Source organism: Balaenoptera borealis (genome assembly GCF_965194805.1).
Source record: "Balaenoptera borealis genome assembly, chromosome: 11".
NCBI lineage: Eukaryota > Metazoa > Chordata > Mammalia > Artiodactyla > Balaenopteridae > Balaenoptera > Balaenoptera borealis.
The window spans coordinates 53,389,056-53,461,144 of record NC_138868.1 but is presented as its reverse complement, the minus strand read 5'-3'; the positions used below and the strand labels follow the sequence as shown (position 1 = coordinate 53,461,144).

The following is a 72,089-nucleotide window of genomic DNA, read 5'->3' as shown; positions in this document are numbered from 1 at the left end:
ATGTGCGGAGTACCCAGTGAGACCTCTATATTCTGACTAGTTACAACTCAACCATATCTTAGCTCTCTGCATGCAGTGGTAGTTGTTCAGCTCACAGTTCTCCAGTAGTTGTTCCCTGCCTGGACTTATGGCGCGTCTTCCTCTGCATGTGTCAGGGACACCTAGGCATACTTCTGGAGCTCCTTTGCTATGCAGCTCCAGTCTCTCTGAAACACTGCCCTGCAAATTTCAGCTGCCGCAGTAACCCTGAACTTCACTTTCTGTTTCTTCTTCTTAGCAAATGTTCTGTTTAGCAACCCCTTCCCTGCATCAGGGTCTAGAAAATGCCTCCAAATTGGGTGATAATGAGGCACATCATATTTGTTTTCTTTCTATTAGGGATAATATTCCTACTTTGCCTGTTGTCCAATGTCTGAAAACAATTTTTTCATATGTTGTATCCAGTTTTGTAGTTGTTCATGATGGGGCAGCTAATTCAGTACCAGTTACTCTGTGTGACCAGAAGCAGAAATCTGCCATTTTTTAACTGTGTGATCTTGGGCAAGTCAATCTCTCTTAGCCTGATTTTGACATGAGAAAATTGTGGCTTATAATAGCTAAATCAAAATGTTGTTGCATAAACAAATGGGACCTAATGAAACTTAAAAGCTTTTGCACAGCAAAGGAAACCATAAACAAGACCAAAAGACAACCCTCAGAATGGGAGAAAATATTTGCAAGTGAAGCAACTGACAAAGGATTAATCTCCAAAATTTACAAGCAGCTCATTCAGCTCAATAACACAAAAACAAACAACCCAATCCAAAAATGGGCAGAAGACCTAAATAGACATTTCTCCAAAGAAGACATACAGATTGCCAACAAACACATGAAAGAATGCTCAACATCATTAATCATTAGAGAAATGCAAATCAAAACTACAATGAGATATCATCTCACACCGGTCAGAATGGCCACCATCAAAAAATCTAGAAACAATAAATGCTGGAGAGGGTGTGGAGAAAAGGGAACCCTCTTGCACTGTTGGTGGGAATGTAAATTGATACAGCCACTATGGAGAACAGTATGGAGGTTCCTTAAAAAACTAAAAATAGAACTACCATACGACCCAGCAATCCCACTACTGGGCATATACCCTGAGAAAACCATAATTCAAAAAGAGTCATGTACCAAAATGTTCATTGCAGCTCTATTTACAATAGCCAGGACATGGAAGCAACCTAAGTGTCCATCATCGGATGAATGGATAAAGAAGATGTGGCACATATATACGATGGAATATTACTCAGCCATAAAAACAAACGAAATGGAGTTATTTGTAGTGAGGTGGATGGAGTTAGAGTCTGTCATACAGAGTGAAGTAAGTCAGAAAGAGAAAAACAAATACAGTATGCTAACACATATATATGGAATCTAAGGGGAAAAAAAAAAAGGTCATGAAGAACCTAGTGGCAAGATGGGAATAAAGACACAGACCTACTAGAGAATGGACTTGAGGATATGGGGAGGGGGAAGGGTAAGATATGACAAAGTGAGAGACTGGCATGGACATATATACACTACCAAACGTAAAATAGATAGCTAGTGGGAAGCAACCGCATAGCACAGGGAGATCAACTCTGTGCTTTGTGACCACCTAGAGGGGTGGGATAGGGAGGGTGGGAGGGAGGGAGACGCAAGAGGGAAGAGATATGGGAACATATGTATATGTATAACTGATTCACTTTGTTATAAAGCAGAAACTAACACACCATTGTAAAGCAATTATACTCCAATAAAGATGTTAAAAAAAAATGTTGTTGTTAAGATGAAAAGAAGTAATACATATCAATTCCTGATCTTAGTGCGTAGAGCATTTGCAGAAGCGTCACAAATGATTGTTGTTTATCACTGCAGTTATGCTACAGTGTGTTAAAATCTCTGTTGGACAGATGTGATGGAAAAGGCGAACAGATCAACGGACAGGTGAAGAATCATATCTGAAGCCACAAGCTCTCACCATCCCACACAGTAATGGCCCAGCCTGTAGGCTTGGGGTTGTCCTAACCAGCTAGTGACATGCTTGGCTAAAGGATGGTGTTCCTGGCGCCAAGGACCAGGTGAAGGCCACTGTCCATAACAAGAAATGAAAGTGAGAACATCAGACACAACGGAGGCAGTGGGATATATGGGAAGAATACACAGGCTTTGGAGTCAGACAGGCATGGATTTCAATCCCACATGTGTTATTTGACTTTAGGTAAACCACATAATCTCATCTATAAAATAGGGGATAATATATTTTGTAAGGTTGTTCTGAAAATAAGAGATGCTATATGTAAAGTCTCTGATATACAGCTGACGCATAATAACTATCATCTGATTATATCACTTCCTTGCTTAATAACTTTCCTTGATTTCTTATTTCCTTTAAGAAAAAAATCCAAACTCCTTAGTATAAGACCTCCTTTTACCTCTTCAGCCTTGAATCTTGCCACTCTGAGCTTCTTTGACTTTCTTCGGCCACATTGAACTATTTTCTTAATCTATCCAGGCCTTTACACTGCCTTTATCTCTATATGGAACATTATTTCTATCCTTGACTTGGACTTCTATCCTTTCTGTCTTACCAATTTAGATATCGGCATAACTTTATTCACTCATTCTTTTGTTCATTCATTCATCAAACATTTATGGAGGAACCATCATGTAGCAGGTACTGTGATCCAGCAGTGAACAAGGTATACATGGTCCCTGTCCTCATTGGAATTCACCCTGCACCCTTACCATATCCACCAGGTCTGGACTTGGGGCCCCTTCTGATATATTTTTATGATGTCCTGTACTTCTCTCTCATAGCCCTTCTCTTAAATATTATAATTAGTTCTTACCTATAGTTAACCCTCACTAGATTGTAAACTCTGCAGGATCACAAACCATGGTCATCCTAATCTTCACTTTATTTCCACTTCCTAACACATTAAATATTTGTTGAATTAACAGCAAATTACTGAAAAGTCCCCTTGGCCCTGAAACATACCCAGAGCACGGACTCTGTGCAAGGCCCTGTAGGAGATAAAGATACAGGTCTATCACACCAGCCAAGTGAGGGAAATGACCGGCAAGATCTCTGACTCTTGGGGTCACTCTTGTTAGTGACCCCACTCGGTGAACTAACAAGCCCATTATGATACTCTCTCGAGTCTGCTGGCAGTGATAACTCATGCTGCTCTCCCTACCGACTTAGCTTCTGCTGGAGTTGTTTCTTCCTTCTCAGGACTTTTAATGTCCCCAGTCCACAGGGCTCTATCGGCTTCATAGACCCTCTGCTTACGTCTCCAGGAACCACACCAAGTTCTGAGCAGCAGCAGTTGCACAGGAGTGCCCTGCTGTCAGCAAATGACCCGACCCCATGTGAGGTACCTTTCGGCTTCCTCCTAGGCCTTGGGGAGTTTCCTGCCTCCACTGGACACCATCTCTAACGCTTCATCTTCTTTCCTCATTAAAATTGTCAAAGTCTTGTTGTATTTCCTGTCTCTAAGCGAGAAAATTAAGTATGGCTGGCAACTCAGTTTTTTTTTTTTTTTAATTTTTATTGGAGTATGGTTGCTTTACAATGTTGTGTTAGCCTCCACTGCACAACAAAATAGATCAGCCATACACATGGCAACTCAGTTTTATGTTATTTGAAGCAGTGAGAAGGTCATTTTCATGTATTGACAATGAACATCAAATCGGTACAGGCTTTGAGGGGGCAGTCTGCAACGTGTCTTAAAAATGTATATCCTTTGACACAGTAATTCTATTCCTAGGAATCGATCCTAAGGATAACTTAAAATACATCAAAGATTTGGTTGCAGTTACCCCAAATGCAAGCATAATGCTCACAAGAAGTTGGTCTCTATCAGACTTGCTTAAAAGTGGCTTATGAGACATTCAATTTTCAGAAAAGAGTTACTATTACAAGGTATTTACGTCCAAATCCTAGCCATCTGGAGGATTTTAGAGGGAGAAAAAGCTCTCAGCTCTGTAAAGCGATGATAGGGTATTGAGAGGAGTGGACTGAAATGTCTAAGATGAGGCTCTGCCCCTGACCTGCCCAGTGGTCACCTGCCCTCTCTGGACCTGTTTTCTCACCTCTAAAATGGGGTAAAATCTGCCCATTATCTTGGACAGGCGTATAAGGAAGGCATCCAGTTTTCCCCTTTGTCTGTACTAGGGCTCTCTCTGTAATGACACGGATTGTCTTCCACGGCTTCTCTCTGCCTTTAGAATGACACAATCCTTCCCACAGCCTCAAGCTTCCCAACAGTCTGGCTCAGCCTACTTCTCTGGCCTCATCATGGGTACAACCTCCCTGTCAGTCACTGTGCTCCAGCCACATTCCTCCCCCAGGGTCTTCACGTGTGCTCTTCCCTCTGCCTGAAATCCTGTACCCCCTTTGCCTGGCCAACTCCTACTTATCCGTAAAGTCTAAGCTTAAATGTCACTCTTACCAGCTTATCTTCCCAGATGATCCCCAACATGGTTAGGTGCCCCCGTTACATCCTGTCATAGTGCCTGCTACAGATCCTTCGTAAGGCTTATCACAATGGTCCTTCAATACCTGTTTACGCCATAATTTATTTGGTTTCCTCTCCCTTTCAAAACTTCAGGAGGGCGGGTTCCATTTCTGACTTGCTCATGACCGTGTAGTGTCAGGGCTTGGCAGAGTGCCCAGCCCAGAGACACAAGGTGATTTTTTTTTTTTTTTATAAATTTATTTATTTATTTTTGGCTGCATTGGGTCTTCGTCGCTGCACATAGGCTTTTCTCTAGTTGCGGCGAGCGGGGGCTACTCTTGGTTGTGGTGCGCGGGCTTCTCATTGTGGTGGCTTCTCTTGTTGCAGAGCATGGGCTCTAGGTGCGCCGGCTTCAGTAGTTGTGGCTCGCAGGCTCAGTAGTTGTGGCTCGCGGGCTCTAGAGCACAGGCTCAGTAGTTGTGGCACACGGGCTTAGCTGCTCCACGGCATGTGGGATCTTCCCAGACCAGGGCTTGAACCCGTGTCCCCTGCATTGGCAGGCGGATTCTTAACCACTGCGCCACCAGGGAAGTCCCAAGGTAATTTTTTAAATGAATGAATTCTTATCATCTTAGAGCATCAGGGATAGAGATCTAATGGCTTCATTTTACAGCTGACAAAATGAAGCCCCAGAGAAGATAAATGACTTTTCCCAGATCACATGGCCAATGAGTGGAAGAGGCAGTTTTAGAATTCATTCATTCATTCAAAAAATCTTTTCTAAGAGCCTACTATGTTCCAGGCACTGTCCTAGGTGCTGGAGATAGAACGACAGCCAAAGCAGGCCCTGACCTCCTAGGACTTACTACCTGTAGTGGAGGAGATAAGCATATAAACAAATAACACTTATATAACATCTGAGATGGTGATATCTATGAAGAAAGAGATGCTCTAAAGACAAGATCACATAACTGGCGAGGACTCAAACCCATGTTTTCTGCTTCCAAGTGCAGGCTCCTTCCACTACACCACGCTGCCTGCCCTAAGTAAACAAACAAAACCATAATTTATGAGGCTCCTTCAGCTGCCTGTGTGTGTGCTTGGTGGGGTGAAACCCTCATGAAGTCCATGAAAAAGGGCCAACATCATCAGAAGCAGCAGCTGACTGGCTTGCCTGCTAAAGCAGGTGTCCCAGCATTAGCCAGCCTGGCCTCTACTGCCTTGAAACTTCACATCTGGCGCCCGAAGAGAGAGGGAGTGTGTTTAAATAAGACAGCTATTGACCAAGTGGATTGAGGAGGGTTGGAGTTGGCTTGCGTCTGGGAATGATGCAAACCACAAGGGGACAGTACTCAGGAGGCAGACAGAAAAAACAGATGGGCTCAAACTGCAGGCGTGACTTTTGCCTGAGCACCCCACCCCCATCCCTGGGCGAAGCAGAGGGAGGCCTCTTCGCTGCCGAAGATCTGTTTATTTTTTCATTTATAAAGGCGCCCTCTGATGTCTGTACTTGGAGAAATCGAATGTGCACTCAGACCACTGACTTTCCTCAACTGTTTCAAGTAGAAATGTGGTTGAAACAAGAGTTCAGAACATATGCAGAATGACACAGCAGCCCACTGAGAGGGAGGGGTGCTGGTGGATCAAGGGGGCCATGGTTTGGACAGGTGAGCAGATCACAAGGCTGCCCACTGAAACACTCCCTCCTCACTTTGGCAGAGCATCAGTTTTGATAGTCCAAAGTGTTGCTTATAACATAAAGTAGATACTCTAATAAAGATTAGTTGAAAAACAAATAAATGAAGGATGACAACCTATTTTTCTCACGTAGGGAAGATTAAAGCCCAAAGCACTGCTTTGAAAATAATGATGATAGTTATCATTTACTGACCAAGCACTATGAACTGGACATTTCATGATCTCTCATCCTCACACTAATCTTGACATAGATATTATCTTCATCTTAGAGATGAGCGAACGGAGGCTCAGGGAAGTTCAGTGACTTGCAAGAAGTCACCCTGGTGGTGAATGGGCACTGAGCTCCAATCTGTCTCTAAAATCCAAGTACTTCCTACAAAACCAAGAAGTGACAACCACTTGCTGGAGAGCAAAAAGCGACCCTGTCTAGCTGCTCTGCTGCTACTCATGTGTTACTGGTTGGGAAGCCACGTAATTCATGTTGTGAGTTATGTACGATTCTAAGTAAGGGTGGGGGGCTTCATGCAGAGGCTTCAGGATAGCGGGTCCCTTATTTTAGGGGTGAGCTTAGGAGTTTGCAGCAAAAACTCACTGCTAGAGTAGAAGCATATCATTGTACAATCCCAAGTATAATGGCTGTTCAGTGAGTACCTGATGTGAACCCTAGTTACGATAAGCAAGACTGCTTACCGCGCTCCACCCCACTGGAAAAGAACTCATGTCAGGAGTGGATGACAACGGGACACTCAGTCTGCCCCTCAAATCCCCCAGCTCTACCGTATGCTAGCCTGGTGGTAGCCTCTCTTAATTTCCTAACTCACAAAATTGGGCTGATATCTACACTTCACAAAATTGTGAGGAATAAATGATAAAGTATACGGAAACACCTGGCATGGAATAGGTGTACAATAAATATGACTTTAGTCATATTTATTCATTATTCATAGGATGAGTTTGGTTGACCAGTGTGGGACTATGGGTCATTGTGGCCCAAAGAATTCCAGGGAGATGCAGTCAGTTCCAGGTCTAAATCAGAGTGTGTGTTCGTGCGTCAGAGAACGGCCTACATGGATCCTTAGTGGAACCGTGGAACCAATCCCATCTCCATGGTTTAACGAGGACCATGGCTCAGGCAAGAGCCAGAGGATTTCCAAGCATGAGATGAACCAGCAAAAGGCTAATCATTCCACATTTGAAGTCACTCCCAATTCTCTCCTGTCCTGAGTTTCCAAGGGGATCAAAGGAATCATTTGCCTAAAACTGAACTAAATCCAACTTCAAGCTTGTTCATCTTGAGATAGAACAAGCTTTTCCTTGGCTTGTTCTGTCTCAAGATGCAGGTGCAATTTGGCCTTTATGACCTATTTCATACTGGTAATTCACTCTTTAGGCTACAAATGGCGATTTTTCTAATGTACGAATCTGAGATGTTAAACTTCTTCAATGGCTTCCTATTGCCTGTAGAGTGAAGTCCAAACTATTTAGCAAAGAATTCTGTGATCTGGCCCCTACCTACTTATTTGTCTCATAACCCACTATTCCATCTATCAATCACTAAACCACTTATAGCTCCCTAAACACTCTGTGCTTTCTCATGTGTCTATGTCTTTTATGTAGTATGTCCTGTTCCTTTTGCCTGGGGTGCCCTTCACTTTCCCATTTGGCAAACTTCTATTCTCAATTTAAGCACTTCATCCTCTGTGAATCCTTAATCCCTGAGGTAGTCACAGACAACCCTTCCCTGGGCTCACCCTTACGCAGGGAAGGAAGGACATGGTACAGTGGAAAGAATATAGGTTTCAAGTCAGGAAGCCTGGAGTTTAAACTCTGGCCCTCCTCCCAGGCCAGCTGGAACACCAACCAGAGGGAAAGACATAGTCTTCTAGCCTAATGTATAGTCCACTGGTGTGGTTTTCCTTATGTAAAGACAGATGCAGGGGCTTGTAACCAAAAGATTCAGTGACCTGAACCACTGGTGAGATCATCCCTATCTGGGATTGACAATTCTAAAGGTGTAATTCATTTAACTCCTTTTGTTCCAACCTCCATTTTTGCTCACACACCCATATGACGGGAAGTCAGCTTCCTATACAGGTTTGCTAATCACAACCACTTGAGTATTCTAGTTCCTCCAATTTTTTGTTACAAATTTATTATTAAAAATAAATGCCTCTCACCTTTGCCACTTACTGGCCAAATCATTTAAACTCTGAGCCTCTTTTATCTTCATTTGTAGATGAAAAGTGTGGGGATTAGAGAAAATGGATTGAGCACAAATTTTGGCCCATGGTAAGCACTAATATTATTGTATCATTATAGCACATTTAAATTATTTATCTATGTCTCTCCCTCCACTAGATAGTAAATCCCTCAAGGGCAAGAAATTCATCTTTATATCCCCCAGCATCTAGCACAACAGTGCTGGGCACATAGAAACTTTTGGCAAAAGTCTGTGAGATGCATAACACGCACACATTTTGCCTTTCCAATGGCTGTCAGTTCCAGGAAGGCAGAGAACTTGTTGTGTGCTTTTCTTTTATCTTTCACAGCAGCCACCATGGTTGTGGAGCAAATCAGTAAGCAGTCATTCAAGGCAAATTCATGAGTAGACCAACACATTCTTCTTCTTAGCAGTTGCTCTACAGTGGAAAAGTTACATGTTGTGAAGTCTGAAGACCTTGGTTCTAGCCCTGGTCCACTCCCTTAATGTGAGGTGTTAGGCATACTCGTTAAATGACCTACGCTTGTTTTCTGCAAAACAGGGGACAGAAAAACCTTGAGGGTTATCACAAGGATGAAATAAGATGAAGTAAAGCACCATGTAAAGGTGCTTTAAGAGGGACAAAGGAAACACTCCTATCAGGCTTTATGGTTTTCAGGAAAATGGTTCTGCTTCCTGTACATCCCATTCCAGGAGAGAATAAAAAAGCACAATAGGGCTTCCCTGGTGGCGCAGTGGTTGAGAATCTGCCTGCCAATGCAGGGGACACGGGTTCGAGCCCTGGTCTGGGAGGACCCCACATGCCGCGGAGCGACTGGGCCCGTGAGCCACAACTACTGAGCCTGCGCATCTGGAGCCTGTGCTCCACAACAGGAGAGGCCGCGATAGTGAGAGGCCCGTGCACTGCGATGAAGAGTGGCCCCCGCTCGCCACAACTAGAGAAAGCCGTCGCACAGAAACGAAGACCCAACACAGCCAAAAATAAAATAAAATAAATAAATAAAAATTAAAAAAAAAAAAAGGCACAGTACCATGATTATGCTATATTTATGTAATCTTCACATATCTTTTAGGAAAACCTGGTTTTGAGAAGACTCCCTTGGCCTAATTCAGAGCAATCAGTGGCTAACAAGTGTCCTGGGGCCACTTTACTACCTGCATGGCTTAAATAGGGCAAAAAATGCCAAATTTCTTTTTGATTTTCTTACAAAGCTTAAGTCAAAGGCAAGGCCAAGAGTTGGACAATCTTTTCCAAGGAAAAAGTGTTCTTGATTTAAACTAAAAGCAACCAAATGGATTACTTAGGGAACTATGCTCTGTTCAGAAGAGTTTCCTGATGATCTAAAATTAATTATAAAACTTTATTCTAGTCTCTCTTTACCTTCTTCTTAACATTTATTAGTCTACTTATCTAACTTTGTAATTTAGTAAGTATGGTATACTGACCATAATTGAATCTTTGTTTACAGATTCAAGACCACGTGGCAGGGATGCTGTAGAAAGGACTCATGCAGCAGACGGGTGGCTGAGTTAGATAAACATTAAGATCACCTTCAAATCTGACAATCTGGGATCTGAACAACTTAGTTGTACTTTCACTTGTAAAACCGAACATGACTCATCATTGGGCAGTGTGGCAATGTGAACTAATATATAGCCAAGAGCAGTATAGCACAGTGGTTAAGACTGCAGGCACTAAAGCCAAGTTGTCAAGACTGATATCCTGGCTCTGTCACTTGCTAACTCTGTGACCTTGAACAAGTTTCGTTATTTCTCTGCTTCAGTTTCCTCATGTATAAAATGGAAATAAAAGTACCTGTCTCTTAGAGTTGCTGTAAGGATTAAGAGTTAATATATCTGGGGGGAGAGGCAAAATAGGGATAGGGGATTAAGAGGTACAGACTACTAATATAAAACAAATAAGCTACAAGGATATATTGTACAACACAGGGAATATAACCAATATTTTATAACTATAAGTGGAATATAACCTTTAAAAATTGTGAATTAGTATGTTGTACACCTAATATTGTACATCAACTATACCTCAATTAAAAAAAGAAGCTAGGGGCTTCCCTGGTGGCACAGTGGTTAAGCACCCGCCTGCCAATGCAGGGGACACGGGTTCCAGCCCTGGTCCGGGAATATCCCACATGCCGTGGAGCAACTAAGCCCGTGCGCCACAACTACTGAGCTCATGTGCCACAACTACTGAACCCTGTGCTCCACAACAAGAGAAGCCACCGCAATGGGAAGCCCTCGGCAACTAGAGAAAGCCCGTGCACAGCCACGGAAGACGCAACACAGCCAATAAATAAATAAATAAAATAAATCTATTAAAAAAAAAATGAAGCTAATACCTTTAACATTCTTGGAACAGTGCCTGGTACATAGTAGGTGTGCAAAAAAATATGAGTTATCCTGCTTTGTGTTAGCTTAATATACGTCAGAATACTAGGGACTGACTGCCTATGCAACATTTCATTAAAGCCTGAAAACAACACTTTAAGGTAGATGGTGTAGCTCATTCTAAAGATGAGGAAACAAGTTCTCGGAGGATGAGTGTCTAACCTGAGGTCAGTGCCTTAAACAGGGTTTGAATCCAGAGCCCTCTGCCTCCCAACTTGTGTTATTTCCATCACAGCACCCTGCTTCCCCAGTATGTCAAAATTGTTGAGTGTGTGCAAAACTGAGTTGAATTCATGCCGATCCAATATACGTAGATCCTGTAAACTGCCTTTTGGAATAATGCCGGGTACCTGCTTGCTATCTTGTCAATACTCTCATTTTTAAGGTAGGGCAGAAATAACCCCATTAAGGATTCACTTTATCATGGTTTACTTATACCATGATTGTATAAATGGTGATGTTCAAACAGCTAGATAAAAATCCACTAAAGGGGGGCTTCCCTGGTGGCGCAGTGGTTGAGAGTCTGCCTGCCGATGCAGGGGACACGGGTTCGAGCCCTGGTCTGGGAGGACCCCACATGCTGCGGAGCAACCGGGCCTGTGAGCCACAACTACTGAGCCTGCGTATCTGGAGCCGTGCTCCGCAACGAGAGGCCACGACAGTGAGAGGCCCGCGCACCGCGATGAAGAGTGGCCCCCGCTCGCCGCAACTGGAGAAAGCCCTCGCACAGAAATGAAGACCCAACACAGCCAAAAGTAAATAAATTAATTAATTTAAAAAAAAATCCACTAAAGGGACTTCCCTGGTGGTCCAGTGGTTAAAACTCTGCACTCCCAATGCAGGGGGCCTGGGTTTGATCCCTGGTCGGGTAACTAGATCCCACGTGCCGCAACTAAAGGAGCCCACATTCCACAACTAAAGATCCCACATGCCACAACTAAAAGAGCCCGCATGCCGCAACTAAAGATCCCACGTGCTGCAACTAAGACTCAGTGCAGCCAAATAAACATTTTTTTTTAAATCCACTAAAATGGTGAACCTTCCTTAGCCTGTTTCTCGTCTTAAATCCTTTGTTATTCTTTACACAGGACTATAAATTTTCACCCATTATGATTATCCAGGTTCTCTTCTGAATTAAGTCCCTCTTACCACTCATCTAAGCATCATCTCAGTTGCTATCTAATGCTATTTAGTGTGCCTGTCCTCCACTCCAAAATGATAATAGCCTCTGAGCTCTTGCAATCCCTCAAGTATCTTATCCAGGACTAAACATAACTAGTATTCAACAACTGTTTGACCCTTTGGATTTGAATGACCCAAAGTAGATGCTAAATAATGTGGTTTTTCCATTCTTCAAGAGCAGTTCAATAAAAGACATAACCTTGAGAAAGAAAGCCTTAAAAGACTGAAAAAAAAAGAAGTTAAAGAAGGACTAGCTGTGAAGAACTTTGAATATTAAAAAAAAAAGAGGGGGAGAAGCCAAAGTGAAGCCTCAAGAAACAAGGAGTCTGGCAAAAGCAAATGAGAAAAAAGAAGGGGAGAGGTGGCAGAGGAGCCACATATTAGGGTTTGAAATGAAGGGGAATTCTAGAGTTAAGGTGGGTTTGGATCAGAAGCCTTCCCAAGTTTCTCAGGCTAAAGAGCCTGGGTGGCAATCTGTGGGTGGCCCACACTTAAGAACACAAAAAAAACTGGACATAGATACAAGTGGTGAGAAGTGTCATGCAGCAGGGAGTGGCAAGAGTCCATCCTAAATGCAGTCATTTGGGTACAACGTGCCCTTCAGAGAGGGCATAGTGACAGCATGGGCTAATTTACAGAGCCGCCAGGGTAATAACTCAAAAAGCAATACTGCCTTCTCACAACAAAACGAGGCAGCCCCAGAATGTTTTGTGGTGGTAAAAAGCTGCATTACAGCATACTGAGATCCCGGAACCAATGAAAGGAGACAAGTTTACCAAAACGAGTCTTGACACAGAGTACGTTTCTGGCAAATACATTATTATGCACTCACTCTACTCAGGTCCTGGAGCAACTATTTCGTTTCCTTATATGGCCCTTCTCTTCAGCTCTCTCCTGTATAATAACTAATGTCTTCTTAGAGAAACAAAGAAAAGGAATAGAACTGTTCCACTCGTCCTCCTCCGTTTTTTTCAGGGAAATGAGTAGAGGCTCATATCATTGAGAGTGTCAGAGAAGAAGTACCAGTATTTGAAATCACTTTTTAAAAACTGAAATCATTTCTGCTAGAGAAAGCTGCTTTGATGGGGGGAGGCAAGGGAAAATACTGCAACTGCCTACCCTGACTGCCAGAATTAAGCAGTCTTACTTTAACCAGAACATTTTTCTTTAATTCCATTAGAACTTTAATTTGAATACTACTAGAACTAAGATACGATGGGCAAGCATGGGTAGAAACACTCCCCATATGGCACACAAAATCAAAGAAAATGCCAGCTGTCACGCTTAAATAAAAATCAACTTCTAATGTTACTCCTCTTCTTAAAATTCTTTGATTGGCCCTCATAGCCTTCAAATAAAATCCAAACTCCTTAGCAGGACCCCAACTTCACTTCCCATTATATTTCCCTCCCTATTCCCAAATTCTAATAGTCCATTTCTCCCCAAAAGTCATGTTCCTCTACCTGGAAAATCCTTTCCATTCCTCTTAGCTTGGTAAAATCCTACTCATCCTTCAAAAACACTGCTTGGCTTTCTCTCCTTCAGGAAGACGTCCTCAACACCCCCCCTCCTATGAGCTCTCTGAGGACCCTGCGCTTATTTATCATTGCGCTCACCATGTGATGCTATGATTTCACTTTACTTTCTTGTCCCTTCCACTAGTTCCTGACGACAAGTGCCAAATTCTAGGATTCTACCTTCTAGTGCTCAGATAGAAGCATGACATACAGGAGATACGCAATAAATGTTTTAATGAATAGTAAATATAGCCATCTACGAATCTCACTTTCTCTAAATAAGAAAATATACTCTCTAAAACCTTTCATAAAATAGGGTAACTATCTTCCCTCTTTGACCACACTGACAGCCAGAATGATGATTTTGAAAGAGTGTAACATCTGGGTCATATCCTTGATAACATTTCAGGAAGTTGGTGGCTGACTGCATCATTTATGACATCAAGAAGGAAGCCATCATTTGCAGAGCACCTATGTGTGCCGAATTTATTCTGTATACACATTACTTCACTCTTGGTGGCCCATGGTAACTTGTTTGAGCTCTATTTTGATAAAGAATCTGAGGCTTAGAAATCTGCCCAAGGTCACAGAGCCAGCAAGTGGTGAAGCCAGACTAACACAATGTGCAAGATCAGGACTAGATTTTCTTCTAAAGAAACTAAAAAATGAGGTTGGCTGAATCTAAGATTTCCCACAGGACTGAAAAAATGATGAAGACAGCAAATAACTTGTCCATCTCAGACTATGGGTATGCAGTTTGAACAATATAAACTGAAAACCAGCCTTGTTCCTGTTCAGAGTTTAAATAATTGCATACACTGTTGCCATCCTGTCAAATAACAGATTCATCAGACAATCAGTTTGAAGCACTGTTTTAAAACAACTTCTCAAATTTATTTAACTCATGTGGATAACATGGTAGAGTTTTTTTTTTTTACAAAAAGAAGGAAACAGCCAGCACTTACTACTCACTAAGCCTTGCCGACGGCTCAGAGTGTAGGCAGCATACCGGGCACAGTGACCACAGGATTTGCATTATGCTTGCAAAGACAGAACTCCACTAGCACCAGAGTTTTCCAATTCAAAATGTGATTTAATTAGAGATCCCAGCATGATAATTTTTTTAAAAAAAGGCTGGATTGTTGCTTTTTTTTCTTTAATTTTCCATTTCTATTTAGAAAAATGACTAGAGGCAATGGCGAAAATAACCATTTAAAAGGGATTCCTCTCCAGAAGTTTTTTGTAAAGTTAAATCCAGCCTTTCCACCCTTCTCTCCATCCTTTTACATTTTAAAAAGAAAGGAGTTTGGAATGTGTCAACCTTTACTCAGCTTGCTGCACAAAGCCTCTGCCTTCTCAAGTTGTAGACGTAATGCTGGGACTAATCTCCCAAACCTCTGGTTTTAATCAAGTCCATGGGGTGCCTGGCTGGAGGGCCGTGGGTGACAGTTGCTAAAGAAGCTCCTATTAATCTAAGGTCAGTCACAACACAATCCTAACCTTAAACAGTAGACGGCTGACTGCATCACTTACGACATACACCAGGCGAAGGCAGAAGGAGCAAGAGGCAAGTCAGACGTCCCTCGTCTGTTAGTCATGAGTCACGCCAGCAGCTGAGCCTGTGTTCCTTTCCCCAGAGCTCACTGTGCAAGGTCACTGCCACACCACCTCCATCCCCTGAGCTCACTCTCCAGCCATAAAGGAAGGTGCTTCCAAGTTATCACTGGAATAAATGATTTTCCATAAGTAACAAAAGAAAATGTTTAGATCTACCAATGACTCAGGCTCTCCATCTCTTCTTGGGGAGCCTGTACTTCTAAGCATGTGAGGAAGTTAAAAATACAGAGGTGCAGCATCAGTAGACAATGTGCTTTACCTCTTCCTCATTACCTTCCTGGAAAACTGTTGTTTCTAACATTCAGTTTCCTTGAAAAGGAGAAATTTTACTTAACTGTTGTACATTGCATGTAAGAAGGAACTTCTCTTTTTAGCCTTCATTTCACTGTATGGGTTTCCCTCTCTAGGTACTGAGAGTGGGAAAGGGAGAGAGAGGAGGAGACAAAAATCACAAAGTGTCGTATAAAGCACACCCTGTGTCAGCAACATGACAAGTCCTCTAATGGCATCAATGTTGACTCTAAGTAATTTCTGGCGGGGTTGAATACATCATTACATTTCTATTTGTGCTCTGCCTAAGGCTTTTCCCTAACCACTAATTGCAAATAAAGGGCTCAAGAGTAAGAGCTTTTGTGAAAGGGCTAGAACACAAGTAATGTGCTGGTCTGTGGCCAGGTGTCAGTGTACTTTATAATGGAGGAAAAGAGGATTACCGGGAGATTTTTGTTTCAGCCTTTAGTCCAACCAAGATTTAAAAGACTTACAGAAAATGCTTCACACAGAAGTGTGGTAGTGGGGAAGGGAGGATGGGGCAGTGGTAAACACATCCAGTAAAATTCAGGCATAAAAGAATACCCACACAAGTCCACAAAATACAAAAGAACAAGGAGGATCACTTCCTGAGCCATAAATGGATGGATAAGGGCACAGGGTGGGTAGGGCACAGTGGATTAGCCACTAACGGCTTCAGTGATAATTCTGAAACCTGTTCCAATTTATTTTTGGAGTGAATTCTTCTCCTGGACAGGTCAAAATTGTACTTAAAAAATGTCATTAGAAGATAACAGCTTTTGAAATATTCTTTTGCCTCTTGCTTCCAGGTGATTTCCTTTTTGTTGAAAACCAGAAGCCGTATAAACCTTACAGGATGGAAGAACAGTCTTTTGATAAAGATGAGGTGAGGCACTGGATGAACTTACACAGTAAGTGAGAGTCTGTATGTCTTGGTCTTGTCCCTTGACCACTCCACATCTCTGACCTAACAGAGATGGCAGTTCACTTCCTCTGGAAGAAGCCAGTAATGGACACTTGTCTATTGGCTTTGCCCAGAGCAGCAGTTCCTTTCTTTGGGCCCTTTCGTTCCTCTTTGGGTTCCTTTTTCAGAGTCATGGCGGGAGGCCTATGTACAGAGGAAGTCTTCATCTTAAGCTCTTCTTCACTATCTGTGCAGGATTCACTCTCGTAGACCTTTTCAGTTACTGGAAGAACACAGAAAAAAATGGGATATGAGTGGGTTGAGTCATTTAGAACACTGCTCTCCCGAGAGGATGAGATGTCTGGTTCACTCCAGTCCCCTCAGACCCACTGACCAAGGGAGGTGTGCTCACTGACCACCGCAGCTTAATCCCGCTGGGAGATCAGATCCCTCCTCAGGGAGGAAGCAGTATTTTGAGCTCACACAGGCCTCTAGCTGGGGCTCAAAATCAACATTTACCCTTACTCTGTCACTGCTATGCCCCATGCCTTTAAGTGGGCGCTTATCATGCGGTTGCCCAAATCCTGCATTTGGGCCTTGGTCTATGCTTAGCTAACTTGCTGAGCTCTACATCAGAACTGTCTGCATCTCAAACACCTACTTCTACCTCCATGCTTTGACTGACTTCTTCAGTCTCACCTCCCTGACCCCCAGTGCCTGCCATTTCCATCACTGGTTTTCCTGGTCTTAAGCTCTGCTCTACCAGCCAGTCCCCATCCTGCCTAGCCAGACGCATTGCCATGGACCCTCCTGGCTAGTCCTATCCTGATGTCACCCACTGTGAACTGGAGATTAGCTACTCAACTATTCAGTTCTTGGTTCTCAGTGACCCAGGATTTAGTAATGGTCTACATCATGAAGATGACTATCTCAAGTAAACTTGGTCAGATGACAAACTTGATAGTTTTAATTTTTTTTATTTTTTTTTAATTAATTAATTAATTTATTTATTTTTATGGCTCTGTTGGGTCTTCGTTTCTGTGCGAGGGCTTTCTCTAGTTGTGGCAAGCAGGGGGCACTCTTCATCGCGGTGCACGGGCCTCTCACTATCGCGGCCTCTCTTGTTGCGGAGCACAGGCTCCAGACGCGCAGGCTCAGTAATTGTGGCTCACGGGCCTAGTTGCTCCGCGGCACGTGGGATCTTCCGAGACCAGGGCTCAAACCCGTGTCCCCTGCATTGGCAGGCAGATTCTCAACCACTGCGCCACCAGGGAAGCCCAAACTTGATAGTTTTAAAGAAGGACAAAGATAAAATGAGAAAAAGTTCCCAGTGTTTTTACTCCCTGTCAGCCAAGGGTGTCTTTTGCCTTTTCTCCTACCAATAAAATTCACTGATCCCTCCCCATTGGAAACTTTAAAAAAAATTATACCAGTGAGGAGTCACTATAAGGAAGCCCCAAAGGACACAGGCACAGACAATCGCTTCCAACAATGATGTCCCACAACTGATGAGGGTCTCTTCAATACTACTGCAGTGCACACACCAACCGCAAGAAGCAGTACAATGCCACCCTCCTGTGACTTTAGAGAGATGCAGCAGCTGTACAGTCAACGTCATCTAAATCCTTTCTCAGCAAATGATGGAAAAAGGAAAACACCTTTTCTTAGCTGAATAGAGTAACCTAATATGCATAATACTCAAATGAGTAAAGTGAAAGGTATTTTTTCCCATTAACAAACAATGATAGTTTTAAGCTCTCAATTATTGATCATTTCTTTCTAATAAAATATATACGCCGAACTGTTCTAGAGGCATAGGCTTTGGAATCAAATACACCTGTGTTCTAATACCTAGTCTGTCACTTACACAATCTCAAATTTTAATGTGTATCAGAATTACTTGAAGGCTCATTTAAACACGTATGGCTGGGCTTTATTTCCAGAGTTTTAGATTCAATAGGTCTGGGGTGGACCAAAGAATTTGCTTTTCTAACATGTTCCCAGGTGATGCTGATACGCTGCTGGTCTGGGGACCACACCTTGAGAACCACCATTCTTTGCTCCCCTGTAAAAGGTGATATGCTGCCCTACGAAATGTACAAATACACCCAGTAATCTTTGGCAAGCACTCTTCAGTGCTATATTTTCCCCTTGCAATGGGCCACGCTGGAGGTCAACTGGCTATAACCAGTGGAGTATTCCTTCACCTTATTCATCTATTCTTATTAAGGTTGCATAATCAACAGTCCCCTCCCTAAGAGTTCCTAGGATTTGTCATTACTTTCAACAGCCTAGAATTCACTTTGGCTGACCCCTGTCAACTAAGAGGCTAAAAAAACACTAGTAAGCTTTAAATATATACTAAGCATTCTTGAAGGTCTTAAGGCTCCACAGACCAGAGGCATTAGAATCTCCCATGAGCTTATTAGAAACAAAGAATCTCAAGTCCTAACCTAGGCCTACTGAATCAGAATTTGAATTTTGTCAAGATCTTCAAGTAATGTATCTACTCAGCAAAGTTTAAGAAATGTTGCTCTAAGATACTTGAGGAATTTCCATGCTGTACCTGTTAGTTCAACAATTATGATCCCAGAACATCAGCCCCATCCTGATGCAACTTCAAAAGCATTACATAACTGGATTTTAGAACAAAATTATGAGCTGTTATTTACTCAATATCTCAAATTAGGGAATTCTAAAGAGCCACCTACAGATACAGAAAAGACAAGACTTGCTCCTCCATAAGCTATATTATGTATTCAAATGGCGGCATGTCTGTAATATTAAACTTCAGCATCAATTAGCTCATTATTTCATGACTAACCACTGGTTGTTTCATTGCCAATTCTGTGCAATGCACTGCTTGAGGGAGTTAAAAACCAGTCAGGGCAGCACCAACAGAATTTCTTAAGCAGAACACTTTGTATATACCTTAAGAGCTAAAAGGAGCATTTCTATATTCAAAGCTGTGGCTACTTCAAACTACAGAACAAAGGAGATTTCAACTTAAAAATACAGGACCTTTATTTTAGCTGAACAACACGCCACTTTTCTGGGCTGCCATAAAAACAGGCCCAGTTTGCATGGGTAAAAGAATTCTTTTCCACTCAACTGTTTTGCTCTTAGAAATCTACCCTGTCCAGAAGTCCACCCCAAATTTATCTCAGGGGCCCATCTCCCCAGTCCCTGTAGTAAACTCACAGAAAGGGAAAGATCAGCTTTTTAAACCCACAGACCAACTCCCACCCAGCACAGGACAGGAGAAGCCCCCTGTGCTGGTACGTTTGGAACAGTCTGAGCAAAGAGAGGAAAGCAGAACTCCTTTGTTGGTTACAGGAGCCAAGATTCATTAGGTTGAGCTTGGACTAAAAACCTTAAAAAAAAATGTGCTATGTGAGCACAGTTTTCATTGTTGCATCCAAGGCTCTTAATAGTCCTGTCTGGAGACAGGAGTACAAAAAAGTTCACATCCCATACCTGGCCAAAACTTGAGTACTATGTTTTGAACAAAGCAATAGGTAATTAGCCACAAATTCCCAATGAACGCTCATAAAGATATTTTTGACACTTTTCTTTTGGGGTAGCAGGAGGGAAAAACTGGCACTGATGCTTTTGTCCTCTTAAGTTTAAAAGAAAAAAGACTGCGCACTGCGATGAAGAGTGGCCCCCACTTGCCGCAACTAGAGAAAGCCCTCGCACAGAAACGAAGACCCAACACAGCCATAAATAAATAATAGTAAAAAAAAAAAAAAAGAATAAAAAATTCAACAGTAAATACGTAAATTACCATTAACAGTCAAACCAAGAGGCTTGAAATTCATTACTAGAAGACTAAAAGCAAAAAACAAACAAATAAAACAAAAAAAGACCAAAATCTAGAATTCATAGGCACAAGAAAGTTAGCACTGAAAAGACAGAAATTTCCTGTGTAAGGAATTTTATTCCCAATCACCTGCTACAATTAAAATGGCAGAGGCCTTTTCAGATGAGTGGGAGGTGGGGAAGGGAAGAGGGCTCAAGACTGATGAAAGGTCTTCACTAGTTTTAACAACCACATTGCCTAGGGAAAGTTGATTCTTCAGAGTCTATCAATCGTTTTAAGACAAAAATTTGAACCAGAAAAGGAAAATCAAGAAAGGGAAAAACTACTTCTCTAGGAGAGTCAGCGTGTGGCAGGTGCCACAGGAAAGGAGAAATGACAATTCTGGGCTATCTCACTAACAAGAGGTTGAAGAGCCTAAACCCACAACTTTTTACAAACACAAAAGACAGTACCAGGATCTGAACATCTCATCGGGCTTCAAGTGCTAAATCCTAAAAGCCCCACAGAAGTCGGTCAATCGTGGTAGAACAAGCTAAAACATGGCTGAAGAATCAAGCAATGACTCAAGGCCTGAATTCTAATTTCCCTCTAGGCCTCCATAAAAAGCACATGCTTTTACCTAACATGGCTTACAAGCAGGAAACATAAAGGAAGTGATTTGGAAGAGTCAGACCCCTCTACAGAACAAATGGGACAAAACACAAAGAAGACTCTTGACACTCTCTTCAGAGTCTAGTCATCTATAGGAGCTTCTTTTCCACTGTTCAAATGTATAAAACAAACATTCAAAAAAACCCCAAATGTTTCTCAATGTCTATGATTTAAAATTGGTATTGTGGTTTCCATCTTGAAAGTGTTTTTTAAATATATTACTTCACATGAATCTTCACAACAATCCCACATGTAGGCAAAATGGTATTTTCCCTCCACTCCACAGATGAAGAAACTCCCCACCGAGATGATGTGACTTTTATGCAAGATCTCAAGCATATGACCCAAACAGGAACCCAGGTATTCTGACTTTAGTTGTAGTGTTCCCTATATTCCACTACTAAAAGTGTGGGCCACAGGAAAGCAGCCCAGCACCACCTGGGGATGAATCATGTGCATATTAAAGTCTGAGGCACCCTGCTCTGTAAGGGATTAAGGTGCTCTTCACGGTAATAACTCTATCTCTGGATTTGGAGTCAAAAAATGTTCTTACCTATGCAGCCCTCCTCGTCCACAAAGGCTTTAGATTTTAGCACACGTTTTCGTTTTCTTTTGTTTTCTCCACTTGAGCCCTAAAAGATCATAGGAAGATCAGAGGATACAACATTAAATTGACCTATCAAGCTATAGAGAAAAATAACAAAAGCTTTTTACTCTATAACAATCACCCTCCAATATTCTATGATGATAAAAAGTTAAACAAGTTATCTACAAATTTCCCCTTAGGGGACCAGCCCAACCACAGACAAGTTACGCTCATTGATACTTCATTGTGAGAAGAAAAGTAGCATGTTGAGCAAAGAACTGTGTTCATTCAGTCAACAAACTTTTGTTGGGTAGTGCAGGCGTCAAGGTTAAAAAGACCAATAGGACAAGGGCCTTAGTGGAGGAGAGAGACAAAGAAAACAGACCATTGCAATCCACTGTGGTAAGGGCTTTAATGGAAGGCCACAGCAGGTACTATGGAAGCGCTCAGGGAAGGCCTCTAAACCAAACCAGAGGTCTCCACGGCATCCACCCTTGCTGTGGATACCTGCTAGTTCAATCTCGACACTGCAACGTTACAACTGTCTAATTTAGTATCAAAAGGTATTACTTATACCAACTTCCTTTTCTCTCCACTGGTCTTCCACCCCATTTTCTCTTCAGCTAATGAGGAAATTAATGCAAAATTTAAATGACAGTCTTAACACAAAGAATTAAGGAAAACTAATAGTCATAAAGGAAAAAAAACGCCCATCTTCTCAGTCCTTCATTATCTACACTAACAGATGCAGACAAGAGCCAGATGAAGATCATTGAAAACTGTATGTCCCCGTTTGCAGCCCTTTTCTGGAAGAGCAACAAACCTGCATAAGTTGTTTGTTCTACCCTGTCTTTCACATACTCTGCTGCAAGACTTCACTTTGCACAATGCCAACAGGAGTTGGGTGGCACAGCTGCCCTAAAGCTGGAGGGAATGAAAAACAAAAGAGCTCCCAGGATTGACTTCGGCCACATTCCTGAGATGACACCTAATGGCTGAACTCCCTCTTCAGGTGAGAAGAGAGGGAATGCCCATTCTGCACTACCTATAGGAGAGCAGGACGAGACAGGAGCCGGTTACTGACATCTGTGAAGTGTATAGCAGTGAACTAACGTAGCAGAGTAGTTTTATCCTTGGGTGATAAAGGACACATCCCAGTAAAGTTGTACCTTGACAGAAGGAGGCTCTGGCTCAGTCTTCAGCACTGGTTCAGGAGATGGAGAAGCAGGAGGAGGTGGGGATGGTGACTCAGCTTCATAAGCCCCAGGAGAGTCTGGTATGACTGAAATAAGGAAACAAGCTTAGATAAGAGAACTACAGCAGTGTCTGGTACAATGCCTTCTCCACTGGCTCTCTAAAATTCCATGTCCAACAAAGGGTATTTTGCAAGCAGTAATTCATGACAACCAAGGACTCTGCAATTATATAACTATAAATACCTTTAAAATACATATTTTATTAATTTTCATACAAAGAGAATCAAAGAATCAAGAATTATTAGAGCTGGAATATACCTTAGAGATCATCTTAGCTAAGCTCCTAATTTTATAGATAAGTCAAAGTATGATGTTGTTTTATAAATATCCACTGATCATCTACCATGTGTCATGTATTTCACTTACATTATTTTACTTTATCCTCACAACAAACCTAAGAGACAAATACTATTATTCATACATTAGAGTTGAGAAAACAGAGGTTCAGAGAGGTTAGTTAACTTGCCAGGGGCACAGAGCTTGCAACCGAGGCAGGAAGTTTTAGACCCCTGTCAGTCTGATTCCATAGCCTTACTATTCCAACTATCCCATGCCACCTTACCACTCAGGGCCAGACATTTTCTCTTAAGATCAAGTAAGTGGAGATAATCCTCAGATTATACCAAATGTGAGTACCTTTCATCTGAAGAGCTACAAATCCGTTAACAAATATATTTAAAATACACCGACGCATCCACATTCCTTATGCTTATGTCACTAAAAATATATTGAGGGAGGATGCTTGACTAAGGCAGACAGATATGGATTCTAGCATATGAATGTGGGCAAGTTGTAAAAAAATCTCTTTGAACTTCAGTTGTATAAAACAGAAATAATAGTAACAGTGATTTTGTGACTGTGATCTGAGGATTACTTGCCATCACTTGAGATGTATGTTAGACTGAAATTTTCCAGCTGATATTAAGAGCATAAACTGTGGGGTGGGGGAATCATCTTTGACACGATGATCACAATTACAGCTCTAACAGCTAGTACTTGCCTGTTAATATGTGTTTGGGAACTACGTCTCACTTGCCTCACTGATGAGGCTTATTTTGCTACACTGAGATTATCAGGAAAGAATATTTTAAGGAGAGAAATATTGCTATGGAAGTGGTACCACCTGAAAAGAGAGTACCACCAGAGGGATCCCATCATTTCTGAATAGTTCCAGAAATAGTATAAGGCCCATAAGAGAGGAAGTGAAAATCCTCAGCTGACCTATTGCTTAATTACCACAAAGAAATTGCTGGTCAAGGGACTGGGTAAGCTGCTTAGCCTCACCTGCTCCCTGAATCTCCTGGCTGTATTCAAATTCTTAGCACAAGTCTTGGATCTGAAATTCTCCCAACCGATTAGGTCAGTGCTAAAAATTATGACAGTGGAGGGTTCAAGGCCAAATGACCTGAAGAGGTGAAGCAGAACAACAGCCAGAAAGAAACAATAAATTATACACTTCAAGTATGAAATGGGCCCCAAAACTTTATAAGCTCTAGGAAATAAAAACATAAAAGGAAAGTGGTCCAGCTATCAACCAGCTCTGGGAGGCTAGAACATGATGGGAGCTCAAGGAAGCAAAAGTCCAGTCAAACCACAGAACCAAGCACCCGTTTTTCTGAAGGTATAGCTATTAAGAAAGCTGTGTCACAATGTATTACAGTGGTAGGAGTGAAGTTTATGTGGTGAGGATGCCAAAAAAAAAAGGAATTTTGAGTACTCTCAGTAATAAGTTTAAGAGTTCTTACTCTATTTCCAGTTCTGTAACGACTTAACGAAGGAGAACACAATCCCAGTGGCGCCCTCTAAGATCCCTCTCACTGCACTGCATGGACTGTTTATCTACACTCCCCCTTCAGACTCTAAGCTCCACACAGGCAGAGGCACCACGATTTCCCTAGAATTGAATATACAGTAACAATTTCTTTTAAATAAAGGAAAAGAATCATTTTCTGAACTAAATCTCGGATGATGGGCTTCTAGGTCAAGGAAGATTCAGCATATACCTCCTTCTCCCTTCCACACACCCCCAAAGAGAAACATTATAAACGATACTAAAGGAAAGAAATGTTGTAACCCTCTCATAATAGGGAAGAGAAGAACACCAGAGGAGCCAAGGGCTCCTAATGAATAAGAAATTTCAACAAATCCCTGGAAGATGGAAGGCAGATGGGAAAAAGTTGACAAGGGAAGCATCAGTCAATTAGGTGAGTCTGATAGGAGAGGTTACTATACATTATAAAACTTGTATTTTATCTGATTTTTGAAATTGTGTACATGTATTACTTTGCTTAAAAATTTTTTTTTAAACAAAATATTTTAAGAAAGGAAGGACAGGGAAAACAACTAGAATTTTCTGGGCTTTACAAACATTAATCATTCATTTTCATAATAACCCTACAAAATCACTATTACTATTTCTGTTTTATATTGATACAACTGAGGTTCAAAGAGATTTTTTTAAAACTTGCCCACATTCATATGCTAGAATCCATGTCTGTCTGCCTTAGTCTTTATTACCAAGCCAAGCATTCTCCCTCAATATATTTTTAGTGACATAAGCATAAGGAATGATGGCTGCATTGGTGTATTTTAAATATATTTGTAACGGATTTGCAGCTCTTCAGATGAAAGGTTCTCAAGTAGTGAAACATCACTCACCCCAGGAAAGCAACCTTTGTTGGGGCAGAATAAGAGCTGTGGTAAAACTAATTGCAGGGATCCAGTAATGCAACCACTGTTTATCAGAGTTTTCTGGAAGAGATGGGTAACTAGAATTCCTGAAAATCATTCATAGCTTCCTAGGAAATTTTTTTAACTACTTATCTTAACCTTTAAAAAAGGGGTTGTGGGTCATTTGCTTAACATTCTCTATAAGCAATTTGCAAGGACTGAAAATGGTAGCAAGGACTGAAACATACCATTTAAAACTACTTTTTCCTAGCAATATAGATATTATTCTTAATGTTATTTCTCTCTGGGTCTGGCCTTTTCTTGCTTTACAAAGAGAGTATGTAAAATAGAACTGCTAAAGGTGCTTATGACTCTGCCAGGGAGAAAGAGAAAGGAACAGTCCCTTGGGTAGACAGTTAAGGATATGAAGTTGACGGGAATTTTCTGAGAGAAGGTACTTTCAAGTGTGTTTATTACCATTAAACGCTTACTGAATTTCAATAGGAAAAGTGGGGTGAATAATGAGAAAACTGACTATATGTTAAGCTCTGTCCCGGCACTTTTGACGCAGCATCTTATTTAATGTTCATAAAAGGCCGGCACAGTTTGTGATAACATCCCTATATTAGAGATGAGAAAACAGGAATTGATTAAGTTATCTGCCTTAAGTCACATGGTCAGTGGTAAAGGTTACGATTTAAACCCAGGTCTGTCTAACTGCAAAGTCTCTGCCATTTCCTCCACTCCTGCTGCTCATGTACTAACTTCTAGCTGAAGACAGCATATTGAACTAATAGTGTAACAGAAATAAAACAATAATAGGTTAGAGACTGTATGAAGGTTTAAAATGAAATCCCACTGGCTTTGAGACAAAGAAGAAATTTAGGAATAAAATGGCAAAGGTTTATAAATTTAGTCAGATGCCAAAAATTACCTTTGCCAGAAAAAAAAATCTGAGAGCCTCTGCTTTATATCATCTGCTATTATACGTTGTCCACCTCTTTCACATTTCTTCTCCCTTCCAAACTAAATAACCCCACTCATATTTCTAATCACTTAAGGGTATTATTTTTGTGAGCTAAGGATCAGAACTACAGAGAATATTTCAGAAGTATGTAAAGAGTGTTCAATCAACCACAGTAATTCCTTGACTTAGAGCTGACTCCTTCACTAATACTAGAGTATCTAGTTTACTTTTTTAATGTACATTAGGATGATGGCTTCAAAGACTTTTCTAGAATCTTCCTCAAGTTCTTTTCCTGGTTGGAATTTAGGGAAAACTGTTCCAATTAGCACACATTCCTAAGTTACTTGCTAAGTTATTTTCCTGTGTGTCTGCATAGATTTGCCTCTATTTCCTCAACTCTTAACCAGTCAGAATGTTCCTTGATGGTTGTTTCATCACACACTTGGGAATCTTCCTTTCTGTAGTCTTGGTTAAAGCATTTTGATAAATGACATGGAATTAAGTATACAGCAACTGCCCCACTGGGATGCTCACAATACCCTATCCCTATCCATTCCACAGTCAATGGAAACCCTAAATCCATGGAAGAGTCAAAGATGTACCTCTGCCATAGACATATTCAACTTTCTTGTACAATTTCTTAGATATATTCATTTCCTTTGCATTACTGTCACCTGTATATGTAATTTGTTTTTTCACTCAGTTGAGCTAATATCCCCCCACTTTTGGGGAGCCTCTGTTACCATTTTCAGTGCTTCTTACAATAGTTTCTGGTAAGAGTAGAGTCTAACAAGTTTAGCTTTGTCCTTCAACAGCATAGCAGGTTCCTTTTTTTGCATTCATTTTTCTTTAATCTCTTTTTAGTGTCAGTTTGTTTGCTTTTGTCTACCTTTATATGATGCTGAATCCCTTTGGACGAGAGTTCCCCTGGCCATTACCTAAAATGTTTATACTCATTAGGCCATGAATTCATGGAGGATCAATCACAGCAGCTCAAGCTTTTCACCACTGGTTCTCAAACCAGGCTTTTCAGGATCGAAGTCGTCTGGCATATCAGTCCAACCCAGGTATCGTTCTCTTTGGTCTCCTCCTTTTTCTGTACACTTTCATTTACACATTTTGGGAAGGATACTTGATACTGGCTCTTAGAATAATTGATATTCTTTTAAAAGGCACATTAACTTTTCAGGCGAGACTCTTGCCCTTATTCTGTTTGCTTATTGTACAACAGTGTCTACAACTTAAAACTGGAAGGGTTCACAGTGTCATTCCCTCTCAACAATGACCATACAGATTCTTCATCTTAGCATGGTTTTACTTACATGGTACAAAACACCACCAATACCCCTGATGCCTACAATATCACCCATTTTATAAGATTCACATGAAGGTACCCAAAGGAAGAGCTCCATTTTATTTTTTAAAAAAGAAAATGTGGGCTTCCCTGGTGGCGCAGTGGTTGAGAATCCGCCTGCCAATGCAGGGGACACGGGTTCGAGCCCTGGTCTGGGAAGATCCCACATGCCGCGGAGCAACTGGGCCCGTGAGCCACAACTACTGAGCCTGTGCGTCTGGAGCCTGTGCTCCGCAATGAGAGAGGCCGCGACAGTGAGAGGCCCGCGCACTGCGATGAAGAGTGGCCCCCACTCGCCACAACTAGAGAAAACCCTCGCACAGAAACGAAGACCCAACACAGCCAAAAATAAATAAATAAATTTATAAAAAAAAAAAAAAAAAAAAAAAAAAAAAAAAAAAAAAAAAAAAAAAAAAGAAAATGTCTTTGATAATAAATGTAATAATCCTTATTCTCTTTCCCTTTGTATTTGCTACTTTGACAAATTACCGTAAGATTATGGTTCTTGTCAAAAGGTTAAAGTAGGTTTTAAACAGAAATAGGTACACTGTATCTCTCAGTGCTTGGATTACTATTGTCACTGTGACCCATAATAAGTAACTTTTTAGCTCCTTGAGCCTAAAATCATCATAATAAGAACTGACCCTTCTGTGGACGGAATGTTTGTGTTCCCTCAAAATTTATATTTTGAAGCCCTAATCCCCAATATGATAGAAGTAGGAGGCGGACCTTTGGGAGATAATTAAGTCTCGAGGATAGGGCCCTCATGAATGAGATTAGAGACACAAGAAAGATGATTTCTCTCTTTATCATGGAGGATACAGCAAGAAGGTGTCCGTCTACAAATGAGGAAGAGAGCTCTCACCAGGAACTGAATCAGAAGGCACCTTGATTTTGGACTTCTCAGCCTTCAGAACTGAGAGGAGTAAATTCCTGTTGTTTAAGCCTCTCAGTCTAAGGTATTTTTGTTATAGCAGCCCAAATTGACTGAGACAATCCCACTAGCCAAAAATTAAAATTAAAATTTAAAAAATTAGCAATGCCCACCTTCATCTTCACTGCTATCAGACTCAGGAAGTTTGATTCTTCTCCTCTTTTTCTTCATGTTTTCAGTTTCTTTTGTCTCATCATCAGATAACTCCACTTGCTTCCTCCTGTTGCCATTCGGGAATAATTTAAGCATGTTACACAAAATAAAAATGTAAGTATTCATGTGCTACTATCAGCCTTGCTTCATAACTCATGATCTTAATTCCAGAGGGTAGAAAGTAAGAGTCGTAAGAGACCCATAAGGATACTCTGCTAACTGACCACAGCTAGGTCACTTCATGGGGTAACCAGAATAAAAACTTTCTCTAGCTCTCTAAAGACCACTGTAAGCTACTTACCAGGTTATTGAAAAATTTTCCAAATTCCTTCTTACTTCCCCTACTGGCCCTTCAATCATTCAACAAGCATTAAATAAGCAGCTACTACCTACATAAAGGCTTTTTGCTAAACACTCAGATGCAAAGATCGAGAAAATACCGTTGTTCTCAAGAAGCTCTGGCAGGAAAAACGGGTATAAATACCACTAACTATAAAATACAATGTGATAAATTTTACTGGACAAATAACCTAGATCCATCTTGACATTATTTAGCTCCTCTGTCTGGATACTCCACCACACTATTCATTCAATCAACAATAATTTATCAAGGGCCTAGTGTGTGTTATAGACACAAATAAGTACAAGACATAGTTTTTACCTTTAATCTTATTTCTTATGTAACTAAATATCAACTTATTTTTCTACCTTAAGCTAGGAAAATAACAAATTAAACCCAAAATAAGTAGAAGGAAATAATAAAGAGCAGAAATCAATGAAATAGAAAATTTTAAAAGGTAAAAGTTATTTTTCAAGAAAAGATTAATAAAATTAGTAAGACTTTTACAAGACTGATAAAGAGAAAAGTATACACTACCAATGTTAGGAATGAATGAAGAAATCTATAGTGATACCTACAGATTCCATAGATACTCAAAGAATAAGGCTATATATATTATAAACAATTTTATGCCAATAAACTCAACAACTCAGATGAAATAAATTCCTTTAAAAACACATTCAAAATTGACCCCAAAAGAATAAGAATATTTGAATAGCTCTATTTAAAGAAATCAAATTCATAATAAAAATTTTCCCCCAAAGAAAACTCCAAGCCTGGATCCACTGGTGAATTTTATCAAACTTTTAAGAAAGAAACAATATATACCTTACACAAACTCTTTGGGAAAACAGAGGAGGAGGAAACTCCTCTCAACTGGTTGTATGACATGAGCATAACTTTGATACTGAAATCTGACAAAGACATTACCAGCAAAGAAAATAACTGATTATAGCCCCCATAAATATAGATGCAAAGAATTCTTAACATAACATTAACAAATCGAATCTAGCAATATATAAAAAGGATAATACATCATGACCAAGTGGGGTTTATCTCAAGAATGCAAGGCTGGTTTAACATTTGAAAACCAGTCAGTGTAATTCACCACATTAACAGAAACACCATACGATCACCTCAATAAATGTGGAAAAAGTATCTGTCAAAATTCAACACCCATTCATAAAACATTTCTGCAAACTAGGAATAGAAAAGACTTCCTGAATCTGGTAAAGGGCATCTACTAAAAACATACAGTTAATGTCCTACTTGGTGGTGAAATCCTGAATGCATTCCTGGCAATAACCATCAACAGCGAGTGTCGTACCCATGGTTAGAAACATTTTAATCCATCCCAATCATATGTTCCTAGGAGGTGAGGCCCACTGGACAGAGAGCTCTGACCCTCTGAAACATCAGCATTTTGTTGATGTTCTCTAATAGCGTAGCCCCAACCTTGCCACAAAAGTCAAGTATGTCTGAGCCTATCAGTGCTGACAGTGTCCTTTAGAATTTCTTTCAACAGACTAGCTCCTACCAACTATGAGGTAGTGTCTCAAATTCCTGGATTCATTTTTAACAGCTTGTGTGCTTTTTATTTTCTTTTCTAATTACATTTTACCACTTGAAAAATAAACTCATTGATATAAAAAGAAAACAAAGAACTTTTTCTCTTAAATTTCACTGGAAACAGTAACCCCTCATTTGGCAATCTGAGGTGAAAAACAGACACAGAGACATACAATCAGGCACACTTATGCCATGTCCACAAATATAAAATGAAGTAAAGGAGAAGACAATCAATTTAAATCAATGGGGCCCAAAAAACTGGCTTTGGGCTCTAAATCATCTGAACTGGCTGATTCAAGTTCTGCTTCACTAGACAAGCTATGGAGCTTCTCTCTTCATTTTGGTTATACAGCTGTGTCCCTAAGGCTATCCCTAGTAGGATTTAGTGCTCAACTGAAAACTGCCTGCTTGTCAATAAGCCCAAAAAGACCTGCTCACCCCCAGCAGAGACACTCTTCCCCCACAAATAACAAAATTTTCCTACCTTTTTTTTTCCTTCTGCTGCATCTTAACAGGCTCTGCTTTTTTGCTAGATTTCTTCAGGCCCACAGGGGCTGCCAGCTTTGGTTCAGTGACAGACAGTGGAGGTTGCTCCACTTTTTTTTCTTCTTTCACTGCTTGTTCTGAATCCAAATTTTTAATTTTATCTGTAAATAAAGTATAGCAGATGACATATAACCCCATCGTGCAATATTAATCTATCATTCCTTTGACAGTTTACTAAGTGCCAGGTAATATATTAGGAACAGGGGCTAAAGGGATAAAAAACAGTCCCTGTCCTAACAGAGCTCATGGTCTAGTCAGAGAACATTTCTCCTTTCCAACTACCACTCTAGCTATAACTGTTTTCATTTCTGCCTCCTGCTAATCCCTCATTATATCAAAGCCCCCAAGCCAAATGATAGTAAACGTAGCACTTAGAAAAAAAATGCATACAACTTTATGAAGTACCAACATTCTCATTTGTTAGATGAGGAAATTAAGAGTCAGAGGGATTAAAAGATGTTTCCCAAGAGTATGCAGCTTATGAATTCTGAAAACAGAAAAGCATCTCCTTTGTATACGCAAAAAAATATGAAACACCCTTTTAAGCAAAGAATGATAACAGATGATGACTTTTTAATTATCACCAATGCTGTAATTTTTTGGAATATATAAAGCATTAAGGTTTTTGTTACTGAAACAGAATTCATATCATAAAATTTACCCTTTTCAAGTGTACAATTCAGTGGTTTTTAATTGCAACACCACCATCCAATTTTAGAACATTTCATCACCCCTAAAAGAAACCCTATACCCATTAGCCATCACTCTCCAACCCATCCCTTAACAACCACTAATATACTTTCTGTCTCTATAGGTTTGCCTATTCTGAACATTTTGTGTAAATGGAATCATATAACATGTGGCCTTCTGTGTTTGGCTTCATTTATTTTGCATAACATGTCAAGGTTCATCCATGTTGTAGCATGTATCAGTATTTCATTCCTTTTCATGGCTGAAAAATATTCCATCATATGGATATATCACATATCATTTAACCATTCATCACATGATGGACCTTTTTGGTTATTATGAATAATGCTGCTATGAACATTTGTACAAGTTTTTGTGTGGACACACAGTTTTAATTCACTTGAGTAGATACCTAGTAGTGGAAGTGCTGGGTAACTATGTTTAATTTTTTGAAGCACTGCCACACTGTTTTCAAAGTGAGCACATCATTTTACATTCCCTACAGCAATGTATGAGGGTTCAATTTCTCCACATTCTTGCTAACACTTGTTATTGTCTGGCATCAAGTTTTAAATGGTTCAAATACCAACAATCAACTCTTTTCATCCAGCTCTCAAGCTTCATTTTCATTGCATTGATCTTGTCATGTGTCAAATACAATAAAAACATTCATAATTTTACTCTAAACATTAAGCCTTGAAAAAATCATCTGTTAAATAAATCAGCTTTGTAAGCCATTCTTTTAATTAAGTGAATATTTCATTCCTTTATTTTATCCAGGTTTCCCCCCTCCCTCTATTACATTCTATCATAATATCCTGTTACTCTCTGCCTAGCTATTACAATCATTAAGTATTTTATTTTTTCTGTATTTATTTGTCTTTCTATTCCAGTAGAATATAAGGGACATGAGGACATTTTCTGCATTGCATCACTAGTGCATAATAGTTCCAAGCATTTAGTAGGTGCTCAATAAATATTTGCTAAATAAACACATGAATAAATAAATGTATACTTCTGTTTGACTTTTACAATTTGCAGTCATGTTTTATGTATTTTAGAAATAACAGTAATTTTAAAATTCACTGGCTTTTAAGGTTACAAACATATTAAAAACAACAACAACAAATAAACATGTGGGCCTCATCAAAGTTGCCAAGAAACCACACAATCTGATTGGGTATAGTGGACTAGCACCAGCCGTGCAGGCCAGTGACATTAGCATGACATATTTTCACAGAAGTAGGGAGCCCTCCTTATGCACTGTGCCTGCAGTAATACAATCATGCCTCCCAATAACCTGACAGTAGCAAACTTTCAATATTTTTTCAGAACATAAAAATGTTCTCTGATAGCTTTTATGGCAAATAAAAATACTATTACCCCAATCTGTCCCCTGACTACCATTTTGACCATCACAGAAAAGCAGATTTCTGACTAATTTTGCTTGCATAGGCATGTAACAAGTGCTATGCTCCAAGAAGTGTGCCATAATTATCCTGCAACTCCTGCATTCTTCCTGGTATTCTGGCCACATACCCTCAGGGGATGTGTACTTGATATGAGAAGTACAAAAATATGTGGTTATTGGTTCTTTCTATATGAAAGAATTCTCATCTAAATATATTTTTTTAAATAAAGGAGATTTGCTTTCTCAAAAACTAAATATTTATAAATGGCCATTATAAATAAACTTCCCTTTTATTTTAAACACCCATTTTCAAGAACACTATGAAACAAATATTTAATTCTCTTTTCAAGGCAGGAAGTAAAAACAGAAATAAGTAAACTACCCTCCAGGATATCTCGACTGAACCCAGCTCACCCATAAAATCTACTGTTCCAGTTGGTTATACTGGTTATATTCATCAACATATAGGTCCGTATACTACAAGTTTATGTTAGGATGTGGGAATGCCACATGGTAGTGTGTTAGATGGGTAAAAACTGGACAAGGTGGCTTTCACCTCAGATATAATGTTATTATATTAACATTCATATATTAGTCAAAGGAAGGTAAGAACATGCTTACTCATAGCAGCTTTTCCAAAAAAATTGCTTATCGCATTCGCTTTCCCTGGTGCCTTGTTGCCTACCGAAGATGCCTAAAAGCATAGAAAAAGAAAACACACATGATTTTTTTTCTAGTGTTTAGGCTGTTCTTCAAGTAGCAGTCAAAAAATCTCTTCAATAGCAGAGCACACTCTCATGATCATACAGTCTCTATATTATCATGCCAAAACGTGTAGGCACTAGATATAAGAACAAATCCAGACCAGATAGTATTTGGTGTTAATTGCCATAGCTTAGTTTCCCCTGGTTTTTATAAAATTATTATCCATGAATATGTCTAAACTTTTTTAGAGTATATTTAAAAACTACTTAGTTTGACAGAATTAAGACACATCAGAGGCAACATGGTACAAAATGGGGAAAAACCTCCAAAACATTACATTTGTAATCATCCTAAGTGGAACTGAATGCTGGTTCCACCACGTAATAGCAATATGACATCCAAATTACTTAACAAGATGATAATATCTCCCTCACAGAAGTGATAAGAGGATTTAAACAAAGACCAAACTATTGGCACTCAGTAGGAGCCCTATAATTGTCAGTGCTTTCCCTCTCCCTCTCCTCTCCTTTCCCAAAGTGGAAGCTTTAAAATGACAATAATGGTAATAATAATAATGGCAATAATTATGCTTTTCTAGATTATTTTTAATAGTATCTTATGAGACTTTTCTTAAGTCAATGCACTTTAGTTCAGATGACTGAACAATAAAAAACTAAGGAAAGGGATGAAAGAAAAAAATAAGAAAAATTCATTAAATAGAATGAGAATGTTAAATACACTGGCAAAGCCCAAAATATAGATGTTCCCAAATAACATACTGCTAATATACAATTCCTTGCATTATTTCAACTGGGTCTCACAATAATCCTGTGATGTGTACAGGGCAGGCATTACATTTTACAGGAGCATCTGAGTTTTGGTGAGAAGCATTAACGAAAGAAAAAGGACTACTTCAGGTGAGAATATCAAGAATTAAAGGATTAAAAAAAAAAGAATTAAAGGGTTTACACTAAAGCAGAAAAAACAGAATTAAATATCAGACCTTAAATAATTAAACTACTACCACTGGAATTGTTAAATGCTTTTCTAGTTACCCATTCTGAGCTGTAAAAGCATATTTTTAAAGAAGACTTACATTCGTTACTTCTTTAGCCTCTGCTCTGGTTTCCTTACTGGCATCTTGGGTTTTAGAAGCAGCTTTAGAAGCAAACATGCCCATGATTCCTTTGGGCTGCTGGGAACTCTGTTTGGGGATAGGTGGGCCATGACCATTGGTGGTCAACTCATTACTGGCTTGTGTCTCAGGTGATACCGGAAGATCTGACTGCTCAAACTTTTCAGAAGATGAGGATTCAGCAGGAGCTCTAGGGACGGCAGCTGCACACTGGATGGCACTAAACCTGAGGACAGAAATGTTACATTAAATTAATTGATGTCAACATCAAACCTTATTTTTAAACTCTTGCTTCTTCCCCACAATACTTTCTAACCCTAATACTATAAAATTAGAAAATTTTAGAACTAGAATGGATTTTAGAAATTAGTTTGTGCAACAAGTACTGGAGAGGAGTGAGTGAAGTCCTAGATTATACATCTCGTTAGTAATAAAACTAAGATTGGAAGGTGTCTTCTACTAAGCCATATGGGTATTCTTGCTTTTTTGAAAAAAGCATCCTAATTCAAAATAGTAAGAATACACCAAACAATAATAAAACATTAGTAATTTCACCATCTTTGGTAAACCAAATGGTTATCTCTTGTTTTTAAAGACCTTCAATGTATAGGGCTAGCAATACCATAAATACTGACAGAATCAAAATTAAGAGCCTTAAATATTAACAAATTTCCTGGCAACTCTCCTGGCCAGAATGGATCATGCTTTAAAACATGGAATAAGCTGGGAACAGAGCCACTGGCTTCTATAACCTGTGGTCCTTTATAGTCACTTGTTTAATAATTTATAATAATCCCAACTAACAGCACCAGACAAGTATGCCCATCGCCAAGTGAAGAAATTTGGAACAATATGCATGACGTATTAAAGGGAACATTCATCTCTTCTTCTCTAATCATTGTAGATGTGCCTGTTTCACAAAGATCCATAATGGAATGTCCTACATTGTGAATGGGTAACTGATCCAGCCTTGTCAAACAGTTGTACTTAAAGCAAAGTTTCCAACGTTTCCTAAGAAAGAAGAACATTCTATTTCCCTCAGTCTTTTGCTTATTGAGGGTAGGTAAGAGCTCCTTGAAGGTAAGTATATTATTCATCTTTTGTATTTCAGGCACCCAGTACAAGACCTGGCACAGAGAAATACAGGTTGAAAGAAAGATTATTTAAGTCACTGAAAGTGAGGCTTCTGGCTTCTCTCCTTTCTTTAGTGTATCATCTCGACTTGGGGTGGGAGAAGATGGAGGTTAAGAAACTATGTGGTGATAGCAATTATCTTACAGATCAACCAGGCACAACTCTGAGATTAACTGGCCTAAGATAAAAAATCCCTGATAATATCACTTAATTTCTGAAGTAACTTTAGGCTGAACAGCCCTGAGCTAGAGTCCACAGTTCCAAAAACCTTCCACTGATTTATTACAGTCCACATAGAAAACCCCATATTAACACAAATATTTTGTGCATCAGAGTTAAGAACAGACGGAAATCATTTCCTTTCACTCACCACTCTTCCTCTCTGGCCCTGCAGTGCCTCCATGTACAAGGAAAGAGAGCAATGTTTTATTTCATTGTCAACATCTAAAGTTGGCCCCGAGACAACTCTTTCTCCATTCGGTCTACATTCCACACCTTAGGGTCAGAACCAGGAATTGGCAATGAGGAAGAGACCAGGTTAGGCTGGGAACATGTCCGAAGAGAGAAGAATCTGCTCAATCTAAAATTTCAACTTTCTTCCTGTCACAACACTTCTTAAAACACATGAAACAATGTGTCAGGTCTCAGTTGGCCCATGATTCTCAGGACCAAATACAAACTTCTTTACTGGAGATAAATTCCTCACATTTCTACTGAGGATACTTTAAGTATTTAAAGTTTCATTAAAGTGCTTCCTACTATCACATTTCTACTTGCCATGTTTATTTTAGCGGTCCCTATGCAAATTTCATTTTGGACTTTTGAGTCACTTTTATTCTTGTTTGCTTACTAACTAGATATAACAGAATTGATTTTTAGAGTTTGACAAACCACAACTAGATTTTAATACAGATTATTTTTGAAATCTAATAATACAACTTACAAAAACATATCTGGGTATTAATGTTTTCTTATAATCCTTCCCTAAAAGACACCAGACATAAATTACTCTTTAGCTGTATATTCATTATTTATCTAATAAATATTTGTATGCCTATTATACTCAAGGTTTTGAGCTGAAGAAAAAAAAAGAACCAATGTCTACCATTAATTCACTCAACAATTATTTACTGAATGCTTACCATTTGCCAGGCACCATTTTGGGTATACACTGGTTAACAAAATAGACATGATCCCTATGCTCATGGAACTTACAGAAATTATTTTTGGCAATCCTATATCTATTTCTCCTCAAGGACCCAACTTTATCAGTTATCCCATCCCCCCCCAGTATCTTCAACCATTTCTTCTTTTTATAGCTCTTTCCTAATAATACAAGTTCAAGGCATTCTCAACTTTAAAAATGTATATATCCTCCCTGAGCCTCAATTCCTCTGTAGCAGGTTACCTCTCTTTTTCCTCCATCTTACTGTCAAATTTCCTGGAAAGTTGTCCCTATCTGCTGTCTCACTTCCTTATATCCCTATCTACCCAGCTGACCAGAAACTGGTTGCTCCACTGAAACTGCTCTTACCAAGGCCATCACTTTTCAGTTCCTGTTTTACTCAGCTTCTCAGAAAGGTTTGATATTGTCAACCAGTCCCTCCTTCTTGAAACTCTCTTCTTAGTTTTTAGAACTCCAGACACTCTCATGATTTTCCTCTTACCTCTGGCTGCTCCCTCTTAGGTCCCTCTTTTCTGCCCACCCCTTAAAAAACAGCTGTCACTTAAATAGTGCTTACTGTGTGCCAAGCATTGCTCTAAGTGCTTTACATATATTAATTCACTTAATCCTCTACAACCCTGAGGCTGATACTAATTTTATTAGTTACATTTCACTGATGAGGAAACTCAAGCAGAGAGGTTAAATAATTTGCCCAAGGGGTTACACAGCTAGTAATTGTGGCTGGAGTTTAATAACTTTCTGCCCTTCAGTCTATGCATTCTCTCTGCATGACTGTATCTACTGCTGTAGCCCAATTAATTATCTATTTTCTCTGATTCCAAAATCTCTATCTTTACCCTCAGATTTCTCTCCTTAGCTCTAGACTCCCCTATCTATTGCAAAGGACACCTCCACTTGGACTCCCGACAGGGTACTAAAACGCAACATGTCCAAAGCCAATTCATCATTTTTCCCTTCTCCCAAAGCCTGCTCCTCCTCATATATTCCTCTTCTTAGTGATGGTACCATTATCCATCCAGCAATTCAAGCCAGAAGCATGGCCATCATCCTTAACACCATGAACCCCACCCCCATCCCCACCATACACACTCTCCTGGTCCCTAACCACTACCACACCATCCAGGTTTTGATGGTATGACTCTTTAACCTCTGTACCTCTCCATTTCCAACACCACTACTATACTTCAAATAACTGTCATCTCCACCCTGAATCACTGCAACATTTATCCTTCCTGATGGCCTTGCCTTCAGATTACTCCCTTCAGATCCATTTTCACCATCACAGTCAGAGTGATATTTTTATGATGCAATTCTGATCATTTCAATCATCTGCTGCAAAATCTTCAGTGGCTCCCCTGTGCCCTTGGAATAAAGCCTAAACTCCTTATCCTAGTAGTCAAGCATACAGTCTGACTCCTTGTATCATTATTTCCAGCCTCTCACTCTAATTTACAACCATAGAAAACTACTGTGGTTCTGCACAAGCACCACGTGTTCTCTCAGCCTTGTCCTTACTCTCCCACTTCCCTCTGACTGGCTGCTTCTACTAGGCCTTCAGGCCTCAACTTCAATGCCGTACCCTTCAAGAAGCCATCTCTGTCTTGCCTCCTCACTACACCCCAACCAAAAAGGGGGTGATGAGTGTCCCCCAACATCCTCCCACACTCTTATTCATATTGTAGCACTGTCACACTATACTGTAATTGCCTCCCATAGGATCATCAGTTCCATAAGCAGGTACTGGGCCTTATTCACTCTATAGTATGTGGCATGTCACACGTACTCATCAAGTCTTTGTTGAATTAATTCAAATTATCCTGCTTAGTACCTATCAAAGTAGTAGGTGTTCACTATATGTCTGAGGATCTGGCCTGAACCATCCATACAACCTCACAAAGTAGGCATTTGACCAAAGCTCAAAAGAGTTTAAGTAACTTGTCCAAAGCTACTGGGCCATGAGCAACAAAGCCAAAAATCAAGCCCATGGTAATCAATTTCCAAAACCCATGTGCAATATAGTCCACCTCCTCCCTGTGCTGTGAAAGATACAAAAGATGAACAAGATCTGATCCTGGCTGTGGAAGATCAACTGATTTTGGATGGAAGGTAGAGGAATATTAAATTAGGAATAGTTTTTTGAAGGATAACATTTGAACTGGTTCTTGACAGATGGGTAGGATTTAGACAAGCAGAGACTGGGGTAAAGGAGTAATGAGGGGGCCCAACAAACAACATTTCTGGTAGTAATGACAGGATAAATACATGAGAAATAGATTTATGGGGAGTCTACTGAGGTTTTCAGTATGGGTTGTGGCTGCTATTTTTCACCTTATGATGTACTAATAAAACCAGGCATGTGTCTTACTGCAAGATAAATGGGGTTTTACTAGACTTGGCGTTCACTCTTAAGACGCAGCCACTGTGTAAACATCTTACAAAATCAATTTGTAAAGAAGCCCACAAGAAACATTAAGGAGCTCACTTGCTGCAGTTCTGCAAGTTGCTTTTAAGGATGTCATAGTCGGTATTGAACAGAGGCCCACTGTCCTTTAGCATGGCTTTCTGGATGCTGTACACATGTACACTGGCAGTCACAGCTAGCTTGGACTTCACTGCTACAAGTCAACAGGAAAAGCAGTCTGTTAATACACAAACTTCATAACATGTGGGGAGTTTAACAAGAAACCCTTCTGCATTAAAACCATTTGTAATCTGTGGTGGTCCAAAAAGCTCTAAAAGGCCAAACAGTCTTATATACAGTATAATATCAACTCTTCTGTCTGTGACAAGGACATTAAGAAAGGTAGGTGGTGGTGAGTCAGTTCTAAATACAGTACTGTGAAGGTATCACTCATCCAGTGGACACTCAGTAAATATTAATGAATAACTGATGATACTATGATGTGGTTTTTTTTTCCCCCTCAGTCAGGGAAGAATCTTATACTCTAGCATATAAACATAGCAACTGAAGAATAAGTAATTTCTGAGAAGTCTCGCTTATATAATTCAATTTTAGTTTACAAAAAGAAACTCTATATAACAAAAATACTACTAACCAGATAAGTCTGCAAAGGAAATACACAAAAGAACATCACAAGAACAAATTTTAGGTTCCATGAAGGAAGGAACCATGCCTAACTTGTTCCAAGTCTCTAGTGCCTAGCACAGAGCTTGACACAGAGTAGATACTCACTATGTATCTACTGAATGAATAAATCTACCACTGTGGGAATTCAGAAAGAAAATACTGGACATTTCCACCATCTTGAATACCTCAAAGTTAATTTATAAGAAAACAACTCCACTGGTAGGCATCTTAATATACAAAGTACAACAGTGCAGGTTTTGTCTTGAGACATAATCCAAGATCGTGTGGCTGACTGTTACAAAATTCCTTTGAATTGGGTATTAAAAAATAGAACAGTAGCATTAATAGTCTTGAAATGGGTAGACAAATTTAATTTAGAAGTTATACTAAGTTTTTCTGACTTCAGAAAAGCATTCTTTAATTTTCTTCCTAAAAAAACTGTTATGGAATACAACACAATAGAGACCACTGTCTTCTGGCAGCTGATGAGGTGTTCCATATGGTATTCATAATAGTTTTATACGTCTGTCACGGTTTTGAACCCCGTGATAAAAGCGCTTTATAAATGTCAGCAGCCATTGGCCTTAAAAATGGGAAATTAGTGTAGTATCATCTTTCAACATGTTTCAGAAATTACTAATAAAAAGAATACATGGCTCTCCAGTAAAACAGCTAAATATATATGAGATGTTAATGACACTGATGCCATAAGAGGAAAAAACTTGCTAAATCGCTAAAATACTTACCTTCCAATTTATCTTCTCTCACTACTGCAACCTTGTGGCACTGTAACAAAATAACACTTCATTGGTATTTAAAATAGTACAACTTGCAATTTTAACGTTTCCTTGCCAAAAATTCATTTGCACTTGGATGTGAAATTAGCAACATTAGGTACCCCTGAAAATGTATGTTACAGTTTAATAAAGTCAGCCTCATTTTTAACTTGCTTACTTTGAAACTTCTCAATCAGGTTAAGGAAAGTGAGAGAGTGTAGATATCAGTACCAAAAAAAACCCCCAAAACTCAAAAAAACACAGCAGCTCAAAATAGTGTGAGGAAAAGAGGACTTTTTACTAAGTAATGTAATGAGAATTACTGTATAATCATATGGAACCAGATAAAAATTGGATCTCTCACACCATACAAAAAAAATAAATTCTAAATGGATCAGAGATCTAAATGTAAAGAAACATATATATATATATATATATATATATATATATATAAAATATGCACAGAAAGAAAATATGGGTGAATTCTTCTATAAACTAATATAACCTGAGAATGAGGAAAAGTTTCTTGACTATAATTCAAAATCCAGAAGTAACTGAAATAATCCATAAAAACTAAAAATCATTTTTGGATGATAAAAAAAAAAACTTTAAGCAATGTAAAAAGACAAATGATAAAGTGGGAAAAATATCTGCAACTTACATCACAAAGGGTTAATATATAGCTCCTAAAATAGAGAAAACAAAGACTAACTATCCTTTTGAAAATCGGCAAGAGGTATGAAGAAACAGTTCACAGAAGAGAAATGCAGAGGACCCTGAAACAGGACCACATGTGCTGTGTAGAAACAGATGCTCTCCTACATTGCTGGTAGGAATGAAAAATGGAGAGGTATTTGGCAATACCCAACAAAGTTTATATATATCCTACTTCTAGGGACGTAACCCTAAAACACACTGGCAAAAATATACAAAACACATATACACTGAGCTATTCACTGCAGCACTATATGTAATAGCCAAAGATGGTAAATAACTCAAATAACTATCAATAAGGGACTGCTGAATAAACTAAGGTATATCTATCAATGTAGGATCATGTGGCTGTAATAAGGAACGAGAAACATTTCCATAACTGCAACAGAGTGATGCTCGGGATAACTTAGAGACCTTAAACTGTTTTCAGTCATCATATGGTTAGTAAAATTGTTGGTTTTGCTTTTCTAAATCACATATATTTGGCTAAAGCAAATAAATATTTATTTTAATGTTAGGAACAACCAAAATTCACAACATAAGAAAAAAGAACAATATAAAATCAAGTAAGTTTTTAAAAAATATAATTGTAAATTTGAACTGGGAATTTAGCGTGTCTTCATAATGCATTTTCTCTTAAAAAAAGCATTCTTAAAAATGTCATGTTCTGCAAAATTGTACAATAAAAATTACAGAGCTTATGAGAAAAAGAGCGTTAGGAACTAATCACTCAAACCTATGTAATAGGAGCCCTAAAAACAATAATTGGTACCCTCAGGAGAAAATATCGCAGCCCAGACAGTTCAGTGTGACTAAATGCTGCCTTAGGGGATATAAGAAATGCATAAAAACAACGCAGTGGAAATGCCAGTGCTAAAACAACGTAGACCAGAGTAGAGCTCTGGTTCAGGGGGATCCTATTAAGGGGGACACAGGAGTTGAGTTCAGAATCCATAAACCCAGAGCCTGGCTGGGGGCAATCCCCTTGAGCTTTTTATCAGTTAAAGAAAAAGGGAAAACATAGCTAGTTGATGAGAGGAAGTTCTTCTTTATAGAAACATTCCAGCCAATAAATCCAGAAGGAATGACAGAATTAGAACATCACTATTTTGTAACTCCTAGTGAATTAATGATCTAGGCAATGATAAAAATCAATCTCAGCTAAAATCATTAGATGAAAAGCTAATGGGGGACCTAATAAAGAATGGATCAAGCTAATAACCTCTAATATCACAAAAAGAATCAACCAAACATTTCCTTGAAATTTTCAATAATTCTCTGGAAGACTCTCCAGGATGAGATTAGAAGGAGGCTTTTACTTTCTATGTATTATCAAGCATTTTTTACAATAATGATCATTAGAAAAACAGAAATTATTCGTATGTTTAAAAACCCATACAAAGCCTATGTATCTTTTTTTCTTTCTAGAAACACTTAAAACTTAAAAAAGAAATGAGAAAGAATAAGAACAAAACCTGACATTATGCTTAATAATCTGCCTTTTCTTAGCTTGGCTCTCTTAAAAGAAAAAAGCATGGATAAGCATCCACACTTGGTCAGTAATTAATTCTACAGGGTTCCACAGGGCTCTAAAATTCTCACAACCACTTCAACCACAGGAACCCTACTCTTAATATATTTTATATTTTAGGATTCCAAGATTTCATTTGATAAAGCGTTCTGCTGCTTTAAAAAAAGGTGGGCAGGGCTTCCCTGGTGGTGCAGTGGTTGAGAATCTGCCTGTCAATGCAGGGTACACGGGTTCGGTCCCTGGTCTGGGACGATCCCACATGCCACGGAGTAACTGGGCCCGTGAGCCATAGCTACTGAGCCTGCGCGTCTGGAGCCTGTGCTCCGCAACAAGAGAGGCCGCGATAGTGAGAGGCCTGCACACCGTGATGAAGAGTGGCCCCCGCTCGCCGCAACTAGAGAAAGCCCTCGCATAGAAACGAAGACCCAACACAGCCAAAAATAAATAAATAAAATAAAAATTAAAAAAAAAAAAATCCAAATTGCCCAATAGCTGCTAATCCACAAGAACAATTCCCCTTCTTCAGAGAACCATCTTTGACCAACCAGCCGTGAAGCTAGCTGGACTTCTGCGTACTCCCTCCTGCTAAGGCCCCATAAAATAGTCCACCGTCCTTCTCCAAGTTAGAGAGTCTGACACCTGGCATTCTAAGTGAAGGCTTATGTTAAAGGCGTTCTTGCTCATTTAAAAAAAAAAAAAAAAAAAAAAGGTGGGCAAAAAAAAAAAGGTGGGCAGAATTTAAATGCCCTCTTAAACTTAGAAACAGAAGGCTTTATACAAGCAAACCACAGCACAGAAGTTTTTAATTGATCATGGGTTACACATCATTTTGAAAAATGGTCTCAAAAAAATGCAATGAGGAACACAATTTGAATGTACTTTCAAGGGTTCACCCAAGAATCCCTTGAATCCTAAAGACCATCCAAGAATCTGAAATTAAGAACCTCTGTCATATGGGTTAGAATAAAAATCTACCACTTTTATCTTAAAACATAAATTCTTAACCTTGGACCCTTGTTCAAAAGATCTGTGAACACTGAAAATTTCATGAATATGTCAACATATGCATTTTTCTTTCAGATTCTCAAGGAATCAGTGACCAAAAAAAGAATAGAAACCACTGCTTTAAAGGTACACAGTGAGTCCCAGGTAAAGAATTGACTATGACTAAATGGAAGGCTTTGACTAAACTCAAGAAAGAGACAGAAGGGAGCTGATTAACCCTGGAAACAAAAGAAGGCATTCAGATGCAGACTTTGGCAGAATCCATTCAAGGGCCATACAGGGAGAGGATTCTGGTCAGGTTTATTTCTGAGAGCAAATGAATCAGGTCTGCTTAATCTGGTTTCAGATATATAATGACATCTGATTCCATCTACACTTGCAAATATCTTAATTAACATCTGGCTTGCCAAACAGCTTACCAACAAGAACAGAATATGCTAGTCAGGGAATATAAGGATCTGATACCCCTAGCAGTTTTGTTTCTCCTTGTAAATTACTAAATCGCCATTCCAGTTTTGAATCTCACATGCTTGGGACTCTATTGATACAAGACAAATACAGTCAGTATTTTGATAAATCTGGCTTCTGAATTTATGAATCTTAGGGAAAGTCAAAAGGGAAGAGGAAAACAGGTATCAGTGGATCTCTGAGAAGGAGTCTTGATCCTTGGGCTAAATTCTCTAGGGCTGGTGGTATGGGAGCAAAAGAACCTTCAGGTAAGAAGTTTGGGAAGTAAGAACAGAGGAGGTGTGCCTCAGTTTGGGGAGGAAGCAAAAGAGGAGGAATTATCAAAGTTCCAAAGATCAGTCTGGTACGGGAGAAGGAATGGAGTTATCTTAGCAGAGCTTCTGGGACAAAAGCTCAGATTAAAATCAAGTTCACTTAAAAAAAAAAAAATTGTACTTGCTGACACCTGAGTTTGTGGCTTGACATTTGAACGGGCTGAAAATTAACCACCATTGCCCCCAATATACCTTCAAAAGGAAGAAAGAGGAATAAGAGAAGCAGTTCCGAATGTCTTGTTGCCTAGGAAAATTGCACAATAATGAGTCTCTGTATCACAGCCGAGATATTACCCAAACTTCTCAAGAGTTTTAGGTTTAGTCTAAAAATCCAAAATAATCACCATCTTCAAGTAGCTTTTTAAAATTTCCATAATACTGAATCTTGTTGTTTTTGCCCTGTGTTGCGTTATATAACACTATTCATAGCTCAAACACATTTAAACTCATAATAAGATTCTGAGAACTTACGGAATGTCCATTCTGAATGAGACTGCCAGACACTAAATAAGTGACATGCAGTTGGGCTCCTGAATTTTCCTTTCGCTTCCTTTCAACATAATCATACAGCATCCTGTTACAAACAAAAGGCACAAGTAAGTCATTAGTAAAAGTTTACCTCATCAACTCTTAATCCATGACTTAAAAGTTAGATATATTAAATCTGACAGTCCATCAAATATTCTACAGAATATTTTGGCTCTGTCCATGGACAGAGAGTTAAAAAAGATGAATGGAACATAGGGGTTGGGGTCAACTTGTATTGAGCTGGCACAGTGACCAAGCAACTGAAATAAAAGAAATCTAATAATTGGTCAAGTGGGACTGAGCCTGCACTAAAAGAGGCAAAGACATATAATGGACAGAATAATCAATCAAGGATAAGTTTAGTCAGTCACTATCTAGCCATTTGATCCTGGATAAATTAATTAGTTTTTCTAGGCCTCTTTCTATCCTGAGGTATAATTTGGGAGGGCTGTACAAGATTGGCAATTCTCTGTTAATCTGGGATTCCTGTGGCCATCCATAACCCTCCATCCCGGACTTCCATGGCGGTCCAGGGGTTAAGACTTCGCGCTTCCAATGCAGGGGGTGCAGGTTTGATCCCTGGTCGGGGAACTAAGATCCCACATGCCCCGCGGCACAGCCAAAAAGAAAAGAAAAAAGAAAGAAAGAAAAAAAGAACATAAGCCTCCATCCCTCAAAACTGTAAGCAAAATGTAGGTGTTTTTTTGCAGGGAAAGAGGGGAGAGGGTAGAGATGGTTCAAGGTTTTCAACAGATTTGCAAAAGGCTTACTCCAGAACATTAAGAACCACTATGTAGATGACCGTAAGTGCACAGCTCTGAAGTTCCAATTTTATGATCATTCAGAATCAATGCTGTTTCAACACTGCAAATGTAACAGCTTACTCACACTGTCCAGTATTCATTAACCCGAGACTGCCAAACACTCAATAATGTTGCTTTTATAACATTCCCTAAATTCATTTTTATCCTTATGATCCACTTAGTATCAGAAGCTGATTCCCCCCAATAACTTACAGCTTAACAAAAACATCAACCAGGAGACATCACTTGTGTCGTTTATTTCAAGAAACATTTACCGAGCCTCTATGACATGTCATACTTCTGGCAAGAATAAGGGAAACTCAACCTAGACTGTTGACTACTCTCTTAGCTTCCTTGATCCAATGCCTCACTGAGTCTCCTGCCACCTCTCTAACTGCCTCTGATCCATTTCCTGCACAGACCTGACTACCGACTCCTTTTCTGTACTGCTGGGGTTGTCTTCAGCTATCTTTTCTCTATATATATTAGAGTGACCAATGATCCGGGTTTGCCTGGATCGGAGGGGTTTCCTGACATGGACTTTTAGTTCTAAAACCAACAGTCCAGGGCACACCAGGATGACTGGTCACCTTACTAAATCTTCTCCTTGATCCATTTCATTCATCCCCATGGCTTCATTCATTCCCAACAACATCATCTGCTCAAACCACCCAAGCCAGAAATCTGGGAGTTGTTATCCCTCACTTTTCCCAGTCTGGTGAGTTGCCAAATCTTGTCAGTTTTCCATCCCAAGTAATTCTTGACTCCATCCCCTCCAAATCTCTTGGCTGGACTATTTCAATTCCAAGTGTCAATGCCTTCCTCACACCACCTTCCCTTTCATTATCCACAAGGCTGCCAAGGTGAAGTTTTAAAAATGCAAATCAAGTCATTCGGTCAACAAAACCTTAATGAGTGGCTACTTCATGCTCTATGCCTTGGGGATAGAGCAGAGAACAAAGCAATCAAAGTTTCTACACATTCAGAGTTTGCACTGCAGAAAAGAGAGATACAATAAACAAACAAGTAAATATATGTCAGATGGTAGTAAATCTATGGGGGGAAAAAAGATTAGGAGAATAGAGAGTGCCTGAGAAGTTTTGCTATTTTATATAAGATGATTAGGGAAGGACTCCTTCCCTGCAGGAAATTACAGAGCCACCAATGTGAATATCTCAGGGAAGAATGTTCCAGGCAGAAAGTACAGCAAATCCAAAGGTTCTGAGGCAAGAATGTAAGCAAGGTGCAAGGAACGGAAAAGAGGTGAGTGTGCTGAATAAGGAAGAAGGGAAGAAGAGAGCCAAGCACCAGACATGCAGGGCTTTGTGGCTCTATGTAGGAAGGAAGTCCTCAGAAGGTTTAGAACAGAAACAACATGATCTCACCTTTTAGGAGGATTCCTGACTGCTGTGTGGAGAATATATTGTTAAGGGGCAAGGAAGGAAGCAGGGAGACCACTTACAAGGCTACTGCAATCATCTAGGCTAGAGATGATGGTGGCTCAGACTATAGTGGTAGCAATGGAGCCAGTAATCAGTGGATGAATTCTGGGGACACCTTAAAGGGAGAAACAACAGGATTTGCTGATGGACTGACTGTGGGGTATGAGAGAAAAAGAAATCAAGGATGACTGGATTAAGCAACTCAAAGAACAAAGTTGTCATTCACTGAGATGGAGAAAAGCAGGAGAAGGAGGCGATGTGGGAAAAATTAGGAGTTAAGTTTTGGGGCATGTTAAATCTGAGATGCCTATTAGTCATTAAGTGCTGTTAAAAAGTAGCTGAATGGGGCTTCCCTGGTGGCGCAGTGGTTGAGAATCTGCCTGCCAATGCAGGGGACACGGGTTCGAGCCCTGGTCTGGGAAGATTCCCACATGCTGCGGAGCAACTAAGCCCGTGTGCCACAACTACTGAGCCTGCGCATCTGGAGCCTGTGCTCCGCAACAAGAAAAAGGCCGCGATAGTGAGAGGCCCGCGCACCGCGATGAAGAGTGGCCCCCACTTGCCGCAACTAGAGAAAGCCCTCGCACAGAAACGAAGACCCAACACAGCAAAAATTAAAAAAAAAAAAAAGTAGCTGAATATTCTTAGCTGAAGTATTATTCCTTGTTCAAAAGTTTTCAGTAGCACCCCATCCCCTAAGGAGCAACTCCACAGGTCTATCAGTGACATGTAAGACCTTTTTGGTTCTGGCCCCTGTATCTCTCACCATTCTCCCACACTCACACAATTTTCAGCCTATGAAACATTCTGCAGTTCCCCTGGCTCTTCTGTATGCCCCTCCTTCTGCCTAGAATGCTCTTCCCAGACCTCATCCACCTGATTCCTCATCAAGATAGCAGCTCCGTTATCACCTCCTATGTGAAGCCTTCCCTAACACCACTAGGCCAGCAGGGCAGCCTTGCCGTCGAAGTTCTAACAGGACCTATCCCATATCTGTTATTATAGTTACCACACCGTATTCCAATTACTTAGTTTATGTATCTGACATCCCCACTAGACTATACACATCTTGAGGAAAAAAATCAACATTTTTGTTGATTCCTCTATCTTGTTCTCTTTAGTGTGTCCTTCCATGCAGCAATTATGTTAGGAAAGATGAGGAACACAGAGTCATGAACGTTTTGGTTTATTTATGCTAGTTAGGACCATGCTAGCGGAAAAATGGTAGGAAGGGACCATGCCCAAGATGCTTTGAGCTTGCTGGCGAAACACGCTGTCTTTTATCAGCAATTCAGTCTTGCTTGTATCATCAGTCATTGTCCTCTGTGCACTTATCTCCCCAAATCAGGCCCATTTCTCTTTTATATTAACAAGATGGTCAAAACGGCACAAACTCTTAAAAAAATTTCTGCATACCTTTTGAATCTCTAAGACATGTTCATCTAATTTGATTATGCCAAACACCTTACCAACAAAACACGCAAAGTGTTCTTAAATATGAGTAACAATGCATATGACTTCTTACAAGATGCACTTCCTACACACGATTAACTATACCTTCGCATCTTCTCATCCCTCCTGATCAGTTCCACCCATAATTTTCCCATAGGATGAACACAGTGTATACCTATATTGTCTTCCCTAATCTAATTCCTTCACAGCATTTTTAAAACCTGAAATTATCTTGTTTAAGTCAATGATGGGAAGGGCCTTGTCTGTCAAGTTTGCTGTTTTATGACAGAGCCTAAAATAATGCTAAAAACTGAAAAAATATTTCTCTGTTGCATCCAAGCAAACAGTAACAACCATGCCCAGTCACTGCCCTCAGTGCCAACAGTGAAACTTTAAATGCTCTCACTATAGTTAAAAGAAAAAAGGGTGACAGGACACTCTAAGTCTCAGTTTTCTCATCTGTTAAAAAAGGTTGATAGGGACTTCCCTGGTGGCGCAGTGGTTAAGAATCCGCCTGCCAATGCAGGGGACACGGGTTCAAGCCCCGGTCCGGGAAGATCCCACATGCCATAGAGCAACTAAGCTCGTGCGCCACAACTGCTGAAGCCTGCATGCCTAGAGCCCATGCTCAGCAACAAGAGAAGCCACCACAATGAGAAGCCCGCGCACCGCAATGAAGAGCAGCCCCCGCTCGCAGCAGCTAGAGAAAGCGCACGTGCAGCAATGAAGACCCAATGCAGCCAAAAATAAATAAATAAAATAAATTTAAAAATAGAAAATAATTTATTGCTAAAAAATGCTAACTATCATCTGCCTTCAGCAAGTCATAATCTTTTTGTTGGTGGAGGGTTTGAAACATGATGAGAATTACCAAAATGTGACACAGAGACAACAAATAAGCAAATGCTATTGAAAAACTGGCACCCACAGACTTTGTCAACACAGGGTTGCCACAAACCTTCAATTTGTAAAAACAAAAACAAAAACAAACAAACAAAAAACGCAGTATCTGCGAAGTGCAGTAAAGTGAAGCACAACAAAATGAGGTAAGCCTATACACATTTTAGGGCTTCACTTATAAATAAGCTTGAACCAACACAGTGTATTCTTATTGTGAGGACTGAAGCATTTTTAGTATAACAAGCACAAGATACGTAGAAATGTTAAAGTGATAATTATTGATTTAAGAGCTAAAACTACAGAACTCTCAGAAGAAAACACAGAAGTACATCTTCATGATTTACTTGGGTTAGGCAAAGCCTTCTTAGATACTATATAAAAAGCACAGGCAACAAAAGAAAAAAAAAACGGACTCCATCATCAATAATAAGAACTCTTGGGCTTCCCTGGTGGTGCAGTGGTTGAGAGTCCGCCTGCCAATGCAGGGGACACGGGTTCGGGCCCTGTTCTGGGAGGATCCCACATGCCGCGGAGCGACTGAGCCCGTGAGCCACAACTGCTGAGCCTGCGCGTCTGGAGCCTGTGCTCCGCAACAAGAGAGGCCATGACAGTGAGAGGCCTGCGCACCGCAATGAAGAGTGGCCCCCACTTGCCGCAACTGGAGAGAGCCCTCGCACAGAAACGAAGACCCAACACAGCCAAAACTAAATAAATAAATAAATAAATTTTAAAAAGAAAAAAAAAATAATAATAATAAGAACTCTTGCGCTGCAAAGGGCACCATCAAGAAAGAAATCATTATCTGATCAGGGACTTGTCTCTAGAATATATAAAGAACTCTTACAACTCAATAATAAAAAGACAAACACAATGGAAAAAATGGGCAAAGGATCTGAATAGGTATTTCTCCAAAGAAGATACACAAATGACTAATAAGCACATGAAAAGATGATCAATGTCATTAGCCATTACAAAAATGCAAATCAAAACCATGATGATACTGCTTCACACCCACCAGGATGGCTAAAATTAAAAAAGACAGATAACAGAAAGAGTTGACAAGAATGCTGAGAAATCAGAACCCTCACACCTTGGTGGTGGGATTGTAAAATAGTGTAGCCACTTTGAAAAACAGTTCCTCAGCTCCTCAAAATGTTACATATGACCCAGAAATTCCAATCTTAGGTGTATACTCAGAGAACTGAAAACACATGTCCACACAAAAACTTGTACACAAATGTTCATAGTAGCATTATTCATAACACGCCAAATGTGGAAACAACCTAAATGTCCATCAACTGATGAATGGATAAACGAAATGTTATATATCCATATGTTACAGGTTGAATGGTGTCCCCCCCAAAAAAGATAAGTTGAAGTCCTAACCACCAGTACCTCAGAGTATGACCTTATTTGGAAATAGGGTCTTTGCAGATGTAATAAGTTAACATGAAGTCATACTGGAGTAGGGTGGGCTCCTCATCTACTATGACTGGTATCCTTGTTTTGTTTTTTTTTAACGGTATCAACTGCTTTTTATTGAGCACATATTAAGTACTTTCCATAAAATTCAATCTGCACCCTAACCTTAGAAGCTACATGTTTTTATTTTTTATTTTTTTAATAAATTTATTTATTTATTTTTGGCTGTGTTGGGTCTTCGTTTCTGTGCGAGGGATTTCTCTAGCTGCAGCGAGCGGGGGCCACTCTTCATCGCGGTGCGCAGGCCTCCCACTATCGCGGCCTCTCTTGTTGCGGAGCACAGGCTCCAGACGCGCAGGCTCAGCAGTTGTGGCTCACGGGCCCAGTTGCTCCACGGCATGTGGGATCTTCCCAGACCAGGGCTGGAACCTGTGTCCCCCGCACCGGCAGGCAGATTCTCAACCACTGCGCCACCAGGGAAGCCCTACATGTTTTTATTATTCCCATTTTTCAAACAGAGACAGAAGCTCAGAACCTAAGAGTGGTGACTCAAGTGGGTAACTCAGCTAAATGAGTGGATTCTGATTCTGGATGCATGGCTTCCAAAGCCAGTGTTTGTAATCCTAAGGCTCCTGTGCCTCAAACTCTGCTCTGCTGGCATTGGCTGGAGGGAGCCAGGATGAGCCCTCTAAGGGTTAGGCCTTCCAAACAGGAGCCACCAAGCCTGGTGTCTCATCTGTCTCTCAGTTTAGCCTGACTGGTATCCTTATAAGATGGCTATGTGAAGATACAGACACACAAGGAGAATGCCATGTGCTATGAAGGCAGATACTGGGGTTATGCAGCTACAAGCCAAAGAATGCCAAACATTGCTAGCAAACCACCAGAAGCTAGGAAGAATCAAAGAAGAATTTTTCTCTACAGGTTTCAGAAGGAGCATGGCCCTGCCAATATCTTAATTTTGGACTTCTAGCCTCCAGAACTGAGACAATAAATTTCTGTTGTTTTAAGCCACCCAGTTTGTAGTATTCTGTTATGGCAGCCCTAGAGAACTAATATACTATATAATGGAATATTATTCAACCATAAAAAGAAATGAAGTACTGATACATGCTACAACATGGACAAACCTTGAAAATATTATGCTAAGTGGAGGAAACCAGACACACAAGATTACTTATTATTAATAAGTAATCTTAAGTATTAATAATTACTTATGATTCCATTTATATGAAATGTCCAGGATAGGCAAATCTATAGATGGAGAGTGTATTAGTGGTTGCCTAGTGCTTGGGGGGTGAGGGGAGCAGAATGATGAGGGACTACTAACGGATATAGGGTTTCTTTTGGGGGGTGATTAAAATGTTCCGAAATTAATTATAGTGCTAACTGCACAACTCTGTAAATATATTAAAAATCATTGAATTGTACATTTTAAACGGGTGAATTGTATGGTATATGAAATATATCTAAATAAAGCTGTTTTTAAAAAAAATAATTACGAAAGAAAGTAACAGGGTGCATGACAGAGAGAGAGGAGTAGGGACACCGGAAATAGAGCATTAGGGAAGAGTTGCTATATGAAGTAATGTGTGAAATTTGAGCTGAAACCTTAACAATGAGGACAGCTGTGAGAAGAGCATTCCAGGCAGAGGAAATGGGACAAATTTCCTTGAGTGAGAATGGGCTTGGCACATCTGAGGAACAGAAAGGCAAATATGGCTAGAGTATAAGTGACGTAGAGAGTGGTATGGGATGAAACTGGTAGACAGGCAGGGGCTAGACAGCGTATTAATTCCATAAAAATTATAGGAAATAATTCCATAAAAATTATAGCTACAGTAAAATTGCCGGCAACTTTATTTCATCTCCAGTCCTCAATATGCACCTTTAATCTCAATAGGCTTACATAGTAACAGTTAACTCATTTCATATTTAAACATCTATAACCATAACAAATAATTACTCTTATGGGTGTCTAATCCCAAAGTTACCTAAACCTGTTAGGTTTGGGCCAGGACTGGTCTCAGCAATGGCAATCTCAAATAGTCAAAATCAGTCTGAACCCATCCCTGGGCCAAGAGTTTCAGGTCTTGAAGGCATAAACATCACAGTCAAAATTAAACTCCTGGATCTGCCAAACAGTAACCCAAATCAAGCCAAATCAACCCATTCTAGAGATCAGGAATTTTTTTTTAAGACTCACAGAATGTTCCTATGACTCAAGGAATAGGGAAAAACCAAACCACCTTTAGGAATAAAGCAAACAAAATGAGTATTTAACTCAATATATGTTAACAGGCTCTCAGCCTGTTCACCAATTCCTACCCATTGGACATAGACAACACCTGCACATTTTCAGGTGAAGAAATTCCGAAGTTAATTCAAAAGCCTGCCCCTTCCATTTTGGCCCCAGGTCGGACTACAAGTTTCAGCAAGGAAAGGTGATAGGGCAAAATTCAAGAAGGGCAATGCTCTGTCATCCTGAACATTCCCTTTTTAGTTTCACTTAAATAGTTCTACCCTGTCTTATACTGTTACACAGCTGTGTCAAACACCTGTTGACCTCATTATGGAAGTTATTTCAGTAACACCCAGAGATGGGCCTAAGGAGCACATGTGAAAATGTAATGAAGATGTTTAAGATAACAGACATATAAATCTGAGATGTAAACAGAATTGGCTAGCCCATTTAATAAATTAGAAATAACAAAGTGATGTTAACCAGAGGGCAAGGCTACAAATAAATTCAGTAAACATATCACCACACATTTGTATACAAGTCCACTTATCTCCTAAATAATAGACAAAAGCATTAAAGGTAGTAAAAAAAGGTATTCTTTCCCATTCCCCCTCAGGGTGGGTGAGGTGTGGGTTCTAACCTAGAGACTATCTGTAAAGCTAACAGAGCAAAAGAAAACAAACAAACAAAACCAAAAATTCCAATCAGATTAAAATTAGTAATAAATTGTACTTACTGTTTGGCCTGATTAACATGAACTCCTAGTGTATAGCTCAGCCATTTGTATGTCACCTGCAAGAAGAAGGAGTTTTATTTTAATGTTTTATTAGATGACTCCAGAGTGCAGGTCAGTCCCAAGGGCTCCTAAAGATTCTTACTCCTAGATGATTAAGCCTTATAAATTACATTAGATGCCACCCCAGTTTTGCCAAGAACCATACACCTAGGCAGGTAGGACTCAGATATTTATCTTACAAATACTAAGAAGTCTGTATCACAGATTAATGCAAGAATCTAAAAAGAAAGGCTGAATATACATAGAAAAAAAAATCTCATTTTTCTCACACTCCTTGTTTTACTAAGGCCCTTTTTTTCACATTCTGTCCTTTTTTGGGGCCACCACCAAAAACTATCCTCAAACTCACCCAGAAGCTAGGTTACTTTGGAGTGTATAACTCAGAAACTTCTGAGGAAAGTTGCAGCCATACAAACATTAAAGGGCACAGGTGGTGCAGGGGTCAGGGAATGAGTGAAGTTGTTGAATACTGTATCAAGAGGTTAGACTGGGAACTACTGGCATCAAGCTTTGATCTTCCTTCCATCCTTCGTTGAACTCTCCTGTCATTTGCCACCTCCTTATAACCTGTCACCCTCCTCTCAAAGTCTTCCAATTCTAAACGCTGAGTTTCCAATAATTAGAAGACTTATATAGGTTAGGCAAAGGCAGTGTGATGTAGAGGAAAGCACTAGCAAAAGAGACAGACCTAGGCTGGAAAACTGATTATCCCTTACTAACCACAAATAAATTATTTGGTCCCTCTGCTTCAACTGCCTTTTCTAGGGATACTTCCACCGACCTCCAGGTGGGTCACTGTAGAGACTAAACGCAATAATGTGTATCCAAAGCTCACAGTAGGCACTCAGTCATCACGATTCGCGAAGCGCTCTCACATCCATCGTCTCACTTGATCTTTACTCCAACCCTGTGAGGCAGGCCAAGCCTGTATCAATACCAAACTTCCAGGAGGAGGAAACCAACTGACGGCCGGAAGGTTACATGTCACTTAACCCGGTCAAAACACAATTTCCTCAACTGAAAACTTGAGACTTCAAACGCCAACCACGTCGTCAGACAAGTGTAGAGACGCCTTAGAAACACTATCAACCAATGTTCCTCCCCGCCCCCCCGCCCCCGACCTCCGGGGCCCCGGGCCTGTGCACAGAACCCAGCACGCCCACCCTAAGGACGCGGATTTGCGCGCGAGCCACAGGTCCTCCCCGGCGAGTTCTCGCTCGCCCTGGGGCACCAGGCGTGGGGACCGTGTCCCCTGGGCCAGTCCCCACGCGGCACACGCAGACGCGTCAAGGCCCCCGCCGCCCTCGCTGGGCCCAGGACCCCAGTCGCACGCCCGCATTCCCCAAATCCTAGCTCCTCACGATCTTGTTCTGGTCCGTGACGAACTCGTCTATATTTTCCAGATAAAACTGGTCCGCCATGGTGCCGCTGCGCCGGACCCGCAGCCTCCGAGCTCCCCTGGCCACCACAACTGCAACTCCCGCCGGCGGGAAACGTCTTTCCTCCCTCGCAGGTCCCGGGTCGTTTCCCACAGCAACGGAGGCGACGCGCTACGGCGGCCGCCCGAGGGTCAAACTAGTCTCGGAGACGGCGCAGGCTGAGCGAAGCGGAGCTAATAGGAGCGGACGGAAGTGAGGTCCTAGCGGCGCAGGCGTGCTCTGGAAGGGCTGAGTGTAGAGCCCTAGTTTCAAATCCCAGCTCTGCCTCTTAGTGAGTGACCCAGGGCAAAATACCTCACCTCTAGGAACCACAGTCTTTCCAACTCTAAATTGATAAAATAATCCTTACCTTTGCATACATTTATTCAACAAATATTTATTAAGTACCCAGTCTATTCCAGGCACTTCTTAGGCACTGGGACATAGCAGTGAACAATAAAGACAGAAATAAACAAGTATTTTAGTAAAGTCCTGCCAGCTGGGATAAAGTACTGCCTGCTATAATCTCTCAGAATTGAGAAATCAGGGAAAGTTTTCCAGAGAGGATGAGAGAGGGGGAGTATTTGCTGGGAAGAGAATAGTTTTCATTATGGTTGGAATGCCGGGAGAAAAGGACAATGAGGAGGGATGAGACCGAAGAAGCCAAATCATGCTATGCCTACAAGGTTGTGTGAAGGGGCACGTGCACTTTATTCTCAAGAAAAGTTTTCGAATTGGGGAATTTCAGCTAAAATTTCTCCTAACATCAGCTAAAAAACCATTCAGCAGAAGCCAGTGTATTTCAGTAGGGCAGCATAGTGGATAATGGAGCAGGCTCTAGAGTTAGACCCTGGATTTGAATCCTGGTTTTGATATTTGTGTGTGAACTTAGGTAAGTTATTTAACCACTGCAAGCCTGTTTCCCCACCTACAAAATGGAAATAGTGGGACTTCCCTGGCAATCCAGCGGTTAAGACTCTGCCTTTCCAGTGCAGGGGGCGCGGGTTTGATCTCTGGTCAGGGAACTAAGATCCTACATGCCTCAAAGCCCGGCCAAAACATTAAAAAAAAAAAAAGATGGAAGTAGCAATAGCACCCATTTCAAATGTTTGTTGCAACATGCATTCATTCAAGACATAGTTAGCAAAAGCCTAGTAAGGGCCAGGCACTGTCCTGGGTACTGGGGCCCTGGGGATACAGCTGTGATCAATAACACACAGAGCCTGTTCACATGTAGCTTACATTTTCTTGGAGATTTTTAAGTGAGGGACGGTAGCAGCTTAAAATAGGATCGTACGTACTGGAAATTGAGAACTGAGTAACTTGGGTTTTCTTTGAGTCAGCAAAAACTGCTAATGAATTAGATGAGTGGAGTATGAGAAAGACAGTAATCAAGGAAAATGCCTAGATTTGGAACCTAAATCTTTAGGTTAATGGTGATGCCTTTGACTACTGAGATATGAAGACTGAGAGAAAGAGCAGATGAGAAAATTTAAGAATTTTATTTGGCCAGAGTTATAAACAGGATAATATACATATACCCCTCATGCCATGCCTGCACACAATGAAATCAACAATTAGTATCTGTACTTGGAATTGGCAAATAATAAAATGACTAAAGTTAGAAAACAACAACAACAAAAAAACAGTTATTACGTTACTATATACCAGGCACACTGTACCAGGCTTTCAGAGTGAGATTTCATTTGATTCTCATAGAATCCCTGCAAATGGATTGTGTTTGTCCATATTTTATAGACTAGATTGCTGAGGCTCAAGAGAGGAGACACGGATTTTCCAGGTCACAGGGTTAAGTGGTAGTACTGGAACTGGAACTCATTTCTAGTCATTGCTCCACAGGATTGGAAAAGAAGTCAAAATTGACCAAAGAAGAGTCTTGATACTACCTCCCTGCCTAAAGGGAGCAGATGATAATACTTATAGACTACCTGGCCCAACATGGTCCTAGGTCTGCCAATATTAAAAGAGTTGCATATCTTTTAGAAGCTAGATTCGTGGTTGTCTTTCGGAAGATAGAAACTGAAAGGGAGTAGGAGGAGGCTTCTGAGAAAAAGGTAATGTTCTGGTTCTGGATCTGTGTGCTAATCCCATGGATATGTCAAGTCTGTGAAAATTTGAACTGTACACTTTTGATATATATGGTTTTCTATATGTATGTTTACATCTATAAAAAGTTTAAATGATTATTCAGGAAATCTTTAACTACTGTGCCAGGTCTTCTCAAATCAGTAAAACAGAAAATAGGTACAGGTAAGGATGGGTATTAGAAAGGATGGGTTCAGTCTTAACCTTGGAAAAAAGAAAAGAGATTCTGGGAAGAAAGGATAAGGGACAAATGGACCCCAGGCAAGACAGTAATGGAATTATCAAGTTAAGATAAATGATCAAAGGCATCTCCAAGACTGGGTTGGAATAATGAGACTAGAAAGGAATGACCACCGGCTATGCCCGGGAGGGGGCAGGTTGGGAGTTGGGCTTGTACATTAAGGGCAGGGAGCTGGAGGGGGAAGGGAAAGCTCTACTGCTTATGTCTGAGGCCTACCCAGCCTTGAACATTCCTACCTCAGGGGAGGGTAGCTGACTGGAAAGCACGTGGGCTTTGGAAATACATTTTTCTTTTAAAAAGCAAGCAAAGCAAACAAACAAAAACCTAGGCTTGAATCCCAGCTTCACCACTTTCTAGCTGCGTGGCCTTGGGCAAATCATTTAACCTCTCTAGTCCTCACTTTCATCATCTTTAAAGAAGGGACAGTGATATGCAGTGATGTTCTGATAAATGATTAAGAACCAATTTACCAAATAAAAAAAGCCCTGATTTGTAGTGGTTGCCAGCTTCTGTGGTGTAAATATTCCCACCATAGCAGATTCCAAACTACAGATAGTGACATCACAGAATGCAGAGTCAGGAAGAGATGCACACTATCACACCATTATTTCCACTGTACAGATACAATAAGCAAATAACCTCAAGAGCATAGATGATAGTAAAATGTAGTAATATAATTGAGAAATAAGATTTGAATATTATCTTTGTTTTTAATATAATTTATTTAATAGTAAGTTATGTAATTTAATTTTTAGTAACAGCTCTGTTTAACAAGTGACTTGCAAACTTTCTGAAACTTTAACGTTCAGCTCTCATAAGCAAGTACATGCCATCTCTAGCACATTACTATAAATATAATTTAACTTGCATGATTGAGGGGATTGAAGGAAACATGTTCTGTGCCTGGCAGATAGCTAAGTGCTCTAAAAATGGTAACTATTATTATATAACTAACACTTGCATACAACTAACTATATGCCAGACTCTGTTCCAAGTGCTTCACAAATAGTAACCCATCTAACCTCCATAAGAGTCCTAGAAAATAAGGTGTATTGTTAGCCCCTTTTTCCAGGTAAGTAAACATTGGCACAGAGAGGTTAAGTAACTCGCCCAAGATCACAGAGTAAGTGGCAAAGCCAGAATTATAACCCAGGCAGTCTGGCTCCAACATCCATGATCTTAAACGTTTGTATTTTGCTGCCTCATTATTAGTTTACAACTGCATATAGGAAAATAATAAGTACTGTGAAAGTCTAATACACTTTATTGCAGAATTTTGGAATCCCTGTGCACATCAGTCAAGTGAGAATTGCTTTCAGTGGAAGCCAAGTAACAAATGATATATGTTGAGTATCTAAAGGATGTGGGAATATAGAGTCCAGGTAAACAGGAGTTAATCTTAGAAGTTTTCAAGGCAATTGTTGCAGGGGGGGAACAAGGTGGAGGGAGGAAAGTTGGTGTGGGGGGGGAATGGATCTTTGATTAGGTTTATGGAGGAAACCACAGCCAGCAAATGCCAGTGTACAAGCCTAGGACTGTGGTCAGGAGATTAGTGTTTTTCTAAATAATGCCTGAAAGCTTAGTTCTAGGGTCAAAAGTAAATCAGAAAAGAAAGGAGCGCTCTGCACTTTCACGCCCATAAATCATAGGTGTGAAACTCCTTCAGCTCATGTGCATCACTGGAATGTTAATAACTATCATTTATTGAGCACCTACCATGTTGTGGGGACCTTGCAGAGAATGACTCATTTAATCCTCAAACAACCCTGTTAAATTCTATTATCCCTTCACCAAAAAAGGACCCAAATTTGAAATCAATTTTATGTTGTTGATAGGAAGAATGAATGGGAAATGATTTCATATAAGTTCCAAGACAAGTTTTGCTTAAACTAATAACTAAGTAGGATTTTAGAACTGGCCTCCTTCTAATATAATAACAACAACTTCACCAGCATCTAATAGGTTCTCAGTGATGTTTATTGACTTAAATTCAATTACACTGAAGGAAGTGAGATTTGAGGGGGAAAAACACTGGATTAAGACACAAGGTGATCTGAGACAGTGTTCACTCTTACTTATCATTCTTGGAGTGTGGAAAGTGTACAGACACCATGCTAGGCCTTTTACTTTAATATTCTCATTTAATCTTCAAAATAATTCTATATACTAAATAAATATTATTACTTACCTACTATTATCCCTGTTTTACAGATGAAGAAACTGGAGCTCAGAGAGGTTAAGTAACTTGCCCCAAACCATCCAGGTAATAAGTGGTGGAGATAGGTTTCCACCCAGGTGTGCCCAGAGCCCATGCTCAAACACTGTGGTTGTCTTTGGAGGAGAGCATTGGACTGATTTTTATTCTTTTCCTTATTTTATTGTTTTCTGTGCATCTTTGAATTTTTATGAGTCATTTTTACAAGTATCATTTTTATTGTTAGAAAAAAATGAACATATTTTCACTTTGAAGAAAAAGTGCATTTAGCAACGTAAAATTAACTCATCTTCCTACTCCAGGCATGGTGTTTTCCCTATTTGAAATGTAAAAGGCGAATCTCCCAAAAGGAAAAGTACCACCATTCCTTCCTTCACCTCAAATGCTGCTTCTTTTAATAAGACAACTCACTCCCTATTCCTTAAGGATGAGGCTTAAGATTAGTTTTAAGAACACGAGCAGTTCTGGGGATGGCAGTGTCAGGTGATACCAGCAGTGGGAGCCATAGCATCAAGGCTCCATGTCTCAAAACAGAACCTAAGGTTGATGTTAGAAATAGAAGACTGACCCTCCTCTTCATCCCACTTTACCCCAGAAATGATTGGCTTCGGAGAGTCTAATGATTCTGACAGAGCGTGGGGTGGGAAATCTGGACAGGGCTCAATATTGGGAGGGAATGAGGAGCCGTCAGCCTGTACGTGGGCAGGATCCCCAGACCGCAAGCAGGGGAAGAGGGCCTGTAAGAGCAGCTCAGGAGCCCCACCAGCTGGCTGGGCTTCAGGGCTGCTATAGGTCTCTGGGGGATAGCATTCCAGTCAGGGTAACGGGTTAGAACAAAGGAGAATAAGATTAAGAATTATGACTCGGAGGCCACATAACTGTCCAAGGGCCACTCCAGAGTCCCAGAGGCCCAGGACTTATTAACACCAAGGTATTTAGCATTAGATCATTCGTACATTCATTCATCAAACGTTACTAAAGGTCTCCTACCTACTAGACCCTGTGTGACCAATGGGAACACAGCATGGTCTTCATCCCTGGGGATTTTAGAGTTGGGGGGAAATAAACAGCAATACAGTGCAAGGGAAGCACAGGGTGCCATGTGAACCCACAGGAGGCAACCAACCCAGCCTGAGGATCAGAAGAAATGTGGTCTTGGGTTTCCAGGATTAGATACCGCGTAATCCCTCCTCTCACTTTAGGCAAAATATAAAAGAAATGAACTCAGGGTGCTGCCATTTTTATAGTTTTTAACAACGCAAAACACACCTGTATTTCCTCTTAAAAAAAAAAAAAAAGAGCTGTTTTATGAGAATACATATACCTTGTGCAGACTGTCCTGTGGAATGTACAGCCACCAAGGCCAGGACACATCAACCTTCCTGACAGCTGGGGAGTCAGGAGCCCAGGGGACGGTGAGATAAGGCTCCAGGTGCTGTTTCAAAACACTTTATCAGTTCTGTAAAAATCAATGTAAAACCCCTCAGTTATCAAAACAAGGTGGATGAGGCAAGAGGACACTCAGACACTGGTTCCCTTGTTTCATACCCACGGCACCGAACCACACCTCCCCCCAGCCCACACTCACACCCCAGCCCGTTCATCCCTCAGCTCAGCCACCGGAGGCTCACGGTGCCATCTTTGTTGCCGCAGACATTCAGAAGAACAGGAGGACCTCACCCCCGCCCCATCTTGCAGTTGCTTTGTACATTGTTTTCCTTTGTCCATTCCCTTGAGGGCTGGAAGGGGGCTGGGGGTGGAGGGGATGCTGAAGGTAAAAGTTAATTGGAAATTGGCTATGAGAAGTTTTGTCTCAAGCATATCATTTCTGAATTATTAAAATTGGGGGCAGGGGGCATTGGCTTTCAGGGCTGAAAAGAAGCATATGATCCTTCTCTTACAGACCATTGCTCTCTGGCTCCCAAACCCTGCTGGGTGGGAATACTTCCTGAGGAAACGCTGTGTGGCTTCAGCTTTAGTTTCCGGTGAAGAAGGGGCAGAGGCCATTCTAGACACAGTCCTGATGGAGTGGGCTGCTCTCTTTGCTCAGTCTGTCTCCTGACATCGCTGCTTCTCTCTCTATGACTATTCTGTTTTCTTCTTTGGCTTAACCACTGTCTCTACTTCCTCAGAATTTCCGTTTAAACACAGCCATAGGTTGCCATGGCTCATCTCTCCCACTGCCTCCAGTTTTTGCCCGTCACTACAGATTTTCTCAACAATTCCCCATTTTGTAATTCCTAAATTGTTGAACCTGATATGCTCAGCTTATCTCAGGCTTTTGTTTCTTTTAAATCTCAGATTAGCAATATCTTTCTCAGGATACTGAGCAGCCAGTGGAAAGATTCCTCTGGGCTAATTGCTTCTTCATTCACTCTCCAGTTGTTGATTGAGTTCCTTCTATGAGCTGACTATGTCTGTGAGCTACGATAGAATACAAGAGACATGTGGCCCTGGATGGAAACAGAGAAGTTGACGAAAAGTTACGAGATCATGGTATGAGAGGAAACAAACAGTGTGCACCCATCGGAGATGTCCGGTAGACTGTGGGGTATGCCTGCGCCCAGATGCAGAACCAGAGTGGGGACCCACACATGTAGATGGGAACTGAAGCCACTGGAGGGGATTAGATGAACCAGGGACAGAGCCAAAGGCAGAACCCCAGGGAACATCAGCAGTTAAGGGACACATGAAGGAGAAAAGGCCTAAAAAGAGAACTGAGAGGGAGAAGGAGCACTTAGAGGGTTCAAAGTGGAAACAAGAGGAGAAGTGAGTTTGAAGGAGGAATTTCTGACAGTGTCAAATGCTTCCCCAAAGTAGCGCTGGGTAGGGATTGAGAGGAATGCATTGGATTTGGCAATTAGGGGGCCTCTGGTGACACTGGCCAGAGGAGTGAGCGGCACAAAAGCCAGATTGCAGTGAGTTAAGGAGTGAGGAAGAGTGAAAAAAGGAACTGAAGATAGAGGGTAGTGACAACGTTGGCCAACTAAGTCTGTGAAACAGAGAGGTGGGTGGGGGTGAGGGTGGTCATGAATTTCACAACACGTCTGCCTAAGCAACAGGGGTGGGAGGTGGTGATGGGTGTTAGTCTGAGAAGGAAGTATGATAGGCATTCTGGGGTCCTTTCTACGTAGAAGGTCCTCAGTCAGGGGTGCCTCAGAAACTGCAGGCCTGAATCTGCAGGAGGAGAGCATGTGGTAGATCCTCGGTTCCCGTGGAATGGGGATTTTTCAAAAGTCTTTTCATCCCTGGATTCCCAGCACCCAGCGTGGTCATAGCTGGCATGGCGTAGGCCCTTAGCAAATATTTGTTGACTGATAACTGAATGGCAGAATGAGTAGATGGATGGATGAATGGAATTGAATTAAATATTGTTCTGCTCTATAATCCCTTTTGTTGATTTACAGAACATTGTGGAAGGTGTTGTCTTTCCTTTCCCTCCACCACTGAAATTGTTACATAGTCTTGTTATCAGGGGGAGCATTACTGATAAGTTAACTGGGGAGATTCAGCTGCCTTCAAAGGCCCAGTGATCAGAAATAGGGGGAGAGGAATGACCTCTTATGGACAAAAGTCAGGACCAAGTCCAGATCCTAAACAAGCTTGAGAGTTGCAAAGAGCACTGCTGCTGAAGACCCTGAAGGGAGGCTCCATGCATTCCTATATGTACAATCTTTATAGACAGGATTTTACCTAGTAAACACTCCATACATTTTGGGTTGACTAATTTGAAGTATCTTACCTTTCAATATTTTCTTCCAAGACTCTAGAGAGTAAGAGACAAAATCAGATGGTAGACTCCCCCCAGACGAATTCTCCTCATTTCCCCTTTCTCTGTCTGATGAGGAAATGCCTCCATCACCCTTCTGATCTCCCTGGACCTGCCCTATTTCAGACCCTCCTTATCATCAGTCTTTTTTTTTTTTTTTTAACTTGTTTTTCGGCTTATAAAGGAAATCATGCTCATCTACATCTTCTCTAGCCTGATCTCTGTTCCAATCTGCCCCCGCCCCCCACTCCAGTCCATCTTTAACACCAGTTCCACGATGACATTTCTAAAACACAGAACTGATGATATTACTCCCTGCTTAAAAACCACAGTCCTATTTTAGAACACTTCCATTGCCCCCCAAAAGTTCCCTTGTGCCCTCATTCCCTGCTTACACAATCAATCCCTATTCCCACCCCCAACACCAGGCGACCACTGATCTCCTTTCTGTCGCTATAATTTTGTCTCTTCTAGAAATTTCATATAAATGGAACTATAAAATATGTAGTTTTCTGGGTTAGGCTTCTGTTATGGGCTGAATTGTGTGCCCACCCCAAATTCATATGTTGAAATTCTAACCCCCAGTAGCTCAGAATGCGACTATATTTGGAGATAGGTTCTTTAAAGAGATAATTAAGTTAAAATGAGGTTATTGGGGTGGGCCCTAATCTGACTGGCGTCCATATAAGAAGAGGAAATTAAGACACGTGTACACTGCAGATGGAAGACCATGTGAAGACACAGGGAGAAGAGGGCTATCTACAAGCCAAGGAGAGAGGCCTCAGAAGAAGTCAACCCTGATAACACCTTGATCTCAGACTTCTAGCCTCCAGAATCGTGAAAAAATAAATTTCTATTGTTTAAGCCACCCAGTTTGTGGTACTTTCTTATGGCAGCCCTAACAAACTAATATAGCTTCTTTCATGTAGCATGATGTTTTTGAGATTCTTTCATAATAGTGTAAATATTAGTAGTTCTTTACTTTTTGTTGCTCGGTAGTATTCCACGGATGTACCGTATTTTGTTTATTTATTCACCAGTTGATAGACATTTGGATTGTTTCCAGTTTTCGTGCTAAAACTCCTGCTAAAAAAATTTTCATACAAGTCTTCATGTGAACATATGTTTTCATTTCTCTTGGGTAGATCCCAGAGCTTTTAAGATCAAGTTTAAGTTTCTTACTTCTTCAACCTCACTTCTCACCCTCTATTGCTTCTTATCTTTGATTCAGCACCAGAGATTGCTCATAAATAGATTGCATATACTATGCTATTTCTCACTTACAAGTCTTTACATATGCTGTGTTCTCTCTGGACTTTCATTTCCTCATCTGTAAAATGGAGATAATAATCAGACATATTGAGTCTGAGATGTTAGTGGAATATAATCTAATAGACAGTAACTCTCATCTAGACAGTGCTTTATAAAAATTTACAAAGCTTATTCATATCCTTTATCTCCTTTGATCAACTCTGTCACATAGTCAGGGATTATAGTTTAGCAGCTATGGCAGATTGGAAAAATGGCCAGGAATTATTCACTTCTCTCTATCTACATCTTTTAAAAGTGTCCTTCCACACGGACGGGTTTGGCTTTGTTGTTCACTTTGACTAGAAACGTGCTTGAGTACAGGGGCTTCCCTTCTCTTGCCACACGTGGAGTCGAGAGACCACCATGTGAATGAGCCTAGGCTAGGCTGCTGGAGGACAAGAGGCCACATTGGAGGAGAAAAAAAGGTGCTCCCAGTATGTGAGTGAGGCCACCACCCAACTTGCCAGTTGACTACAGACCCGAGGGGGAGCCCAGCATAGATCTGCTGAGCTGACCAAGACCAGGTGACCTATAGAATATGAGCTAAATAAAGTTATCATTGTTTTAAGCCACTGTGTTTCAGGGTGAGTCATTTTACAGCAAAAGCTAACCAATATGGAGATTCAGTGCAATAAAGCTTTAGAGCTAAGCAGCCTGGGTTTGAATTCTAGCTCTGTCATTTACTAGCATTGTAGCCGTGGGCAAGCTACTCCATCTTTCTGAGCTTCCGGGTCCTCATCTGAACAAAGGGGATAATGGTAGTGCCCATTCCCCGGGGTTGTGAAGATTCAATAAGATGATAGATGTCAGACATTAGCTCATGTGCCACTGGGCTCGACATAAGTGCCTAATAGAGGGAGCCATTGTTCAGATGAGTAAACTAAAGATGAGAAGACTAAACTCCCAGATGTTTAGTGTCTTTCTCCAAGATCACACAGCCAGAAAGCGACTGAACTTGGCACTCACTCACTGGGACTTCTTGACCCCCACCAAGTTTAGGATTCATGATAGACTAGTGGGGGAGATTGACTGGGGGTGAGGAGGAGCATTCATTGTCCACTTTGCAGATTGCCTTGCAGTATGAAAGCCAAATAGGCTAAAGTTAATGAATGATCAAACTGAACTTCTAAGAAGATTAATTTGGTAGCACAAAGTACAAGTCATTGGGAGGCATTGGTAGTCCTACCCCTTCATCCTCGGGATCCCATGTCTCCCCAGGTCTGGTTTTCTGTTTGTACTGTTTCTCAAATCCACTCTTTTCTCTGCACTCTATTTCCTTAAACTGTGCCCCTTTCTGGAGCTTCCAGCTTCCTTTGGTGTCTCCTGTTCTAATCCTTTCTCCTCTCCCTGCATCTTCTACACTTTGTGCTCTGTGCCAGCACAGATGCTGACCAGAGGACAGAATCTGCTCGTGAGTTTTACCTAGGGGCTGGCTAGATGGCTTCCAGGTACTGAAATGAAAGACCCTCAAGTGCCTCAGACATCCCATCCCTAGAACGAAGGGCCCACGAGAAGACCTTCCAGATCTGATCAATTCTGCAGGCAGTGCCCAAACCCTAATAAAGGACTGGCAGGTACGTACCGTCACTGAGCAGCAGAGGGCAGCACCAGCTGCTCCTTTGTCATCTCCCATCAGGAGCTGTTGGTGCTCCTTCACAGAGGAAGAATAACAATGAAGACAGGACCTCAACAACCAATTAGAAAACGCTCTGTGGGCCAGACTTTAATTGAATTAATTGCCTGAATTGAAAGAATAGGGGATTTTATATTAAAATAGGATTTCAGGCTTTAATTATTAATCCAAACATCTGGCTGCCATCCTTTGTCCAGGCTGTGCTCTCCCGTGGGCCTTAGTCCTTGCCCCTCCCTATGGTCTTCCCAACATTTAGGCCAAATGTCTTTTGCCATTGATCAAAGTCCTTGTATTGTCATTTTTCTTAAACCTTTTTCTTATAAGTGAAATCTTTCTTAACCATGTCTTCAACAAAAGGAAGAAAATAAGAGCTAGATTAAGAGAACCACAAGTTCCAAAAAATGGGGGAAGAACCCATTTCTTTGTGAAAATGAAGTAAGCAGTGTGTCTGTGTTGAAATAATACAACTTAAGGTGACATTACAAAAATAAAGCACAATAATGGGACTTCCCTGGTGGCGCAGTGGTTAAGAATACTCCTGCCAATGCAGGGGACATGGGTTTGAGCCCTGGTCCGGGAAGATCCCACATGCCGCGGAGCAACTAAGCCCGTGTGCCACAACTACTAAGCCTGAGCTCTAGAGCCCGCAAGCCACAGCTACTGAGCCCACATGCCACAACTACTGAAGCCCGGGTGCCTACAGCACTGCAATGAGAAACCCACGCACCGCAATGAAGAGTAGCCCCGGCTCACCGCAACTAGAGAAAGCCTGTGCGCAGCAACGAAGACCCAACACAGCCAAAAATAAAATAAATAAATAAATTTATAAAAAATAAATAAATTTAAAAAATAAAGCTCAATAAGAACCAAAAGGAATATAGAAAAGATGTGAGATGAAAAAGCAACCACGGAAGAAAGGACTGATATTTCAACAGACTTTATTCTTTTGAATGCAAATAAATGTTTCTGCTATAAAATGGAATTAAGGGAATAAATTATAAGTGTATAAAATATAATTCAATAAGTGAAACAGTAACACCCATAGGAGGCTGTAGGCATTTGAGATTGCACCCTCTAACCCAACCCCTCCCCCCAGTCCCCAGCTTTTATGGATGAGATAGCTGAGGCCCAGAGAAACTGTAACTTGTCCAAGGTCACAAAGCCAGGAAGTGGCAAAGCCAGGGATAGGAATCACATCTTTGGACTCTATACCCTTTGCTTCTTCCATATATTTTATGGCCACAGAGCTTGACAACATTTGCTGGGTTGATGAAGGGCAGCATAGTGTAGTGGAAAGAACATTAAATTGGGATGGAGAGTCCTAGATTCTAGTCCTAGCTATACCAGTGACTGACTGTGTGACCTCGGGCAAGTCACTTTCTCTCTCTGGACCTTATTCTCCACATCAAAGTACAGAGAAAGCTAAACTCAAGACTTTGAAAGTTAGTTGGGAACTGTGTCATATTAGCCAGTTATAGCCTTTTTGTCCTGGGGCTAAGAATTTAGCCCCAAGGGAAAGGCGTAAAGACCTCACTTAAAGAGAAGAAATCAACTCTGACTGATTAGAATAAGAAATAAATTTATTAAGATAATCTTCTATAGCTCGTGGAGTTACCAGAAAGCCTGGAGAATTAGGCTCAAAAAATGGGCAGAAAAATGAAAGCATATATGCACACAGACACCTGTATACAAATGTCTATAGCAGCTTTATTCATAATGGCCAAACTATGGAAAAGACCTTTAAGAAGCAAAATTCAACAGAGTAAATCTGAAGATCGAATTGGCTTTATTCAATGATTCATGAATCTGACAGCATCCCATCTAGTAAATAATGTATTTACAGATGGGATGCACTCCAAGGAGTTGTACAAAACGGAAGGTTTTTATAGGCAGAAAATGGGGCAGGACAAGGAAGTTATTTGCGAAAGAGAAGAAAGAATTGTTTCAGGCTAGGTCACCTTCCCTAAGTGAGCAGCAAAGGGGGGGTCTTATCACGCTTATTACCTCACTAGTGCTGACAGGAAATTCCAGACTGATCGGTTTACAGTTCCACTCCTGGGAGTGGCTGAAACTGCATTTAGGTTAGGTATTAAGTCTTGGCGAGGTTTAGGAGAAGTGACTCCATTTTGGGCTTATTTCTTTTTAACAGACCCAAATGTCCATTAACAGACAAATGGATAAACAAAATCTGTACTACAGTAGAATATTATTCAGCTGTAAAAATGGAATGAAGTACTGATACTTCTGATACAGCATGGATGAACCTCGAAAACATTACGCTAAATGAAGTAAGCCAGTCACAAATGACCACATACCATATGACTAGTATGAAAGTCCAGAATAGGGAAATCTAGAGACAGAAAGTAGATTAAGGGTTGCTGTGGACAGGGGAGGGACAAGGAGTAGGGGAGTGATAGTTAAATGGTATAGCGTTTCTTTCTTTTTTTTTATATAAATTTATGTATTTATTTTTGGCTGGGTTTGGTCTTCATTGCTGCGTGTGGGCTTTCTCTAGGTGCGGCGAGCGGGGGCTACCCTTCGTTGCGGTGCTCCAGCTTCTCACTGCCGTGGCTTCTCTTGTTGTGGAGCACGGGCTCCAGGCACGCGAGTTTCAGTAATTGCGGCACGCGGGCTTAGTCGCTCCCCGGCACTTGGGATCTTCCCAGACCAGGGATCGAACCCATGTCCCCTGCACTGGCAGGTGGATTCTTAACCACTGTGCCACCAGGGAAGTCCCTGGTATAATGTTTCTTTTCGAGAAGATAGAAGTATTCTAAACTAGACTGTGGCAATGATTGCACATACTTATGCATATATTAAAAAGTGAACTGTATAGTTTAAATGGGTGAATTGTGTGGTATGTGGATTATACCTCAATAAAGCTGTTAAAACATTAACAGAAACAAAGGGAGCCAAGACAGGTACAACCTCAGCCCAAATCATGCTACAGAAGCAATTCAATAAGAACACCTCTGCCACCCCTACTCCTGCCCTGAACACTGGACTCAGAGGCCACTACTTGCTCTGCTAGCATTCCTACCCCAAAATCTAGATGTGAAGGCCACTGCCCCCACCACTACCAAAATGAATTCTCCATTGTCCCTGCTTCTTTGCAACCCAAATGTCTTATTCTAAGTTCTGGCAGAATGTACCTGATTGATTGAGTCTGGATCATATGTGCATACCCTAGCTGTAAGGGGGGATTGGGAAAGCAAATATCTGGCTGTCATCACTTCTATAATGGGAGATAAGATCTGACCCCCTGCAAGATGCATACGGTAGAGAATTCTCCAGATATATGAAAGGGGTTTCAATGTTGGACAAATGAGCAAACCAACCAAACAACAAACAAAAACAAACATCCTGACCTCTATACATATATATAACCACAGTTAAAACGCAAATATTCCAGACTAACCCGTGCTTTAAACGCTCATTCTTTCATGTACGCCTGCAATCACCGTGAGCATTTATGAAGTACCTAAAAACTCTTTGCCAGCTCTATGCTAAGCCCCACAGAATCAGAAACAAATAAACCTGGCCCTCAAGGCGATCACAGTGAGCAGGAGAAAAAATGGAGTGTTACGGGTTGCAGGCTAAAATTATAAGGAGTAAAACGGGGGCTCAAAGACGGACTGATCAACTCTCCTTGAGGAGAAGGTTAACGTTCATATCCTAGCCCTTCACCTATGTCTAGTTGGCTCAGGCTGCTATAACAAAATACCATGGACTAGGTGGGTTAAACAGCAGAAATCTACTCCTCATGGTTCTAAAGGCTGAGAAGTCCAAAATCAAGGTGCCAGCTGATTCAGTTCCTGGTGAGAGCCCTCTTCCTGGTTTGCAGTGTCACCCTCTTGCAGTACCCTCACACGGCAGAGAGAGAGTTGCTCTGGTCTCTTCTTCTTATAGGGGCACCAATCCTTTATAAGGGGCTCCACCCTTATGCTCTCCTCTAAACTGAATTACTTCCCAAAGGCCCCACCTCCAAATATCATCACAATTGGGATTAGGACTTCAATATATGAATGGCCGGGGGTGGCCATTTAGTCCTAGCAACCTATTCACTGAGTGACTTTGAACAAGTTACTCATCTTTCTGAACTCCAGCTATCTTACCTGTAAAATGGGGATGTTGAGTTTTACCTCCTTCATAGGGCTATTGTAAAGATTAAATGAAATAATAGGTACAAAAATACTTTGTAAACTATAAAGTGAGTTCTACAAATGTTTGTAATTTACTCTAACAGGGCCAAGCACACAGTGTGGCAGGCAGAGGTGCTTTTTAAATATCTGAAGTAAGAAGAAAAAATAATAATTATTTTTAGAGCTAGTACTGTGTGCCAGCCACCATGAGTGCTTTACTAAAATAAACTTCCTAATAGCCTAAGGTGAACAACCTTCCCAGTTTGCCAGGACTCCCCTGAAAGTCACACATTCTGGGAATCCCCTGAGATCTGAACATAGGTTTAAGGATCATGCCTATTTT

General features: G+C 40.6%; 1 protein-coding gene across 4 annotated transcripts; it reads right to left on the bottom strand.

Moving 5' to 3' along the window:
* Positions 1-14,368: 14,368 nt before the first annotated feature.
* Positions 14,369-62,447, bottom strand: POLD3 (DNA polymerase delta 3, accessory subunit). Of its 4 annotated transcripts, XR_014231752.1 has the most exons (13): positions 56,273-56,469; positions 54,852-54,907; positions 45,798-45,900; positions 41,265-41,304; positions 39,913-40,045; positions 35,072-35,336; positions 33,892-33,964; positions 31,108-31,270; positions 28,675-28,784; positions 22,550-22,662; positions 21,348-21,426; positions 16,325-16,603; positions 14,369-15,231 (listed from the first exon to the last, which is right to left on the bottom strand). XR_014231752.1 is itself a non-coding variant. In XM_082343186.1 (12 exons), the coding sequence occupies exons 3-12, from the start codon at positions 45,897-45,899 to the stop codon at positions 16,401-16,403; spliced, it is 1,281 nt and encodes a 426-aa protein (XP_082199312.1). In that variant the 5' UTR covers position 45,900; positions 54,852-54,907; positions 62,216-62,447; the 3' UTR covers positions 14,369-16,400. The 4 variants fall into 4 exon arrangements, 3 of the variants coding, with proteins under 3 accessions (XP_082199312.1, XP_082199310.1, XP_082199311.1); XM_082343186.1 differs by lacking the exon at positions 56,273-56,469 and adding an exon at positions 62,216-62,447 and having other exon boundaries at positions 14,369-16,603; XM_082343184.1 differs by having other exon boundaries at positions 14,369-16,603; positions 56,273-56,468.
* Between the last annotated feature and the right edge of the window lie 9,642 nt (positions 62,448-72,089).

Bases quoted from the DNA above. Each gene is read 5' to 3' on its own strand.
- POLD3 (XM_082343184.1), bottom strand. From the start codon at position 56,332: ATGGCGGACCAGTTTTATCTGGAAAATATAGACGAGTTCGTCACGGAC. The intron at 41,305-45,797 runs GTAAGTTCTCAG...ATTTTGTTACAG, and splicing joins TCATTCAGAATGGACATTCC to TGCCACAAGGTTGCAGTAGT. The intron at 16,604-21,347 runs GTAAGAACATTT...GTGTTCTTCCAG, and splicing joins GGACGAGGAGGGCTGCATAG to TAACTGAAAAGGTCTACGAG.